The following is a 66,645-nucleotide window of genomic DNA, read 5'->3' as shown; positions in this document are numbered from 1 at the left end:
GGCCTATTTCTCTCTTAAAATGTTTTCAGAAACACATTTCAGTGAACTGTTTTCGTAAAAATACGAGATCGTATTCTGAACGAGCCGCCCATTTTGCTCTGTTGTGAAACCCGGGAGAAGCCAGACCCACGTGACCCATTCGTCCAATCAGTCCCTCCCCTTTCCGCTGCGTAGTCAAAATGGCGCCCGTTTAGTGCGTGTAGTGTCCATCGTTCCACACTGAACTTTTTGACAGTTTTTAGGGGGTCATCCTGGTACTTTCAGTGCACTGACTTTTTGCGTTATCTACACAATATACTTAAAACTAAGTGTTTGAAGTGGGCAAGTAGGTGGTTTGAGACACAGCCGAAGTCATTCTGCAGTTTAAACTTTACAGTCTTGCTTCCTGTAAAGTTTGTGTGTGTGTATGTGTGTGTGTGTGTGTGTCTGTGTGTGTCTGTGCGTGCGTGCATGTGTTCGTGAGTGTGCGTGCATGTGTTCATGAGTGCGCGTGCGTGCATGCGCGCGTGTGTGTGTGTGTGTGAGTCAGTCAGCGGAGGGAAGGCCTGGTATTTCTCAGCTTTAAACTAGTCCTCTTGTGTTTTAATTTAACAGTTTATATCTGTCTGAACTCATCAGCTGAGCTGCTCTACTGCAAACAGAGACGGGTCCGCCACAATAAACCCCCCAACGTCTGTTAAAGCAGCAGAGGAAGCAGCAGCCATCTTTACTGATCAGACAAACACACAGAAGGAGCAATGACTGAACTCAGTTTACTTTATTAACTCTTTCCTCTCTGCACCTTCACACTATTTATACTCTTGTTAAGTTACACTTTGACTTGTTTGTTGGTCATTGTTAATATTCATATATTTTATATGTATGCAGTTTGGACAACGTGGTGAGATGCCATGTTTGTTAGGCGTGGTACGGTTCACAAAACCCACGGTTCGTTTCGTATCACGGTTTTCGGTTCTGCACGGTTCTTGTTATTTTTTCTTTTACTCTTTAACAGTAACACAACAGAAATATACTTCAGCATATGATATATAAAAATGTTCCCACACACCAGACTTTTATGATGCTGGCGCATCCTCCAACTCCGGGCAGCCTTCCTTATCTCTCCCACTTGCCATTTCTACACGTGACGTAACCTGCAGCACTCCACACTCCACCATTCTCTTAATACATCCATGTACTCCGCTTGAGGAGCGGTCGGCTGAATCTGATGAAAATCTTTTAAACTGACATTTGTCGATCAAAAAAAACAGACAGATTCAGCAACTGTATGGCCTATTTCTCACTTAAAATGTTTTCAGAAACACGTTTCGGTGAACTATTTTTGTAAAATACGAGATTGTATTCAGAACGAGACACCATTAGAGTCTGTTTTGAAATTCGGGAGCAGCAAGACCCACGTTACGCATTCGTCCAATCAGCTGCCATGTGTTGCGTTCGTCGTGCTCATCCCGCTCGTCATTTCCAGTAAGTGTTTTAACATAAGTGTCGAAAGTGGGCACTACGGCAGTAAGTGGTTAGTGCACATTAGCAGTGTACCGATGAACCGTGCAACGCACACACAAGCGAACCGAACGGTTCAGATGTTTTTTCATGAACCGTACCACCCCTAATATGCAGCTATAGTTGGTTCCTAATACGTAAATGTGTATGCAGATCTCTCTGTTTTCAGCTTCATGTCTGATTCTGTGTTCCTGTAAGAGTTTGTGTTTCCTAGCTTGCTTGGTGATAGCAAAACTGCTGAGAATAGTGGTTGAAACAGTTTGTGGCTTGTTTAGGGGAACTAAAAATCACAAAAATGACTGTCATCATGGCTGCGAAACAAGTTACACAACAATGAAATGTGAAAAAAGTTTTATAAGTAATTTCACTGGAATGATTAACAGAAAACAAAACTGATAGTGTTTAAATTCATGGTTTTTACTTAAAGTCATTCTGCAGTTAAAAGAATAACTGACTATAAAGTAGATAAGGCAGTAAGAGTTCAGTTGTAGCAGCAGAGGAAGCAGCAGCCATCTTTACTGATCAGACAAACAAACACACAGAGCACTGACTGACCTCAGTGTACTTTATTAACTCTTTCCTCTCTGCACTGTCACACTATTTAAACTCTTGTTAAGTTACAGAAACACTTTGACTTGTTAGTCATTGTTACTTTTTATATGTATTATATATGTAGTTAAAATTTGGTTCATAATAGTTAAATGTGTATGTAGATGCCTAAATCTAACCAATCCAACCAAGAAAGGCAACAAGTACTAGCCAATCAGAGGCTGAGTGGGGCGGGACATTCCTTCACCATCCTGGGAAACCAAACCAAGGAAGAGGAACCAAATGTATTCCTGTAAAGTGTTCTGTGTGTGAGTCAGAGTCTTTGTATGTGTGTTTACATATTCGGAGTCTGTTTCTGACCTCTAAAATAATGTAAAAATAATCTATACTCAGTGACCCACTCTGCTACCTCACTGTAGTCATAATCTTCAAATTAAAGCATGCAGTCATCCCCTTCATGACTTCAGTCTCCTCTTCTCTCTCTGTGGACCATTTGGATAAAACAGTTGGAATCAGCTCTCAGATCATCTTTATTTCTTTAACAACACTGGATACCTAATTGTGTAGGCTAAAGGTGTGTCTAAATGGGTGTGTATGTGTTTTAGTTTAACACATTTGTCTTGTTGTTGAAACTCAGTTTGGCTGCACGGCTGTGTCTTTTTCCATGAAACACAGAAACATGTTTACTTGGAGACAAACTGCTGATCTGATAGAAAACAGATACACTGAATTGTATATAACATATACATGAACTCTTTTCACATATTGATGCATTAATGCAGTTCTGTTTCTGTCTGTCCACTGGACCTTTTGTCCCTCCAGTGGTGGAGCTGATTACCCTGCTGACTTCCCGTAAATGAAAGCCTTTCCAGTGAAATGCTCCTCTGGAGAACTACTCCAATTACTCCAACAGGGTGAAAGCTGCCTCCTGCTGGCTGTCTGACTGCATTACATCATGCTTTCTTTCTTCTCAAAGCCTCAGCACATGATTGGCTCAATGTATGCATCCTCATCAGTCAGTGATTAGCTCACAGAGAACAAACAGCACTTATAATGTTTATAATAATAATGTTTCATATTTGATAAATCACACACGCTATTGTTGTATATTTTAAACAAATAATGGCTTCTTTTAAAAAAGTTTTTATTTTGAAATACCTCAGATAAATAACACTTAAACCACAGGCAGACACACACAACATATCATGAAGTAAATAATGACTATGTAGTGATGGGACAACCGACTCTTTTACGTGAGTCGGTTCAACCGGATGGTCGTTGGTTGGCCTACCGAGTTAATAGATTCAGTCACTAGTTCACATGCCATCGGTGGCGGGCAGGGGGGTGATCGCCACCAGGAACCAAGACACCGCGGAAGACTCGAGCGGTTGCGGTTACATTCGATCTCGAAATACTATTTACACACTCATACTAACCGACACTAGACTCACACACTGGCCACGGTTACATTCGGTAGCCTGGTAAGCAGTCTCCTCATGACAGCCTACCTACTATGTAGCAACATTCACTTCTAACATTTAACTTAACTACCAAGATAACATTATGTGTATTTGTATGTGATATAATACTTTCCCCTTGGTAATGTAGCCTATGAATTTCCATGAACACAATTCCAAAATGCATAAGACATAAAGGCTTCTGCTATCGGTAACTCAAACTTGCTGAGAACCTAGGCACCCGTGATTACATAGACTCATGCATTAGGCACGGTTATGGTCTCTTTCAGTAGCCTGGTGCACGGTCTCCTGGTGACCTACCTATCACGTAACAAACATTTAACTTAACATAACTACTAAGATAACATGACGTGCATTTGTATGTGATATCCATCGATAATGTAGTCTATGAATTTGTATGTACACAATCATCTAATATGCACGAGAAATAAAGGCTTCTGGGATCGGTTGATAAGTCAAACTTGCCGAGAACCTAGACACCCGTTTGAATATAGACTCATGCAGTACCCTTGGTTACGGTCCTTATGGTCTCATTCAGTAGCCTGGTGTGTGGTCTCCTCGTGACAGCCTACCTACCAGGTAGCAACATTCACTTCTCTAACATTGAACTTAACATAACTACCAAGATAACATGACGTGTTTTTGTATGTGATGTACTGTACTTTCCCATCGAAAATGTGTGAATTGCCATGAACACAATCCTCTAAGATGCACCAGAAACAAGGCTCGGTTAATAACTCAAACTTGCCGAGAACCAAGACACCGCTTGATTACATTAGACCTGAGCGGGCCGGCCGGTTGCACGGTTACATTCGGTCTCGTTTAGTATCCTGGTGCGCGGTCTAGGTAGCTCATTTACTGATTGATTCTACCACCACCACTCCAGTGGATGCACTAATGATCTAGATTACTACACACACAGTAGCAGAAGAATACTAGCTACACACAACGGCACGAATGAAGTAAAAGAAAAAAAAACAGGAGTGAGTCGGATCATTGACGTATGGCACTCGAGTCTCCCGGTTCAGTGACTCGAGTCGGGTTAATTAACCGGCTCTTCGGTCAGTTCGTCAACACTATTTCTATGCACAAGGTTAGTTACTCTGGATCAACAGAAGTACATTTCCAGGATAAAGCCTGACATCCTGACAATTACTCTGTGTGAAGACAACAACCTTCAAGCTCCTCGCTGGACAAGTCATGTTTTTAAGTAGATGTGGATGTTACAACAAGGCAGATCTGCTTGGTTCTTTCGGGGAATGATTTACTAAGAACATGTTAAGGGCATTTCCTCTCTAACTGAGATGTTTTTGGACTGATTGGTGGGATTGCTGTGGACGAGGTACACACAAAGATACACTGGTAAGAGCTAATGAGGTTGAACAACATATGCCCATAAACCACACAGGATGGCTCACATTTCACCTGCCTGTCCTGTAGCTGCCTGTTTTGTTGTTAACCTTTTCTCTGTTCATGACGTGAAACTGAAATAAAGAAAAAAAATATGTTTAGTTTCCTGCTTCAGGACTTCTCTCTGTCAAACAAAATAAGTTTATTAATAATCTCTCTGAATCCCAGAGAACTATAGTTACACTGTGTTTTAATTCAGGGGCTTTCACTTGATGCTTAATGTGTGATACGCTGCTAATAAAACTACCAGCTGTATTCTAAATTTTTGACTCATCAAAGTAGCCCCCTTTGGCAGATAGAACAGCTTTTTAAGCTTACCATCTTGTTCTTTTTTCCTAAGGTACTTCTGGCATAGCTTGGACTTATGTTTTGGGTCAGCCTCTTTTTCTTATTCTGACGTCTTAGCAATGGCTTTCTTGCTGCAACTCGACCTATCAAACCTGCAGCTCGAAGTCTTCTCTTTACAGTTGACACTGAGACTTGCTTATTACGACCACTATTAAGCTGTGCTTGAAGCTGTTGTCCTGTGAGCTGCCTATCACGCAAGCTTTTGACTCTCAGAAACTTGTCTTCTGATTCTGTTGTGGCTTTGTGCAGTACAATACTGTTCAAATAATGCTCACGAGGGTACGGTACCACAGTGTGTTCCAACAATACTTTTATACAAACAGAGGAGGTTGTAAGTAATCCAGACAAGACGGAACACCTGTGGGAATTGGTAGCACCAACTCAAAGCTTGATCAACCTCCATTGCTGCAGAACAGCTTTACGTTGTTTACCCATTTCTTCTTCCCTGAAAAAGGCCTTTTTGTATAATACTGAAATGTACATTATTTCAGTTTTGGGTAACCTTACTTTTTTTTTTTAACCTCAGGCAGTTTACCACTTACCTTTGTACAATTTCAAGCTATTCATTGGAATTGAACTGCTATAATTCCAATAAAAAACAAAAAAAATTGGGGTGTTTTGACCGGTAGCGTATATATATATTATTATATTTTTTTTTTTTTTTTTGCATTACGACACTTGGGCATTCATTTCCATAACTCTATGTATATGCACAAACATTCTATCCCAATCTATCTTGACATTAAAAAGGACTAAAAACATTAAACATAAAAAGGGTTAAAAAGTATACATACCATTACAAATTACTAAGTGCTGAGGTTTAAAAGTGCTTAAAAAGTAAAAGTGCCACACAATAAATAACCATAAATAATTCAAAATACATCATAGAATAAAACCACACTGTTAGGTATCAAAGTACTTAATTATTTTTTCACTAATAAGAGGTGAAGGATTGACAGACTTTATTCCTTTATTTTATTTCAGGGTATACGTGCCCAAATTATTTGAACCCTAACCCTAACCAGGGGTTTAAATAATTCTTTTGCCTCTTATTAGTGAAAAATAATTAAGTACTTTGATACTATGTGTGTTCACAATCAAGCAGCATCCTTATATTAATGATTATATTTTCCAACATCTACCAGTTAAGATGCTTAAAATGTACATTGAGATGTGTACATGTGTGAATTAAATAACCCATATTGATTTATTTTAGCCTTTAAAAGTTTTCCCTGGTCTAAGAAGCCCTAAAGACGGCTGCGGCTTCACTTAGTGCAGCCTGCACAGAGTTTTGATAGAGTGCCAAGCCCTGATGATTTCCTGTAACAGACCATACTGCCCAGTAAAGTCCCAACCACTCACACAGACATAATGTATTTAGACCGTACGGTACGCAATAATTACAGTGGAGCATCGTGGAGAAACAGATCAAGTGACAGTGAGAACAGGGAAGGAGAGAAATATGACTGCAGATGGAGACTCTCAGCTCTCATGGTTCCACTAATGCTCCTGTTGTTCCATCTGTCTGAAGCAGCATCGGGTAAATATCAGCTTTTATTGTGGAAAGATTCTTGTAGACTTTATTTCTGACCTGTCTTATAGAAAGATGTCATCTTGTTAAAAGAAAATGTAAATTCATTTACAGTATATTTTAGTCTTTTGATAATGAGACTGGCTTTATGAAAGTGTGAATAATGTTTAACTAACACTAATATGTTTTACATGGAATGGAATGGTTTTGTAATCAAAAAAAGAACCAAAATCTTAAACACTATTGTGTCTGTGATTGATAAAGGCTGTTTTTATCTGTGTCAGTTACTTTAAAATATAAAGAAGGGATCATAGTATTTTAGCTTGTTTCACCAAATGTGCAGTTAGAAAACGGCGTCTGGCTCAGACAAGGGGAGAGAGGAAGGGAGGGACCATAGAGATAAACTGTAAGATGAGACACAGAGAGAGAGGGAAAGACCGGATGTATTTTTGTTTCATTTTTGTTTCGTTTTGTATACAGGCTATGTGTTTTTTTCTGTTTCCTTCTTAAATTTTAAATAGTTGAAGAACAAGATCCTAACTGGGACAGCAGGAATTAGGGGCGGCAGCTAGTGTACAGATGCAAACAGTCTCAAGGGAAGGAATCGAAAATCAACAGGCGGAGTTAGCCCTCTGAGCTAATGCGTAAAAACACAGAATCCATGATCTCAGTGTGAACCAAGATGGGCCACACAGTTGTTATTCCCATAGTGCCGACTTCTTAAATCCACGGTGACACTTCTCGGACAGGTCAGTCTGGTCACAGACAAAGGCACTTTTTATTCTCACGTCTTTGATCTGGTTAGTTTTGGTTTTACCCTCCAGTTACTACATCCTGTCGTCATTACATTTGTGAGCTGCGTCTCTCGATTGTTTTGTAGATGCGCTTCTCCGTCCTCTCTCTGATTTTTTTCCAGGTGACTCTCTCCCCGTGCTTTTTGTTGTTGAGAAGTAAAACACAGGAACTTTACTTGGGGGTTTGTGGAGCTGCAGCATGTATTCAGAGACAAACTGAAACCTACACTGTACATTTACTACTACGTACCAAGTAAAATGTTGATTCATTCTCTGCTCTGATAACCGACAGCTGTTTGCTTTTCCAGTGTTGGAACAAATATTCAGATCCTTTACTTAAGTAGGTAGTAATAGCTAGTGATGGCCAAATGAACCTTCGTGAACCAGTCTTTATTTTCTGAGCCCACTAGATGGCGCTCTCTGTTCAACACAGGGTTGAGAATATACTGAATTGCAATGCCTTAAATATTAGGCCTTTCTCTTAAAACCAAGAGCGCCATCTAGTGGGCTTAGAAAATAAAGAAAATTCTTCACAAAGCTTCATTTGGCCATCACTAGTAATAGCACACTGTTAAACGATCAAAACAATTCTGATTTTAAATTCACGACAGAGAGCCGGTGAAGGAGAGAACAGTGACGGAGCAAAAGACGACAGCAGATCGAAACTTAGCACTCATGGCTGCATTTCTGTTCCTGTTGTTCCTTCTGTCTGAAGCAGCTTCTGGTAAATATAATCTCTTATTGTGAAAAGATAAATGTAAATAAACTATAGGCCCAACTGGCTGCTCCCAAAAGTATGGCTTTCTCGCTTCCAACCCTTCCAACCCTTCTGTAGTGTCCTGGCTGGGGAGTCCTTCTGAAATGGAATTACTTTTTTATTTATTATCCTTTTTCAGATTTGATCATGTTATCAGTGCACCCTGGAGAGGATGCCATTCTGCCATGCAGGGCCGCTGACGTCCCCATCAGAGCTGTAGAGTGGACCAGGCCTAACCTGGAGCCACCACAGTACGTCCTCTTCTACAGAGATGGACACTTGGACACAACCCACCTACATCCATCCTATAAGGGCAGAGTGCAGCTGCTGGACAGACATCTGAAGGATGGAGACGTGTCTTTAATTCTGAAGAATGTCAGGAGACACGACAGAGGAACATACGAGTGTCGAGTAGCATCAGTTGGTTTCACACGTACAAAGAGAGCAATCCTTGACTCGGAGCCAATCAGAACCATCCAACTGCAGATTACAGGTGAGTGAGTCTCTCTTAGTGTGTCTTTCTCTGTGTAGCTGAAGAGTGAAGACTGCTCCACTCTTCACTCATTTCCTGACTCATATGTTTTTTTCATCTCCAGATTCAAACAGTGGACAATCCAAGGATGAAAACTCCACTCCTGTAGGCCTATACATTGGATTGGGAGTATTTTTTGCACTGCTTTTTTTAACTTGACTGTTAATGGTGGACAGATGGCTATTTCAGTTAGATTGGATTGGATTAGATTAGATCAGATTCAACTTTAATGTCATTGTGCAGAGTACAAGTACGAAGACAACGAAATGCAGTTTGCATCCAACCAGAAGTGCAAAAAGAGCAGAAAAGTGCAATGTGATATACTTATCATGACCCAAATAAACCTTATCATGAATTCATTTCTACATTTACAACTCTGTATGACAAATAAATAGACAAACTCTGGATTACTATGGGACTAGAAAATGCTTACAAAAAAAAGTTTGTTGGAACCAAACAAGCGCTTGTGTGAAATAGTTCCATTTCCCGGAAAAAGGTGGACTTTTTCTCTGTGTTCTGGAAGCACCATTGGAGCCTGTGAAACACGCATCAGTGTTTCAAATCTGCAGAAGAGGAAAACGTTTTTCTCTCATCGAGTCGACCCAGCTTGTTTTCACATGCCCTTGGAATCAACAAGCTTTTCCGATCCTTTTTTTCAGAGTTTGTTCCGTTACCGTGGAGAAACACGAACTAACGGACTGCACACTAAGTAAGCCTTTATTGTTCTGGGCAGAGATATAGGACAGTGTGTTTTATCAATGAGTTAAGTCTAATGTTGCCATTGTTGTTTTGCCATTAGTCTGTGATCGGGACCGCCGTGTCCCAGTTGCTGTGAATGTATCATTTGATCACGATATATTGTTGAGATGTTGTGTTGAATAATGTATCTTAGTTAAACTGTACATGCTACTATTGCCCTCACCAGCCGACATAGTCACGTGAGAGCGTAACTCAGCTTCACAACTGCGCTCCGCGGTGTGCTCTTTGTCTGTCACACGTGCTTGAACAAGCTAGACAGCTAGCCCACAGCCACTGGGGGTTAAGTGTCCTGTTTTGGGGTATCTCTCTTGTCTGCACACGTTAGCTCGAACAGCTAACCGGCTAACTCATAGCCGCCTGATCCTGCCACCAGCTCCCCGATCCGCCATCTTGGACCTCTTGATATCGCTTGGCTTAGCGGTCAGTGAAACGCTTATCAGTTCAATTTTTTAAGCACAAACGGACAATTGGAAAAACAGAAAAATGGGTTCAAATGTCCAATTTTTTCTGCCTTGACAAATAAAAAATTGGATCTTTAACCTGTTTTTTCAATTTTCTGTCAGGGGTCAGAATTTTAGAAAATTACAAAATTGCGTCTGGGCGCCAATTATCCAACATTGCAATGGTATTCTCTCTCTCGTTCCGCCTAGCTACGCCCGCCCCCCTTCCACTCGAAACCATCAGTTGCAAGCACCTCTGACCCCAAAGTCTATCAGTTTTAAGTTTTTTTGGTCCACATGCAGTTAAAGACCTGCATATTCCATAAAGTAGAGGAAGAGCATTTAAAGTATTAACCTGAAAATGCTATATAAAAGTTACCCTTTAAACTCTGATTAGTGTTGTAATTGTTAAAAAAAGTATCTGATGCAGCCATATTTAAAAGGGAACCTGCAGGGCGAGTCCATGAGTAAATAAAATGTTAAACTGTATTTATTATCCACAAAGTAGATATACATGATGTTTGTAAAAGGAAATGTGGTTATGAAATTATGTGAATTATATAAAGGTAATGAATGTACTATTTAAAAACAAAGTAATCTGTCAAATAATAAATAGAAACATGATGGAATGTGATAACTCAAAGAAAACATAATGTGCAAAAACAAACAAAACTGTTTTATTCTTCAGTGTATATTGTGAGAAAAATAAATAAATATTTTACAATTGGATCCTCAAGTTGTTACTTACATATTCGTTGTTTTTATTTATATTGTCAGTGAACAATTTGTTCCCCAGATCTACAGTGCCACATTTATCACAACACCACACGATGTTCTTCTATTTTCACCGTTGGGATAGTCTATATCCACAACATTCCACTTCTGGGATTGAGCCAGATATCACTCATTTAACTTTCTTTGTGCTCTAATTCTAAACTCCGGTGGATTTCTGAGGACTATGGTTAACTGATCGTCAGATCTCTGTAGGGTAAATCCAGACAGCTAGCTACACTATCTGTCCAATCTGAGTCTTATGTTGCACGACTAAAGGTACACATATTCCACCAAAACAAGTTCCTTCCTGAGGCCGTTTTGCAAAGGCACCGTGGCTCCGTCCGGCGCTTAGCACCACCCAAGACGATTGTGATTGGTTTAAAGAAATGCTAGTAAACCAGGGCACGTTCTTCTCCCATCCTGGAATGCTGTGTGGACTAGCCAGACCCTCCTCCCCAGCGCTGTGGAGGAGGGTCTGATCCACAAAATCACCACAAACCACTATTAGGGACTGAATTATGATCAATCAAACAATTTTTTAATGTGTAAGTATATTTCACACACACTTAATGTTTGTTATAAAGGATCCCCTCATTTAAAGAGCTTAGCTATGTTTTACTAAAATTCATGACTTTGATCATTATTTCACAGTCCAGAACCTGACTTCATAGTCTTCCAGATTTTAATTGATTAATGAAGTATGCATTGTTCAATGTTATACATGTTACATATATGGGTTGTCAAAGATATATGGCTGAATCTCTGATGTTTCCTCTAATGGACAAATTAGACCAAATGCAAAACTATCACTGCCGATCGCGGAGCTCCGTGGCCGGCTCACACTGCTCTTTTCAACGGTCTGTAAAAAGCAGTGGGCAGCGTTAACGCCGCATCTTAAAATTTCAGTGAGTATTAAAAACTTTGTATGTGAGAAAACATGTTAAGCAAACCATCAACTACAGGATATCACCTTTATTTATTCAGGGAGGGTTAATTGACTGCAATCTATCATTTCCAATGACTGATTTCAAGCCATACAAAATTACAACACAAAACCACGAACATAGCAATTAATCAACACTATACTGTTGCAATACACAGTACACACATAAAACAGTTACAGGATGTTAAACTCAAAATGCACATGTACATTCATTATACATGGCTTCATAAATGAAGACATTTAAAGTGATCAAATGGAATTAGGCTGTTCAATTTCATTAGAGACTTCAGGTTATTCTATTTATATGGGGCATACTATTCAAATGCAGTTGTGCCTAATTCTGTCCTAACAAATGGAATATTTAATACCAAGGAGTCACTACCGCGAGTGCCATAGTGATATGATTTAAAATTCAGCAAGCTTGTTTCATATACAGGCAATTGTTTAAGCAAGACTTTCTAGATAAATAGAATGCAGTGTATCTCCCTTCTTAGAGCCAAGGACATCCAGGCTACAAGATGGTAGGACAATAAATCCATCACCAGATATAAATCTTAGAGCAGAGTGATGAACTGCATCAAGTGGCTTCAATGTAGAGGACGCTGCATGCATATAAATGATATCGCTGCAATCCAAAATGTGTAAAAAACGTAGCTTGAACAATCTGCTCCCTACAACTTTGGGTGAAGCATGACTTATTTCAATAAAATAATGCCAACTATGGTTTTAGTTTCTTTACAAATTATGTTATGTGTGGTTTAAAAGACAGTTTATCATCCATCCAAACACCCAGATACTTGTAGCTGAAAACTTTTGTAATTTGTGCCCCATCAAAAGTGGTGATGGCCCTCTCAGTTATTACAGTAGACATACAAGTATACAGAAAAGACTAGGATCCAATTTGTCAGCGCCAGTGGACTTCCTTGGATCAGTGTCACAGAGAGCATTGAATACTTCAAGTCTTGAGAAGGGTGTAAAGGTGAAACTGCAGCCCAGGATCCCCTGGCATACTAGATGAATTGTCACTTAATTGAACAATTAAGGGTGAATTCTGGAATACGTGGCCGGCATAAACAAATTGTTTATTAAAGATGTCGCATTAGAGACAGTGACAGAATCCTAAGTACTCTGATTGGGTAAGGATGAGGAAGGGCTATGAGATAGAGACTTAATGGCCCAATCCCAAAGTGAGCCCTGAGGAGTTAAGGACTAAAGACTCACAGACTTAATTTATCTCAGGTGCTAAGTGAGCGAGTGTGTGAGGCCACATGGGCTCAGATAGGTATAAATGGGATTGGGACAGCACTTCGCGAGATCTCATGTTACCTTGGTGACGTTTAATAACAAAGATGTTGCTGACACTTGCCGGTTTGGGAATTTTGCTTTTTAAGTTTGTTGATTTCCACACGGCCAAGGCCCAGGAGATGGCTGCCTGATTCCAAAGGTTTTCAAACTCTTGTTTTACAAGCTGGACAACAGGTTGGTCTGTTCCGTCGTCGTGTGTCGTGCTGTTGTTTACTTTTGTAATTTTCGGATTTCCCTATGGTCTCCGCGGTAAACGTCACAGCGCTTTGAACTGTGGGTAATTCCCTTTGGAGAAGTCTGCATCGATGCATCGATGCAGACTCACGGAAAAGGCTCGGTAAGTGTGTACTCAAACCCTCACGCCCTTTGAAATTCCACATTGGGACAACCCTAAGCCCTTACGAATTTCGCGAGAGCGCGCACCAAAGTCCGTGATTCTGTACTTAGGGATTGGATCCTTTATTCTCCAAAATTTTGCTGGGTTAGCAAATATAGATAAAGAAGAAACCGTGAAATGATTTTGCATTACGAATTGCAACAAGGCCCTTATTTCAAAGGAATGAAATAGTTGCTACGTAGTTCGTCCGGGCCATAAAGCTGATCTTTGAGGATCCTTTTTAAATGGCTTCTACAATACTAGTTCAGACTTTTGTTAAACTGTATAGATTTTTGTGTGACTTGTCAAAATAAACCTCAATTCTAATGGGTCATACATTTTGACTGCTACAATTAACGTCACAAGTTTCTTCGTTTTGTGTTATTCTGCAAAAGCAGAGGTGCAATACATGTAGTACATATTTGAAGCTAACATGTATGTATTTAATGGAGAAAAAAAAATTGTAGACGTACAGAAGCACAGCTAGCTTTAGTCTCAGACTGAAAGGGTTAATACAACATGTAGCCAGGTATCTGTGGTGACCAGATACATTCTACAGTGGTTTTAAAGCTTGCAAAATCAGTTATTTTGCTGCTGCAAAGCATTGTGGGAGTGTTTTCATTTGGTTCACTGAGCATGCTCAGTGTGGAGCTGTTAGAGACAAATAATTTACACCAGAGTGAGAGTGATCAATTGTTGAGTGTAAGGTCAGTGATTCAGAGGGTTTCCTGTAAGGACAGTGTAGATGCAGTACAGACAGAACACCACCAGGTGGCAGACCATTGAAAGAACAAAAGTCCATGATGTCAGGAGTGGATCAGGACAAAGTCATTGTCAGTGGAAGTCCCGGGACTTGTTGGTGAGGCCAGCTGCAGTGAGGATTTATCTGTATTTGTAGCGAGAGATTTTGGTCCCGATGGGCCGCAGACTCCTGCCAGAGGGGAGGAGTTTAAAAAGTTTGTTTTCATGGTGGGAGGAAACAATCTTTCCGGCTTCTGATTGTCACCTGGCTGTGCCAGCAGTGGCTCTTCATAAAAAAGAAGTTTTATTTCTCTGGAAAATAAAATGCAAAGAGATTACATTACTGCAGGTACTGCCACCAGTTCTGTTAGTATATCTACTGCTGCACTAACAGTAATACTGCAACATGTGTAATATAAATAATTCATACTTTTGCTGTGGTAGATCTTATGGACTTAACGGCTGCAGGTTTGTAGACCTGCTCTGAACAATGAAAGAGCAAATTTAGATGGGGGACATTTTCTGACACAGGAAATGGGACAACCACAAAGTTGCTTGCTACGGTTACTACAAGGTGTGGACATTTTCCCCACAAGGTACACAACAGACAAACGCATCACTGCCAGCTAGAGCAGAGGCTGTAGTGAGCAACCTCACCAGCGTCAGATCACAGTTCACTGGAATCAACAGGAAGAAGTTGCTGCTGTGGTTTTACGAACAGAGTGGAAAAATATGTAGACAATTATAAGTCATAGTAAAGGTCAGTTTGAGACGCAAGTATCTTTGGTCTGCTGAGTCCATATCCTCTTTTATGTCCAATTGTAAACCTTACTTTGAGACAGGATGAACATTCCTATTCTTTATTTAATTTAAAGTCAGCTCTGTGCTTTGCTATGGTTTTTAGACACAAAGCAACCAGCCATCAGTTTGCAGGGCTGTGGCAAAGATGCATGGCCAAAGGAAAAGAAGGAGAAACTTATTGTTTTAAACGTCATGAAAGACTTGGACATCAACAGGTTTCAATCAGGCTGTTGGGGACCAAGAAGCTGGTTAAACAGTGATTTGGCTCAGACTGAGCTGACTGCAGAGACAAAGGATCTTGGCCTACATGTGAACCCCAAAGCCAGTTTCACCAAACTCCTACAGGCTGCTACTTGGAAGCAGAGTCCCTAAGATGGAGATTCTCCATTCAACACGTGGAGGGCACGGCAGACTGGTGGTGAGACAAGGAACTGCTTCACACCTGTGAGAAGGTTGCGCTCTCCCATTGGCTGTCGGGTCTTTGAATGCACCACCCCGCCACAAGGAGGCGGAGGTAGGATAAAAGCTGTCGGCACTGTGTTTTCTTCGCTTTTTCCACGGTGGCTCAGTTCACTACAGGAAGCACTCTAGTCCAGGCTAGCTAGCCAGCATCACCTCGCTGGTCGAGTTGAACTGGGACAAATTTATATCGGTCTGATATACAAAGGGGATCCGAGGAAATACTGACCGGGTATTTCCTCTATCTGCAGCGGGTTTAATCAGCCTGGATTCAAGAAAAGGACAACGTTCTGTTTCTTGCTTGTTGACATGGATCACGTATCGTCCACTGCTCTGGAACGAAACGGATCGCTAAGCTCTGGTGAGAGTGTTAACTGACGAACAACGCACCGTAAGGCTTTACACAGTTCTGGGCAGATGTTAGAACTAGTGCGTTTTGTTTTGTTATTAATGAGCAAAGGGTTCGCTGCCATTGTTGCCATTAATCTGATCTGATTTAATCATGTACTGGTCCATATATGATTATTAATCTGTTCTGTGAATGTATAATAGATCAATTATACCGTTGATTTATGTTGTGTTAAGTAGCTGGGTTAAAACCGTAAACGCTATCTGCGAAAACGCTCCTTTCACGGAGTTTAGTTACTGTCCGCGAGATAATCGCAGTGAATCAGCTGTTAGTCACTAGAGTGGTTATAGTGGCCGTTTCCCTCGGTAAATCAAAAGTCTCAGTCTGTCCTAACTACACGTGGGGTCCAGACCTGGGTGGCTGAGGGAGCTGGCCATTATCTATAACTAAGATCAGAGTGTTTCTTTTCCTTTCCTCCTTTATTCTGTTCCTTTTACTAACCCACACACGGACATATAAGCTAACCACGTAGCTCCCGAGCTAACTCTGCTAATTTAACCACGTGGGTTTTGTATAGAGCTTATAGGTGATTTAGCATATGGTATAAAGGTGCGCGTTGCCTAGCAACCCCCACCTGGCTTCTTCCTCTCCGTGCACTCAGCACCACTACCGCCCTCTTGAGGCTAAATGGTTTTGTGCAGCTCACAGGAGTAGCCATTTTTGGGGTTTGCTTTGGAGTTACATTTCGACACCGCCCCTCCCCTTTTACACACACACACACACACACACACACACACACACACACACACACACACACACACACACACACAGCTTTTGTTTTTGCTTGGTTGTGATATTGTAAAATGTATATTATACGGTTATACTTAATTAGTAGTTGCTGGTGATTATTTGTGTATTTGTTGTGATAACTGCTGGTCGAACGGGTCACCCCTTCCTTTAATTCCTTTTAAAGGATTTTTACAGAAATGAGACTGTTCCACAGTTAGATTATTGGTCCCTGACTAGCAGGGTGGTGCCCCGTTTTGATTGTTGTTTGTCGATTTGATAAAGTTATTAATAACCATATTCAGAACTTTATTAATATTGATAAAACATCTTTGATAAATTGCCAATGATCAAATCTGTACCCTACGAGAAACCTACATCAGTGTGTGTGTGTGTGTGTGTGTGTGTGTGTGTGTGTGTGTGTGTGTGTGTGTGTGTGTGTGTGTGTGTAAGTGAATGAGTGAGTGAGTGTGTGTGAGGTAAGTGAATCCTACAAGGCCTTTTCAAGAAGGTGGTTGGAGGGATGAAAAGAGGGAGGCTGTGTTCATATGCTCTTACAAGTCTGCCACCGGTGGAAAACTTTTGCATAGCTGCATGGAAACAGGAATAATCACTTTCATTAGCCATGGAAACATCTTAGTCGAAATACAGAACCCAGAATATGTTCTGCAGGTAAACATAGTCAATGTTGCAATGGCTGAAATGTTCAATCATCACCACCACCTTTTAGTCTTGTTGTACATGTGTATAATGACAATAAAAGGCATTCTATTCCATCAACACACATTGTACTTTATTCTTATTTCCACCCATACAATTCTGTAGACAAAAAACTCACTAGAGCTTTAATCAGGATTGATCTGCCACTGAAAATAGTCCCTAACAAAGTCACTATTTCCTCCTGTTTGTTTGATGTCATTGATCACTATTTGTCAATTACTGACACATTACTGTTGTTGTCACTGCCGAGTAGACTGCAGCTGGATCACTTCTTCCTGGGAAATAGAATGAATACACATGACATTAGTGCCGGTACTACAACTGTTAATGCTAACCCTAAAAATCACAAACTCACGTACTTAAACCACAATCTTTTACTAAACCTAACCAATTATCGTGACATACGTTTTGCATGAATTCACAGCGGGACTCCTAGAGCATTAAAAATGTATGCCATTAGTAAGTAAGTAAGTAAGTAAGTAAGTCAAACTTATTTATAAAGTGCTTATCCCAGATAATCATAAAGTGCTTTTGTGCCCCGGAGCCCTAATGTTTTCTCGCCCCGCAGTTTTCCCTGGATTAGGGTGGCACCTAAATCATGGTTGCAGCTGTCACTGTGGCCCTGCTAGGCACCCTGCTACGCCCTGCAGTGCCCTCCTATGCCATGCAGGGCCTTGCAACACCCTGCTATGCCCTGCTATATCGTGCTATGCCCTGCTACACCCTGTTATGCCATGACCCACTGCAACTACTATTTCTAGTCCATTATCTATATTGTGTTGTCACGTCAGACAACAGCCAACCAAGAGCCTGGGTCTGTCCCAGGTTACTCCCTGAAAGGGAGTTTTTCCTCGCCACTGTCACACTAAATGCTTGGTCTTGTGGGAATTACTGGAATTGTTGGGTCTTTGTAAATTATAGTGTGGTCTAGACCTACTCTACCTTCAAAGTTTCAAGAGAGAACTCTCGTTATGATGGGATACTATAAATGAAATTTAATTGAATAGATAATAATAATAATAATAATAATGATAATAATAATAATAATAATAATAAATAATAATAATAATGTAGTTGTAGGCGGCGAGAAGGACCACAGCAGCAGCTGCAACCACAATCCAAGAAAATCTGCAAGGCAAGAAAGCCCAACTACTCGGCAGAATAAGCTTATTTAGTGTGAAAGCTCAGCAATTTGTGGCTAAAATGCCCTACATACCGGTCGTGTGAGGGAAGGGTTCTACCATTGAATGCTAGAGAGTTGAGGAGTTTCTTAAAGTCCTGTTTGTAGTCTAGAGGCGGCTGTGCCTCAGAGGGTAGGTATACAAGTCAGAACGTCGGAGGTTCAATCCCTGGATCCTGCAGTCTAAAAACTGCACTAACAACTGGACTAGACTAAAACATTGACTTACTAACACTTCCTCTAAAATATACCCTAATATTAAAAAAATAAATAAATACAATTTTCCCAAAATATCCTCTCGTCTAAAACGCAGTCCTCACGACAATATAAAAACAAGAACCCCCCCACACACACACACACACACACGTTTACACAAGTGAAAATTAATAAAACATCTTTACCTCTGCCTAGGGTAGGACAATAAGACAAGGCGGAAAAACACAGGAAGTAGAACTCAAGAGACAAAACAGAAAACCAGACTTTCTTTTTTTCACAATAAAACAGGAAACACACCGGAATACACAATACAAACGAGACAGAAACGGAACAAAGTACAAGGCACAGTACCAAACCATAACACAGAGCATGCTAAAGACACCCTGGGATGGGCATATTTAGTCAACAACAGAAAAGTAATTCCTTGACCATTGATTCCTTGATCCATTTGACTTAAAGAAACAGTTTGTAATTAGAGTTGAAAATGTATTTGAACGCTTAGCTCCAATTCTGAATTATTAATAGAAAACATCAACAGTGAAATGTGATTTTTAAATGTGAACTGCAGTATAATTAGTCTTTTTGGTAGAAATTTAACTTTCAGGTTTTCTTCGGATGCATCGTCTAACCAGGAGAACCAGTAGAACCAGCACAATCGGAACACCACTCTGAGGGAGGATATGAGGAATCATGACTAAAGGGGGACGTAGGAGGAGTTGTAGTCTTGGGTTTCCCTAAAATGAACAAAATATATAATTAAAAGCGTCATTCACTGTTGCTATTTTTCAGAATGCAAATATATATATATATATATATATATAGAGAGAGAGAGAGAGAGAGAGATGTGGATGTATAGTCCAGGATGAAGGTTAGTGAATGATGTTGATGCGCTTGGTGCTCTTTATTAGGCTTTAAACTGAAATGTTTATTTTTTGTGTTCCAGGTATATACAGTAATTCATAAAATTAGGCTTAATAATGTGATAATGTGTAGTGTTAAACACAAATCTGCACACAAGGGAATTCATATGGTTTAAGTAGAGGTGAAAATATCAAATATCACATGTGTGTTCAATAATGACCTTTAACCTCCTCACCTGTGACAGAGACTCTCCAACACTGCTGATGAGACACTTGTAGAGGCCTTCATCAGACCTGGAAACATGGTGGATGGTCATGTGACCTGCAGGCTCAGTCCTGATGAAGGAGCCATCTTTATAGAAACCAGCTGGGAGGTTGGAGGATGTCTTTGTTTTACAGGTCAGAGTGAGGTCTTCTCCCTCCATCACAGGGAGGACAGGACTCTGCAGGATCACTGGTCCACCTCAACACAGAGACAAACTACAGCATGTCATCCATTCACACACAGCTTCATCAATACTGACTCCACAGTCTGATCTTACCAGAGACAGTGATGGTGATGCTGTTACTGGTTGCACCCTCTCTGGACTCACACCAGTAAACTCCACTGTACCATATGGGGATGTGGCTGATGTTACAGATAGAACCAGCAGGTTTTCCCCAGCCATCTCCACACCGAGTCCTGGTTTCTCTGGTCGTGTTCCTCCTCAGAGTCCATCCAGCAGAGCTGTCGTCCTCACAGCTCAGAGAGACAGACTGTCCTTGAAACATCTGAGAGCTGCTGGGACTCACAGTCAGAGAGGCTGGAGGACAGAAAGATGCAGTTATATATGATGATTTGCATCCTTACAACCATTATTTTGTCCACATTCCTCGTATTCCCCATTTCACTGTTCAATGCACTGCGGTTTCCCTCCTCAAACACTGTCCAAAACTTTTCTATCAGGGATTGAATCACTTTTCACATGTGATAGACAAAGTTTACTGACCTTGGTTTGTTGTGCAGCTCAGCAGTGAGATCACAACTGCAGAAAAAAGTAACCTCATAGTTAGTTTAATCAACAACAAGACATCAAAACAGAAAAAAGGCATTGAAAAACAACCGCGCACTGACATGAGATAGCTATGGGGGGAAAACAATAATTAATGAAGTTCAGACTCTTGTCTTAGCTGTATACGATCTCTTGATGGTGTTGGATTCAGTCATTGCCTACATCAGTCACTCCATGCAGACATGTTTAAGAACTAATCTTTTGGAGACAAACTTACTTTACTTTACTTTAACTAAACTTTAACTTACCCAGCAGCAGCTGTAGAGACGATTCCTCCATTTGAAAAGTTGGTCATCTGAGATCAGCACATTAACATCTAACCAGTCACACAGAGAAAAGCCCACCTGTTTCCTCTTGACGAGTCACCGTTGAGGTTTTTCTTGCAGGAAACAGGAAAGTGTTTTGTGTCTTTGTATCTCGTAAAAATGGCCTTTAAAACATCAAAATGAACAGTAAGATTGTGCACAGCTGGACCCATGCAAACAAATGCTGAGAGTCTCTAATGAAGCTGCATGTGTTTGAACTGTGAGAGGAAACCCACACAAAGTTTGATTACTTTATAGTACTTGATGGTATTTTAAAATTTCATTTAAGTCTTTTGTTAGACCTAGGGATTTTAATGGCTATTTGGTATTTCATTAAGGTTTTGCATTTTCCTTTTTTCTTACATGTTTAGGGAGCAATTGTTAAATATGCTGATATGCAGGGTGCAATTTGTGAAGAAAGCAGGGGAGGGGGCGGGGTGGATGTTAAAATAAGACATGCAAGAATTAAATCCCCCCTTCCAATACCACCATGGAAATAGAAACACTCGGACAGCCGTGCCAAAAGACTTTTTCATGAACTTCAATATCCAACCAAAATATAAAATACAGCGCTTTCAAGCCGGAGAGCGGAGATCACTTCACAGGGAAAACAAAATACTTTCACCCAAGAAACGCTTGTTTGTTCCTCGGGAGTGCTTTAAATCAAACCACCATCTTTTTCCTAATCATAACAAGTCGTTCTGGTGCCTAAACTTAACTGTCATCAACGCATGACGCTCACTTTTTCTGTCTAAACTTCCTGGCATCCTGTGCCTCAAAGAATAGACTTCAAAATGTTTTTGCTGGTTTATAAATCCTTAAATGGCTTAGGGACAAAATATATTTCTGATTTGTTATTCCACTATGAACCACCCAGACCTCTCAGGTCATCTGGGACAGGTCTACTTGTTGTCCCCAGAACTAAGCAGGGAGAAGCAGCATTCAGTTTTTATGCTCCACATATCTGGAACAAACTCCCAGAAAGCTGCAGGTCTGCTGCGACTCTCAGCTCGTTTAAATTAAGACCTTTCTTTTTGATGTTGCCTATTCTTAATTTCTTTCTGTTAGTTCTATCTGTCTTGTATTTTATCTTGTATTATATTTGTATTCGTCAATGTTTTTATTTATTTTTGAATTTCCTATTTGTTAATGTTTGTGTAAAGCACTTTGAGTTGCCCTGTGAAATGTGCTATATAAATAAAGCTGCCTTGCCTTGCCTTGCCTTGCCTTGTAGCGGCTAAATACAACCAGCAGCTGCTCCTCTTTTATTGTTCTATATTCACGTTACCCACGAACACCGTGGTGGACACCGGTGGTCAGGGAAGCCGTCCGACTGAAGAAGGAGTCTTTTCGGGATATATTATCCCAGAGGACTCCGGAGGCAGTTGCAAGGTACCGAGGGGCCCAAAGGGCTGCAGCCTCTGCCGTGAAAGAGGCAAAGCAGCGGGTGTGGGAGAAGTTTGGAGAAGACATGGAGAAGGACTTTCGGTCGGCACCAAGGTGCTTCTGGAAAACTGTTCGCCACCTCAGGAGGGGGAAGCGGGGAACCATCCAAGCTGTGTACAGTAAGGATGGGACACTGTTGACCTCAACTGAGGAGGTAATAGGGCGGTGGAAGGAGCACTTTGAGGAACTCCTAAATCCGACTAATACGCCCTCTATGTTAGAGGCAGAGCTGGAGGATGATGGGGGATTGTCGTCAATTTCCCTGGTGGAAGTTGCTGAGGTAGTTAAACAACTCCACAGTGGCAAAGCCTCGAGGATTGATGAGATCCATCCAGAAATGCTCAAGGCTCTGGGTGTGGAGGGGCTGTCCTGGTTGACACGTCTCTTCAACATTGCGTGGAAGTCTGGGACGGTGCCTAAGGAGTGGCAGACCGGGGTGGTGGTTCCCCTTTTCAAAAAGGGGGACCAGAGGGTGTCTCAGCATCCCTGGTAAAGTCTACTCCAAGGTGCTGGAAAGGAGGGTTCGGCCAATAGTCGAACCTCAGGTTGAGGAGGAACAATGCGGATTACGTCCTGGTCGTGGAACAACGGACCAGATCTTTACTCTCGCAAGTATCCTGGAGGGGGCCTGGGAGTATGCCCAACCAGTCTACATGTCTGTGGGAGGTGCTGCAGGAGTATGGGGTGAGGGGGTCCATTCTCAGGGCCATCCAATCTCTGTACGACCAAAGCGAGAGCTGTTTCAGGTTAGGGTTGGCCTCCGCCAGGGCTGCGCTTTGTCACCAATCCTGTTTGTAGTGTTTATGGACAGGATATCGAGGCGTAGTCGGGGTGGAGAGGGGTTGCAGTTCGGTGGGCTGGGGATCTCATCGCTGCTTTTTGCAGATGATGTGGTCCTGATGGCATCATCGGCCTGTGACCTTCAGCACTCACTGGATCAGTTCGCAGCCGAGTGTGAAGCGGTTGGGATGAGGATCAGCACCTCTAAATCGGAGGCCATGGTTCTCAGCAGGAAACCGATGGAGTGCCTTCTCCAGGTAGGGAATGAGTCCTTACCCCAAGTGAAGGAGTTCAAGTACCTTGGTGTCTTGTTCGCGAGTGAGGGGACAATGAGAAGAAGCCAGAAGGTAAAGCTCTCGATCTACCAGTCAGTTTCCGTTCCTACCCTCACCTATGGTCATGAAGGCTGGGTCATGACCGAAAGAACGAGATCCAGGGTACAAGCGGCCGAAATGGGTTTCCTGAGGGGGGTGGCTGGCGTCTCCCTTAGAGATAGGGTGAGCAGCTCATCCTCATCCGTGAGGAGCTCGGAGTAGAGCCGCTGCTCCTTTGCGTCGAAAGGAGCCAGTTGAGGTGGTTCGGGCATCTGGTAAGGATGCCCCCTGGGCGCCTCCCTAGGGAGGTGTTCCAGGCACGTCCAGCTGGGAGGAGGCCTCGGGGAAGACCCAGGACTAGGTGGAGGGATTATATCTTCAACCTGGCCTGGGAACGCCTCGGGATCCCCCAGTCCGAGCTGGTTAATGTGTCTCGGAAAGGGAAGTTTGGGGTCCCCTGCTGGAGCTGCTACCCCCGCGACCCGATACCGGATAAGCGGACGAAGATGGATGGATATTCACGTTACAGCGCTTTACTTTAAAAAATACTTCTATTTTAGGTGTATAATATATGGTCCAGGCTATTGGTGAAGTAGCATTGATCACTTTGAGGAGGGGATACATTTTGTGATCACGAGCGATAAAAATAATTCAGCAGAGGCAGGGATATGTAGACCAGAAAGGGGAAAATCTATTATAATGTAATATAGAAAACAGAGTAAATATTGTATAGTATGAAAGTAAATACATATAAAGTCATGAAAATATGAAAACCATGCTGTAATAGATAATATATGAAAGAAATATCACACATCAGTATGACAGATAAAAACTTTCCACTACAATGTGCAGTGTAGACAGCTGGTTGAGTGTTGAGTATTTCTGAGTTCAGCAGACATGGACTGTAGAGAGGTTCATCTGTTCAAAATGTGGAGGGGAAACCACTGTGTGTTTTTCCAATCAGACACTTTATAAAGTTTTAAACTTCATAATCAACTTCAGGACTCAGTGCCCAGTTTATTAGGTATTTGCTTTTGTTTTTTAATGGATTTGTTTGATGAAAATACATGTAACACTTACAGTAGAAATTACATAAATTAAAAAACACATAGGAAACAAACTATTTCCATTGTCTGAAAACACCACGAGATAAAACCAGAACAACAAGTTCAGATAATACAATCAACATGCTGCTCTTTCTTTATTGATCATAAAAAGTGAAACATTGATATTAAATATGCTATATGGTACTTTGTGACAATTTCTTTAAACAAACTGTACTGCCGTGTAAACAAATGTGTTTCTGTTCGTGGTGCAGCTTCCAGACTTAGTTTGTTTCCCTTTCTGTACCCTAAACAGGGTTTAGACAGAGTACCAACCCCTGGAGTACTTGATATCATGTCCTAATGTAGTCCGCACCAACCAGCATACCAAAAGTGTGCATTAAATATAGTTCGGCGTTGCGTAAAATCAAGTGTGGCAGAAAACAGCGACAGAGGGAAAGACAACTGCAAAACAACATTCGTAAAGCTCTCATGGCTCCATTTATCATCCTGTTGGTCCTTCTGTCTGAAGCAGCTTCTAGTAAATATCAGCTTTTATTGTGAAAAGATGCATGCAGACATGAAATGTTTCTGACCAGTGTTAGAAAGATAGAAAGATGTCATGATGTCAAGTTTTACTTTGATAATTTTTTTTTTTGTGTGTTTCTTGATTATAATTGTTATTCAGACCCATATGTGCTAACAGTGCACCCTGGAGATGATGTCACTCTGCCATGTCAGGCTGCAGATGTCCCCATCAGCGTTGTAGAATGGAGCAGACCTGACCTGGTGCCAGAGTACGTCCTCTTAAACATCAATGGACACCTGCAAACAAAGCAACAGAATCCATCCTTTAAGGACAGGGTGGAGCTGGTGGACAGAGATCTGAAGGATGGAGACGTGTCTTTAATTCTGAAGAATGTGAACAGCTACGACACTGCAATATTATGTGTCGAGCTGCATCACTTGGTTTAAGACGTAAAAAAAGAGCCTTCCTCGACTCTGAGCCAATCAGATTCATCCGTCTGCAGGTTCCAGAGCCAGGTGAGTGAGTCTCTCTGAGTGAGTTTTTCTGAGTATCAGTTTGTAGCTGCAGTTTCTAACATCAGAGAGGATGAAGACTGCTCCTGTATCCACACATTTACTGACTCATGTTTTTTATCATCTTCAGGACATCCCATAGATGAAAACACAATGAATGATGGAAACTTCCCTTGGGGTTACATAGTTCATCTGAAAAGTCTCAGAGCTCTTTACACCTGCCTGTTTTCACATGTGTTGTATATACAACTCTTTTCTTTCTGAGGGTGTGAGGACATGTGTAAATCTGCTGTTTGATCTGTGCAAAAAAATATCTTCAAATCAGGATTAATAAAGAGGTCTTCAATTTCTTGTTTGTGTGTCAGATGAGGTTATTTGCGGTTTATTTTATATCATGTTTATTTAGTATTTTTGTTTTCTGTTCAATCGTTTAAAGGGTTCATGGCCTCTGCTAAGATTGGTATTTTTCCAGCTAATGATATAAACTAGATATAAAAAGCAGGTGATTAAAGTCCGTTAATAAATCAGACTTTAAACTGCATTCATTATCTCCAAAGTAGAATGACATGTTTGCAAAAGGTTGTGGTTATGAAATAATGTGAATAATACAAAGGCCATGTACAGTACGTACTGTTTAAAGTAGATAAACCAACTTGTGTAATGTGATATAATAATGAACAGAACATGATAGAATTTGATAACTCACCTATAATAACCTACACACACCATCTTTGTAAGAAAAATACTTTATTTTGTTACATTTGGATCCTCAAGTTGTTTTTGTCAATTGTTTTTTCTTTCTTTTTTTTACTTTGAACAGAGCTAAAGCAGCTCAACATATCTAACCTTAGATTATCATCAGAATTCGTATGAAAGTACTAGAAGAGTCTACTCATTAAAGAATATTTTACTGCCAACACTCATACCAGTCTCCAAAATCTCTATCACAGTTTATATTGTTTGTATTGTTTAAATTCAAGTATAAGACATATTGTCTCATACATTTCTGGACAGTTTTAAAGTCAATGCTAATAAAGTTAGCAATGTTTCCAAATAATTTCATTTGATCCATCAATAGATTAGAAGTTCTGTAAATTATAATTAAACCATATCAACTGATCTAATTACAGTGAAAAGGTGATTTTACAGTGCAATGGATGCAGTAAACATACATTCAACAACTGGAAAACACACTTTAACAGATTAAGGGCCCTATCTTGCACTCAGCGCAATTGCCTTTGTACACCGACGCATGTATCATTCCTATTTTGCACGCACGCCGCTAAAATAGGGAATGTATTTGCGCTCCCGGGGGCGGTTCAGCGAAAAGAGGAGGCGTGTTCCGGCGCAAACGTTACTTGGTGCTATTTTGCGATTTCAGAAAACAATTCCGCCACTGACCAGGAAAAACCTGGTCTAAAGTCACTGGTGCTAGTCTAAAGTCACTAGCGCGTTATTCAGATGCTATTTTAGGGGCACATGCTTGGCCATAATGTAGCGTGTGCACAACGCGCATACACTTCTCTCATCTACACAGACGCAGCAGTTCCCATTTTTGCAAACCATACATAATTACAAAGGAAAACATTACTGAAAATGCGCTTCAGGTGTTTGGATAGGTCAGGAGGAACTTTACAGTACAGTCCTCAAAAAGTAGCAGCGTTCTTTGTGGCTTGTTGTGATTTACACATTTCCATGAATCATGGATGTGTTGATGACATAAATGAGGAAATATTAGAGGACTTAAGGAGACGTGATGTTGAACTACGGCGGGATCTGGTCCGGGAGTAATGCGCGATGTGCGGACGGAGATGGAGCGGGGGGAGGAGGAAGGGACACAACAGGAGCAGGTGGTGCGTTTGGAGGCCCACGCTCCATGGCTGCAGCAATCCTCTCCAGACTTGAGGAGATGCGCCCGAGAGGAGCAGCAACTTCGCCACCCGTTCAAGACGGTAATTTATTACTTTGCCGCATCACGGACAGCTCCCGCTGGCGTGCGCCAGGCAAATCCGCCATAATAATAATAATAATAATAATAATAATAATAATAATAATAATAATAATAATAATATATAGATACAAAACAAAATTCAGATGAAAAAGGGATTGTCATAATAGCAATCTGCCATGGAACAAGCGCGCCTGCTCTTAAAGGGAATGTGAGATGACGCTCTGATTGGTTTATTGCACGTTACGCCCAAACCACACCTAGCTACTTCAGACAAACGCGTTTTAGATTTGCGTCGGGCGCAAGAGTCATTTATCCCGCTGGTACAATAGCAACAGCGCCCGAGATCCGCCCACAAAGCTACTTGCGTTTTGCGTTTCATACTTGCGTTTCAGATCGTTAAAATAGGGCCCTAAAGTTTACAGGTCTGGAAAAAGATGATCATTTAGGTTTCTAAGGTCAAACCGCTTGTAACAATTGGTTATGTGAAGGAATAGAAGTGTGTCTTTACAGTGTGTATGACATATAAAACAGTAGGTATTTGCTGGCTTTTGAATTCATGTCCTCAATAAAACTGAAACTGTTGTTGGCTCAAAGCCCATTTTAATCTTTCACCATCTCAATCTGAGTCAGGGTATGGTTTCAGTGTGTCCTGTTTGGCAAAAGAATGTGACTGATAAGAGAACAGACCATTCAGACTTAACAACAAAATAGAGTCTGAATACTTCAGCTGCTTTTAAATTTACAGAAGTAAAATACAGAAGTTTCTAGTTGCATTTCCAGCTTCACGACAGACTGGCTGGCTGTGAGCCCAGACACATTATGTTTATTCCCTCGTATCAGTCATTCTCACCATTCAATATTTATTCCAGCACTTTGCACTGTCACACTTTATTTTATTTGCAAATGTGCCAAAAGCTGCAAAACCATGCTCTGACTACCATTGCACAATGTATTGTGATCCATCATCCAGTGAAGATTTTTGAAGAAAAATGGGCTGAGACAACAAGAGGTTTAAAATGTTGAACTAACATCACATAGTAATAGGAATACAAGGGTCAGCATTAAACGCCACCCTCAAAGCCTTCCGTTGTGTGATCTGTTTCATTCTGAAAAGTCCGCTTTTTCAAAACCAACATGGCTCATTTCAAAATTTTGTTTCAAAACAAAACTCCTCATCTCTCGTCATGATTCGACATTGGATGATTTACTACCGCTATACTTCATAGTGATGTTTGTTCAAACAGAGAGAGACTGAAGTTTCATATGTCACTGGATTTCAATGAACATCTGGCATTAAAGGAATGTATAAAAATAAGACGTATCTTCTGATTAATCTCAAAATCAGACTTTTACAGAGAAATGTGTAGCTCTGTGTAGCACATCATAATCTTGTAGGGGGGTACTATGGTATGTACAGGACAGGCCAAAAGTTTGGACACACCTTCTCATTCAATGCGTTTCCTTTTTATTTTCATGACTATTTACATTGTAGATTCTCACTGAAGGCATCAAAACTATGAATGAACACATATGGAATTATGTACTTAACAAAAAAGTGTGAAACAACTGAAAACATGTCTTATATTTTAGATTCCTCAAAGTAGCCACCCTTTGCTTTTTATTAATAAGGGAAAGAATTCCACTAATTAACCCTGACAAAGCACACCTGTGAAGGTAAAACCATTTCAGGTGACTACCTCATGAAGCTCATTGAGAGAACACCAAGGGTTTGCAGAGTTATCAAAAAAAGCAAAGGGTGGCTACTGTGAAGAATCTAAAATATAAGACATGTTTTCAGTTATTTCACACTTTTTTGTTAATTACATATTTCCACATGTGTTCATTCATAGTTTTGATGCCTTCAGTGGGAATCTACAATGCAAATAGTCATGAAAATAAAGGAAACCCATTGAATGAGAAGTTGTGTCCAAACTTTTGGCCTGTACTGTACCTCACATAACCCTACTAGTGAATGATACATTTTGAATCAATGGCCGAGGATGAAAGTTGCCTTGCAAACTGAAAGGCACCAAACAGACATACCACAAATTTGTGACGTGCTCCCGAGACAACGGTCCAGAAACAGTTGACACCAACCACTTTGCCACAACAGTACCAAAGAAAAATAACTGACACAACCCAAAGGGGAAACACCATAAACATTGAGCCCCGAGATGGCAACACTTACTTTCTCTCCGGACTCCGAGGAATAACCTCCCAAGGAGAGAACAAACGCTTCTACCAACCTTCGCTGCAATACATGTTTAGTCTCTCATGAATTTTTTTTTAAAGGGAATATATATTTAGATTCTTATTATGACCTCTAATAAAAAAAATATTCATACTCCATAACTCAGTTTAGTCATTAATAATGTCTTTCAAATTAAAGAATCCAGTTGTCTCTTGTATTACTTCTCCATCACACTCTCACTGTGGACATCAAAGGACTTTATAATTACATTTTCTGTAACTTCTGGAACATATTTTTAACTTTTAGCTACATTCATTTTGTACGCCTCCCTGCCTGTCATTTCTTTGACCTGTATGGTTTATCTGTGTATGACTCTGGTTGAACCGAAACTTTTGACTGTATATAAATAGCTGTTGACAGGCAGAGTAGTTCTGTTCTTGGGGCGGCTAGTGAACGGACACCTATGCTCTTGCCCTTCCTACTTTCTTGCCCTTTAAGTGAAACTTACAGCTGTGAGTAACTGTTGTAAAACTCTTGTGTGAATAAAGGTATTTACCTGCGTTTGCAGAAACTTAACAGTGTAAGGATGTTTCAGAGGAATGTCTAACTAGTATTAGATCTGAATGTTTATGTTAAAACACTTAAACAGAGGCCATGGATTACAACAGGCCTACCGGGCAAAGGCCCAGGGGCCCAAAAAGTCAGGGGCTCCCCTGGCCTTCATCTGCTAAATTTCTGACTATGTGTGTCAGCTACGAGGAAACAGGCTGTTTAATATGAGAGAAGTGAAGTTATGATAAGCATGGGAAAAAAATTGCAATGACAAAAGATGCTCATCATTTTATTTTACTAGATCCAAAGAAATTAAAAACTTGACATCTAAACAAGTCAAACTATGACACACAGAGTTAGGGATAAGGTTAGAGAGTCTGATACCTAGTTTAAGTCAAACTACAACATGTGGAGTGAACTGTTCTGAGTCCTCCACTGTTGTTGATCTACAGGGCCCAGTTTTTCAAAAAATGTAATCTGGATCAAATTGATCCAGATTTGGAAATCCAATGTTTTGCCATTCAGGATTACCTGATCCATCTTACTTTTATGCCAGTTTTTTAAAGGAACATTAGATTGGATCACTGTGATCCAAATACCAAATTTCAGGATTACCAAATCCTGTTTAACAGAGCCTTAAATAGAACCAACAGTGTAGCCTACTGGTTTACAAAGAACAACAGGTAGGCAAAATACCGGTAGCCACAAATAGCCATTGTTAGTTTCAATTTTAAGAAAAAGAAACTGTAATAAACAGAAACATTTTACATTCTTTATTTTGTTACAATGTTAAATAACAAAACAAAAACAATACTATCCAATAGTCAAAAATCATCATTAATATATGGTTCAAATATGAAGAAATGTATATATAATCAGTAAACATAGATTTTGTGATCATTCACTTAAAAAAAAAACTCTGATTATATGTGGTTCGAAAAATCACAACTGAATCCACTCTTCTGATAGAGTCAGATAATAATCAGGATAATCCAGTTTTTTGGATCAAATAGATCCTAAACCGAGTTCAAAGTTTTGAAAAACCCAAAGGGCAGGTCGGATCCAGATCAAATTTATAATCGGATAACTTAGTTCGGAATCCCTCTTTTGCTTTGAAAAACCCATTTTCAAGATTTGAGCCAATCCGTGATCTGAAATCCCACTGGATTACTTTCGAAAAACTGGGCCCAGAGGACTCTAAACATTTTAGCTTCTTTTCAGATCTGTTCAGAAGCGATGCTCTGTTGTGACAGCAATGATGACATCATCCAATCCCTCCTCAGCCTGGGTGGGTGGGATCGTGACCACGGAGACGGGCAGGTCATTCCCTAGAGTCAGCACAGGTTAGAAAAATAAGATCTGTTGAAGACAACTGTCAGTAATCTACACCAGACAGGTAATATGAGATTGATTGATTTTAAGGTCAGGGAATGATTCAGAGTGTTACCTGTGTCATGATATAAAGACACCATGATGAAAGTAGAGATGCAGTACGGACAGAACACCACCAGGTGGACGACTAGTCTTAACAGAAGGTGGAGTCGGTCTGAGGCCAAGGGCAGAGCTGCAGAGGTTGGTGGGTCTGTGGTCTTTGGTTTCCCTGTAGAGAGAATCAACTGTCAGGTGAATATCTGGATGAATGAACTCCTGAAATCAAAGGTAACCTCCTCACCTGTGACAGAGACCCAGCTGGGTGGAGACTCTCCAACACTGCTGATGAGACACTTGTAGAGGCCTTCATCAGACCTGGAAAATGATGGTGGATGGTCATGTGACCTGCAGGCTCAGTCCTGATGAAGGATCCATCTTTATAGAAACCAGCTGGGAGGTTGGAGGATGTCTCTGTTTTACAGGTCAGAGTGAGGTCTTCTCCCTCCATCACAGGGAGGACAGGACTCTGCAGGATCACTGGTCCACCTCAACACAGAGACAAACTACAGCATGTCATCCATTCACACACAGCTTCATCAATACTGACTCCACAGTCTGATCTTACCAGTGACAGTGATGGTGATGCTGTTACTGGTTGTTCCCTTACTGGACTCACACCAGTAAACTCCACCGTCCCACTGAACCATGTAGCCAATTTCACAGGAGGAACCGGAAGGACTTCCCCAGCCTTCTCCACACTGAGTCTCGGTGTCTCTGGATGTGTTCCTCCTCAGAGTCCATCCAGCAGAGCTGTCGTCTTCCTCACAGCTCAGAGAGACAGACTGTCCTTTAAACAGCTGAGAGCTGCTGGGACTCACAGTGAGAGAGACTGGAAAGGAAGTGGTGGTTAAAAAAAATAGTTTTGTAATCTTGTCCTTGTTTTTAGTACTTTTTGTTTCAAGTCAACTTAGCACTTCATTTAAATATGAACTGATGTTGTGTATTGTCCCAAACAGGTCTCTCTTAAAGGAACACGGCAACTTATTGGGACATTAGCTTATTCACCGTATCCCCCAGAGTTAGACAAATCGATACATACCCTTCTCATCTCCGTGCGTGCTGTAACTCTGTCTGACCAATATATTAACCTCACTGTGTGTAATGTTGTTTTTTTTATCTTTATCTTTATCGTTTTCTACTTTTGTCCACGACAGGTATCTCTACATTGAAGCTACTCAGAGTTTCAAATGGATGTGGTTAACCATATCTGTTATTCTGGGGAGTTTCTGTATGTGAATGAGTGGGTAGGAGCCTGCGGAAGTAGATGTACAGTAGGAGAGATGTATCATTGTTAATGTACAGGTTTGATAAATACCCAACTTTTTGTTCGTACAAACGGTTGACAACTTGTTGTACACATGCTTTAATTAATGAGGCTTCTGGCTTCTCAATGATAAACTGCTCAAAAACCTCTATTGGAACACTCAATATAGCCCTCTACACATTCTAAAAGTACTCTAAATATGACCTTTTCTATCTAAAAAAAAAAGTTTACTGACCTTGGTTTGTTGGGCAGCTCAGCAGTGAGATCAGAACTAAAGAGATAAGACATTCAGGTTAGTTTCAGTTTTGTTCAGTTCAAAGTTTAAATAATAAATAAAAAGAACACACATTAAAACAGGCTTTATAATCATTACTTTCAAAATGGCACTCAAAATTTTAACGTTTTGGCAGCATTTTGTAAGCCAAACATGGCTGTAAAATTCAGACTATAGATTTCTCAGTTTTCATTGTATTTCTTTCAGCTGATGTTTTAAGAAACACACAAAGTGATTACTTACAGAGCAGCCAGAGTAGAGTTGTGTCCTCCATCCTGACAGTTGGCGAAATGATGTCTGCACTTTTTTCACTTCATAGTCATAGTACATCAAGAAAACCCTCCTTCCTCTGCGTCTGGCAGTGTCGTTTCTGAGAGGCCACCTTGGCCAACGTTGAATACTTTCGTTGCACATGCAAGCATTCTGTCATGCAAGCAATATATGCATATACATACATACATACATACATACATACACACACATGCATCTGGCATAACATGAAAATGTGTACGAGTATGAGAGTATGTGTGCATAAATACGTAATGTAACTAAAGAATATATGTATATGCAATTGAAGTACTCAATTTGGCCAAGGCAGCTTCTTATAACCTTAGAAAAAACTGTAGGTGTAGTTTGGAGGAAGTGAGAAGAGACAGACATAAATAGACTTGGTAGCTGCACACTATGAAACTACACACCACTAATCAACCAGAGGCCTGTACTACAAATTAAGATCAACATGCTCTGGATTTCTTTCAGTTACCCGGCTTCACCTAACCTAACAACCACGGTCCCGCATGAACTGTGTCACGATGCTGGTTATCAACTAGTTCAATCAACCCAGGGTTTCCCAAGCCAGCAACGCGCACGTTCACATAAAAGAGGCGGTGTTTGCTATATATGTCTAATCAAAAACATCTACCAGAGCCGCATATTTCACATAAGAAGAGCAAACTATAATTCTACATAAATATGAAGAACACAGACACGGTTTAACAGGCAAAGGCAATACAGTCGCTGCTTCCTAAAACAGGAAGGAAAGCACTTCCCCATCAGTCAGGACCAAGATCTGACCATAATTACACTTGTGCTTTCCATAAACTGTCGTTGCTTTAGCCTATTATATTATCAGTTGTAACCCTGGCAGTGTAAGTGATTGTGGGAGAAAATAAAAATTATAAAAACATAATTCAAACCGAGCGCATTGGTAACATACGGCTCAAGAAGCCATCCGCTGAGAATCTAAATCTTTCATAAAGATACCCATCAAGGGACCACAATGGAAATAATCCCCAGGGCTTTAATGTGTTATCCTGACTTTGTTTTTTTTTATGTATGGTACAAAGCTTTATCGTATTTTATAAAGAAATGGTCAAATAAAATCAATCAATCACTCAATCAGGGAATGTAAACGAGTCTCTAAATGTCAGTCTCTAAATGCAATGTTAAGCCTGGTTCACACGGCAGGATAATTAGGCCGATTTTAGCCCCGATTCACCCCATCCGACAATCTTAAGGATGCTCCGATTATCGTAAAATAATCCGATCAGATATTCCTGCCGTGTGTGGTGTGTTAAGACTGCTCTCGTCTGCTCGGAAGGACGTCGGGACCGCTCCGATCTCAAATCGGGGATATCCAACATGTTGGATTTATTTGGCCAGATTTCTCCTCGTGTGTGGTGTCCCCCGGGGACAAACGAGCACGCAATTATTTCTTATTATTATTCTTATTATTTATTATTTCAACGGTAATTAATCTGTGTAGTACGTAACCACATTTCTATGAGAAAAAACAACAACTCACCTCCATATCATGATGTAGCAAGTATAGTCCATGCTGGCGTTGTCTCCACTTCTTTGACCATCGCCTTTTATTTTGATAACATTTTCTTTCGGTTGAAAACACACTACAAACTATCGCCATCGCGGATGAAGATGTCCGCCATGATTGTTTACTCTGAAGTCAAGGAATTTTGCGAGATATCCCGTCTGACCTGGAAATGCTCGGGAGTCAAATCGGTTTGTGTGTGATGTGTTGATTTTGCCGTGTACACACCGTACGACCAAAACTGTTAGACCCGTGATTTTTTATCGCCGTGTGTGGGGTCTCTCAGGATTGGAAAATCGTCCGACAATTTTGAAATCGTGCCGTGTGAACCAGGCTTTACTTTTCCCAGGGACAGATTTGACAGCGACACTGCATTCTGAGCTGTGTGCTCACAAGCTCCACAAGGTACGGGTGCTTTTTACTGGATGGCGCTCTGAGCGGAGAGCTATGTGACATATGCCACTACATTGGTGAGGACTGGCGGTTAAATCGGCCGTCGTACAAACAGAGCACGCCAGGCAGACACAAAGCTGACAACCTCACAGATGGATGCTTTGGAGATGGGCTCATACATAGACTACACGCAGCGGACCGCTGTGGACTTGTGTCGGTTGCGCGGACACGCAAGGACTTCCAGAAAAGAGGCTCTGCATGTGTCTATGACAATGCACGGACCATCGTGGCTGCGCGACCAGTACCACAAGTAGATATGGACATTACACATTAACACTGTGTAACGCCGATGACCTGCCGATGTGCATTCAACCCGCGTTGGACTCGTTCATAATGAATCAGCCGTCACTCTGTGAGGAGAGAATCTGCAGTGTAGTTCAGACACTTCACTGATAAACCAGAGATTGGCTTCATGGTCAAAGATAGCTTTTTTAGAATTAACTTCAGCCTCTGCCAGAGACGCCTGCTTTTAAAAGTAACGAGTAAAGTAAAAAGTTACTTTCAAATAGGGGGTAACTAAGTAAAGTAAAGGATTACTTTTTTAACCTCTTAAAAAACGGCTGAAATTTCATGCTTTTTGGTCTAAACAACATACTCAACTTAAAAGTGGTACAGCTTCCATATACTTTGACACTCTGGGGAAGTGTCAGGGTGATTCTAGGCCTTACCGACACAGAGTTCCAGAGGCTAGAATGGAGGATTTTTATTTCCGTCCAAGTCATAATTCTGCAAAATGATTAAAATAAATTACTGTAAACACATCTGGGAAGATACAGATACACCTAGGCCAGAGCCACATGTCTCAGCTTACTAAAGAACAAGAAGCCAGAAGCCAAAAGACTCAAAAATTGATTTTATTGATTTTAGTTATTTCATATTATATATGAAATAACTATATACATAAATATATAGAAATAAGTCATTTTCTAATAGTACTGGGAGTGACTTCCTCATAGGAGGCCCAGTTTTTGATTTGACAGAGCTCCTGTCAAAACAGGGTTAAAATGTCATGCCCATATTTGGTATCATTTGAATTGTCTGCTCATTCGCTAAAAAGCTAGACGGGTCTTGTAGCATTTAAATCTAACTGGTCCGTGCAAATGTCGATCGTCGAAACACCGTCCCTGACATGTTATCATCAGCTAGTCCGTTTTCATTGGCCATATCAGAGGCAAACCTGAACGGATTGGCTAAAATGAAGGACCAATCAAAAGCTTGGAAGCTATGGAGTTCAGTGACGCCCACAACAAGCATGTAACAAGCTGGATCGAGAAGCTACCGGCGATTGAATCGTGGAAATGAAAAACAGTTTCGCGTTTTTCCGTTGTGATTCGGTCAGAAACTTCAACATTGTGAGGCGAACAGATCGTTTTGGAATATAAAGCTTGTATATTACATTTCCTTGGACTCTTGGGGATTTATGAAAATCAAGTTTTGGGCAAAATACCACTTTGTTGTTGAAAGGACAACGAAAAAAGGTATGCATGCAATCTCGCCTCTAGACAACAGCTGCGCCATTTACGGCTGAATTGTTTGATTTTCTGTTACTTTGTAACAGTTATGGAACTGCTATAAATCATCTTATGCTTTGTATGTGGGCTTAGATTAATCATTAGAGGCGGAGCTTTCAATTGGTGTGGCGCATGGCTGTATATTTTGAAGATTTAATGCTTTAAAGTTATGAAAACGCTAATGAGTGAAAGTTTTAATCGAGATTACAGCGACACCCCAGCCACAAAGTGTGCTGTCAAAGGCACAGTGAAACAGAAGTAGCGAGTAACAAGCAAACACTACTTTTTAAAAGTAACTTCCCCAACACTGGTAACAAGTGATCCACGGTCGTGATACCCAAAACCCTGGGTTGAACCTGAAGTTACCTCGTTAACGCCAACTCTTGCTTCGTAGCACAGGCATTTGGTTCATTGCCAAGTAGGTTTCACAACAATGGTTTACTCTAGTTTTTTGTAGTGAGTACAGTGTAATTTTTTCCCTCCCAGCATTAGAGTCGCCAGTCCCAGAGCGACAACCCCATAGGTTTTTTGTAACATTACTGCGTAAAGCACCAGCCTCATATGGCTCATTTCCTGTAGTTTCTGTAGGCTAACGTTAATGTCTGCTACAGTGTCACTCGAAGCGGCAGAATAGCTTCAGTGGCAGGCTTACCAAAGCACCGGTAGAGTGTAGTTTAAATTTGCTTTCTATTCATATACAGTGCCTTGCGAAAGTATTCGGCCCCCTTGAACTTTTCGACCTTTTGCCACATTTCAGGCCTCAAACATAAAGATATAAAACAACAACAAGTGGGACACAATCATGAAGTGGAACAAAATTTATTGGATATTTCAAACCTTTTAAACAAATAAAAAACTGAAATATTGGGCGTGCAAAATTATTCAGCCCCCTTAAGTTAATACTTTGTAGCGCCACCTTTTGCTGCGATTACAGCTGTAAGTCGCTTGGGGTATGTCTCTATCAGTTTTGCACATCGAGAGACTGACATTTTTGCCCATTCCTCCTTGCAAAACAGCTCGAGCTCAGTGAGGTTGGATGGAAGCGTTTGTGAACAGCAGTTTTCAGTTCTTTCCACAGATTCTCTATTGGATTCAGGTCTGGACTTTGACTTGGCCATTCTAACACCTGGATAGGTTTATTTGTGAACCATTCCATTGTAGATTTTGCTTTATGTTTTGGATCATTGTCTTGTTGGAAGACAAATCTCCGTCCCAGTCTCAGGTCTTTTGCAGACTCCATCAGGTTTTCTTCCAGAATGGTCCTGTATTTGGCTCCATCCATCTTCCCATCAATTTTAACCATCTTCCCTGTCCCTGTTGAAGAAAAGCAGGCCCAAACCATGATGTTGCCATCACCATGTTTGACAGTGGGGATGGTGTGTTCAGGGTGATGAGCTGTGTTGCTTTTACGTCAAACATAACGTTTTGCATTGTTGCTAAAAAGTTTGATTTTGGTTTCATCTGACCAGAGCACCTTCTTCCACATGTTTGGTGTGTCTCCCAGGTGGCTTTTGGCAAACTTTAAACGACACTTTTTATGGATATCTTTAAGAAATGGCTTTCTTCTTGCCACTCTTCCATAAAGGCCAGATTTGTGCAGTATACGACTGATTGTTGTCCTATGGACAGAGTTCCCACCTCAGCTGTAGATCTCTGCAGTTCATCCAGAGTGATCATGGGCCTCTTGGCTGCATCTCTGATCAGTCTTCTCATTGTATGAGCTGAAAGTTTAGAGGGACCGGCGGGTCGCCGTAGATTTGTAGTGGTCCGATACTCCTTCCATTTCAATATTATCGCTTGCACAGTGCTCCTTGGGATGTTTAAAGCTTGGGAAATCTTTTTGTATCAAATCCGGCTTTAAACTTCTCCACAACAGTATCTCGGACCTGCCTGGTGTGTTCCTTGTTCTTCATGATGCTCTCTGGCTTTACGGACCTCTGAGACTATCACAGAGCAGGTGCATTTATCAGGAGACTTGATTACACACAGCTGGATTCTATTTATCATCATTAGTCATTTAGGTCAACATTGGATCATTCAGAGATCCTCACTGAACTTCTGGAGAGAGTTTGCTGCACTGAAAGTAAAGGGGCTGAATAATTTTGCACGCCCACTTTTTCAGGTTTTTATTTGTTAAAAAAGTTTGAAATAGCCAATGAATTTCGTTCCACTTCATAATTGGGACCCACTTGTTGTTGATTCTTCACAAAAAATTACAGTTTTATATCTTTATGTTTGAGGCCTGAAATGTGGCAAAAGGTCGAAAAGTTCAAGGGGGCCGAATACTTTCGCAAGGCACTGTATCTACTTTAGTGATTCACTTGAGTTAATTTCAAATTTGCGACAGAGGATGGCTGCCAAGCAACAGTGTTGTTGTTCCTAGGCGACTTGCTACACAGACGGGGTGAATTTATGAAGTGTGAAAGTTCTCTCACAAAACAATCATTGTCACGTAACATTAGCCTTGCGCTTTTGTAAGTGGATATACTGAAATCCTTGACCTTCCCTAGTGGCTGTACTCCGTATAACTATGTATCACGTAGACTACACCACTGTTTCACAACAAGGAGTTTGGGTTGGTTTGGTCAACATATGAATATTTGCAAATTATTTGTATTAATGTGACATGGTACGAGATTAGGCCAGCAAAGGTCCTGGAGGGTCATCCTCCACCAGAGAGACGTCCAATTAGGGGAATGTCATCGGCAACCTTTGCAGCTCGACGGACTGGTGGTCGTGCAGCTTTTGCTGAACTGTTTGAAAAAAGAAGGATCATATACAATAAGTGCTGTGCAATTGATCAAAAATTATAAAAGCGATTTTGGTTGAATGAAATAAAAGTTTCCAGAGGAAAAGTATTAAAGTACATTTCACAGTTCAAGGTGTTTTCACTGTTGATTAACTTCAATAAATGCAACATCTTTCATAAGGTCAATGAGTAGGTCAATGAGAAAGGATTGACCAAAATAATCCTGATTATGATTTTTTTTCTTCATAATCAAACAGCCCTATAATTGATGCAGCAGAACCAGAGATATTGTCTTTTTAATTCCACACATTCTTCTTCCTTCTCAAAACCTAGCGCCTACATTATCAACAATGCAGTGGTGGGGTACTTTGGAGCCACTAGCCTGCAGCCGAGATGAGAAGCGAGCTACAGAGGTCTGTGAGTTCACTTCCTCCTTACCACAGTAGGTGGTATTAGATATGGACAACAGGAGCATGATCAGCTGTTGCTGTCTGCAGATCCAACAACAGCTGCTCCACAAAAATATAAACCGCTTTTAGATACAAAGACAAAGTCTATCTTTAGGGAAATTACAACTACAGAGTGACAACATGTAAAGAAACATCTTTATTAATTCATCACAATCAACAATGTTCCTCTCTGTGATTATAAACTAACAAGAGACTAACTAAACTGCTGCACCACCCTACACAGAGGAAATGCAGATTTAAAACCAACGTCTATGCCCCCCAACCTCAGACCCCCTCCACCTTGTGTTCACACTGGTCTGGTCCATACCTGTCAAGTATCCCGTTTTGGCCGGGAAAGTCACGTATTTTACCCTTCTTTCCCGCCGTCCTCCCGTATAAGTATTTTCCCGTAAATCTCCCATATTTTAACCTGCGTTATTAAAAAAATAATAATACCCCGGGCCCGAGCGGAGTAAAAAAAACAAAAAACATTCCCAATCTGAGCTCTGTCACTAGCCTCGTGATAACCTACCTACCTAGTAGCCTACTACAACATATATCTATGCCTACTACAGGTACTGTAGGTGGCAGTTGTCGCGACGTTAGTGTGTGAGCTCAGATGATGAGTGACAACGCAGGGGAAAAAAAAGAAGAAAAAAAAAAGACGGATGATGGACGCTACGACAGAGACGGTGCGCTGCCAAAACTTATGAAGGCTTTCCTATGTATTCCCCATAGCAATGCAAGTTCAGAAAGGGTGTTTAGCATGGTACGAAAGATTGTTCCAGAGAATTGGAGGACGTTAGACAACAGAACTGTCTGCACTCTACTCTCATGTAAAATGAACCACTCTGGCCCCGCCCACAAATACACTCCTTCCACAACAGTCTTAAAGAATGCAAAGTCTCAACAAATTTGTACAATAACTCACTAAAAGAGTAAAGAAAAGTTATGTGAAATGAAAAGAAAAACTGTAAAAGAAAAGCAATATGAAATGAAAAGAATGTGTGGAATGAAAATAAAATGTAAATGTAAAGACAAGCAATGTTATAAATTGTAAATGTTTTCAGCATTCTGCATCAAGTGGTGATTTTAGCTTTCTTGTACACCTGTTTTAAAATGTAAGGGATACTGGAGCTTGTTGGGGTGGTGGGACTGCTCGCGGTGGGCGCCGGAAAATTTCCCTTATTTTCAAATCCAAAACTTGACAGGTATGGTCTGGTCTGCCACCTGGTGGTGTTCTGTCAGTACTGCATCTCCACTGTCCTCAAACACTCTGAATCACTGACCTTACAAACACTCAACACATGAGGGTGGGTATAATCTGAGAGAACAAATAAACTTTAAAAAACTCAAAATAAGAACAACTTTAAAAAACTCAAAATAAGAACAACTTTAAAAAGTATTGTGGAATGGGTTAGACCAGGTGCTTAAACATAATGTTTAAAATGTTATATAAAAACACATTATTAAAAGAATATAACGAGGAAGAGAGATGATTGTGAAGGTGGGTTAGTATACAGATTGTTAGTAGTGGATTATGGAAATTGTTGATTTACGTAAAACGTAGATGTATTGTGTTATTATTTCAATAAATGAAATGTATTGTGTATTGTTGTGTATATTGGTAATCCTGCTGTAAAAACATATGATATATAAAGGAATAAGTTAAAGTTGAATGAGGCGTGGGAAACATTTTAAGCTTTGGCTTCATCCTGCTCCTTTTCGGACAGTTTTTGAAAATATTAATTGTAATAGTATGTTTAATTTTATTAGTAACACTGTATGGACATTACTCTTTCCTGTGGTGTGTTGCTACGCACTTTTGAATTTTTATATATATTTTTTTATATAATTTTAAGAGCTCTGTGAGTTATTAGATTAACTGAATGGCCAATGCTTTATAATCATCATCAGCAGGCGGTCCTTAACTCTTGTCCTTACATCTTTTATATGTCCGGACACCAACCACTGCAGCAGTTACAAGAAGCAGAGCACCTGGAACACCTGCTGCCAATACAAGGTATAGGCTTACTGGAGAGGAGTTTTCATCATTGGAACCTGAAGTTAAAAAAAAACACGAGTCAGGACATGTTTGGATAGTGGAGCAGCTTTCATCCTATCTGATGTTTGAAACTGCAGTTACAACATGATACAGAAAAAGAAAAAAGTAGGCCGTAAGGCTATTTATTTACTTTAAACATTTTTCTGTATCTATCACAATCACAACGCACTTGTTTTAAATTTGTTTTCTTTATCTTCAGATTATATTTTTCGATTTTTTTTTTTTTTTTTTTTTTTTTTCCCTTTTTTTTTTTTTTTTTTTTTTTTTTTTTTTTTTTTTTTTTTTTTCTTTTTTTTTTTTTGGGGTTTTTTTTTTTAATATTAGATTTGTATAGATACCCATTACAATGGAGACTAATCTCCAAATAATTGTTGTACCTACTTGGTTATATCTTATTAATAAATATTTGAGTATCTGCAACGGAGTCTCTCCTGATTGAAATACAGATGATGCTTAGTAAATAAAGTAGTCATGTAAAAAAATGGAACCAACATATTTCTCCATGAGTCCGCTATGTAAATAATAATAATGTTACGTTACCTAGCTTGTTTGGTAGCTAGCTAGCCTGCTAATTCCACCCACCGTGCTCTAATGCTAACGTTACACTGTTGACAGAAAATGAACTGAACAAAGTCATCACCTATCTGACGATAGCAATGTGTTTTCATCACTACGACAAGTGTGTGAATGAAACATTAAGTGGTTTACTTTTACAAACTTAATGTCCGCCCGATGTTAGCTAACATTAGCTTGCTAATGCTCAGTTCAGCATCATCTGGATTAGAGAGAAGAATCACTTCATCTGATGTTTAGAGAGAATAAAACAGCTTTCCAGCCTACTTACTGAAGTTTAGCAACTACACAGAAAGCACAAGAATTCCATAAATAATATATAGACAAAATAATAAAAATTAAGACGTAAGACGAAGATTAAGACGTATGAAATCTAATTGGTGCAAGATATAAGTGATTGCTGTAGTAAGACTGTATTCATATCTATTAATGTAGCTTCATATTTTCATTGTATTTTTCTATTGTATTTCTGATACACGCACAATAATTCCAAATCACCTGTACGGCTCTGTACCTGTGCTAATGGCAATAAATAACTTTTCCTATTCTAATATCAGATGTTGAAAAAGCATCTTCATGAGCCTACAGGCCAAGTTAGATAACTTATATATCCATCCATGAATAAAACATATGAGTCAGTAAATGTGTGGATAGTGGAGCAGTCTTCATCCTCTCTGATGTTTGAAACTGCAGCTACAACCTGATACTCAGAAAAACTCACTGAGAGAGACTCACTCACCTGGAACTTGCAGTTGGATGACCGTGATTGGCTCAGAGTCAATGATTGCTCTCTTTTTACGTCTTGAACTATCCGGTGCAACTCGACACTCATATGTTCCTCTGTCGTTGACGTTCACCTTCTTCAGAATTAAAGACACGTCTCCGTCCTTCAGATCTCTGTCCACCAGCTCCACCCTGTCCTTATATGATGGATGTTGGTAGGTTAGATCCAAGTGTCCATCTCTGTAAAAGAAGACATACTCTGGCTCCAGGTCAGGTCTGCTCCACTCTACAGCTCTGATGAAGGAATCAGCAGCCTGACATGGCAGAATGACATCATCTCCAGGGCGCGCTGTTACCACAATCACGTCTGAAAAACAATAAAAAAACTACTATTAATAATAAGAAGTCATGTTATTTCAACAGTTGTCTCCAGGTGTGTCCCTGCAGAAGGTCTCTGTAGAGTCTCACCTGATGGAGACGTTCACTGATCTGTCACAACCGCAGAGATATCACAGGACTTTATTACCACAAGGTCAACTCTTTAGAAGACTGGGATGTGCAACATTCACGCAGCCAATCAGAGCCGTGGAAACATGTTGGCAGATTATTTTATAGATAGGAGTCGGACTGATGTGTCATAATCTAACTCTATATAAATATATCAGTATAAATCAAATGTGACATTTTAATATGTCTGCAAATTTGCTTAAAATGAATGAATTTGAATCTCTTTAAGATATTATATACATATATAGAGAACAGTATTCAATATCTTTGCTAGATTAAGAATGTTGCCACGTTATTTGTCCTACAGTAAGTGAATTTTAATGGCTGTACTTCCTGTCATCAGCTGCTGTGAGGAACAACTCAAACTAATAGAGGTTCAACATTTCAACAGAGGTAATGTCTCTCTGTAATGTCCCTGTGGTTCACAGTTTGTATCTCAGCCAGTAATGGTAGTGCAACACAGGAAACATACACACATAATAAAGAATACCCCCTTCTCTTCTGTGTCTCTGTCCCTCTCAACCCCTTTTTTAACTTTGAAGTTATAAACAGTGTGATGATTAGGGATGTGTGATACCAAACTTTTTTTTATTGGAAACGATACTGATACTTTTAGTTACAATTTCATCGATACAGAAAAAAAAAAAAAACATCACTAGACATACTGGCCGTTAAAATCAAATTTACAAAAGCAAATATGAGTCCATAAATGAAAATGTGTATGTTAAACAATAGTACAGTATTATAGAAAATACTGACTAAGTAATAATACAATAAATATAAAATAAATATGAATAAAATACCAACAAAAAAAAAAAAAATTTGCACTTTCTTTAAGATTTCTTAATCTTGTTAGGGGGTGTGTTGTTTTACGGGTTAATCTTTGGAAAACACAAATGATGCATAAACACAGAGACTCAACTCTACAGACTCACCTGAGACTGAGACAGTCAGCTGGATGGTGCTGTAGAGTTTAGGTCCGTCTCCCCCCCTGATTATAACTCGACACTGATATGTTCCGGTGTCGTTGACGCTGACGTTCTTCAGAACAACAGAAACGTTTCCATCCTTCATCTCCGGGTCACTCAGGGTCACTCGACCACGATATGAGGGGAGCTGATAGTTCTCATATGGACGGTTTTCTCTAAAGAAGACATAGAACTTCTGCGACTCCAGGTCACGTCGGCTCCACACTATCCCTGGGATGTCAGCATCTCTGGGACCCTGACAGTGAAGAGGGACGTCCTCTCCGTGCTTTGCGGTGATATGCTTTGTGTCTGAAAGAAAAAGAAATTGAGAAATGCGGGAAGCAAAAGTCAGTGATGCATCTTTATTGTGAGCAGTTCATTTTCAGACAGATAGATGAGCGATGATATTTAGGCCTACATGTGCTTCTGTAAGTGCTTCAGATAATCAGATGCTTTACTTCCAAGCTACAGTCCTTCTGTCAGCACTAATGAAGCCAAAACAATGGGAACTACTCATAAAACACGGCCAGCTGCAGCTGCAGCTCATTGCATTGCTGTTCAGCTCCATTATATAAATTAGATGATAGGGGTGGATAAAGGAGGGGATCAAGTTTCATGGTTTGTTGAGACACAAACAACGACGTGTAGTTTCATAAAAAATACAATTGATTATGAGAATTCATTTATATTACAATATATAATCTATAGAATAACAAGAAAAAAACTACAAAAGAAATGTGTATTTAATTATTCAAACAGTAAAATGTCTGATGTTTTTATTACTTTCATGCCATCATTTAGAGGAAGTAATGCCACTAACACAAACAGCTCACCTTCTCCAGCCAGAGAAAATATCCATAATGATGTGAATAAAACAGATCTGAGTCCAGCCATGACAGCAGAGACACTGCTGAGGGTAAAAGCAGTGATAATGGAAATACTAACATTGAAAATGAACTGGCCCGGACAGCTCAGAGAGAGATCTGCAGGAAAATGGAGGCGGAGGCGATGACGCCTTGTTTGAAAATTGATCTGCAAGCTCCACTCAGTGGTCTTTAGAGTGAACGCAACGTTAACCCAATGTTGCATGACAGTCCTCTGCAGGAAGCAGGGCCGGCTGTGTGGGTGTGGTACTGTGATGTCTTGCAGGGCCATGAGCGGAGTTAATCATTGCAACTGGGAGCACCTGGCTAATCTCAAGTGCCATTATTTTCATTCATAGGAACAGACATAATAATGTCAGTCACATTTGTGCAGGTTAAACACAGACATTTTCCCTGCATCATATGTTCAAACAAACAAGCTAACATCTATAAGGTCTGCAGGAGGAGAAACCACCCGGCTGCTACTCCACCCTACACGGAGGAAATGGAGGTTTAAAAACAACTTTTATGACCCCCTCCACCTTGTGTTGAGACTGGTCTGGTCTACCACCTGGTGGTGTTCTGTCAGTACTGCATCTCCACTGTCCTCACAGGAAACACTCTGAATCACTGACCTTACACACACTCAACAATTAATCACTCTCTCTCTCTCTACCAGTCTGATGTTGATGATTTGTCTCCAACTGCCCCACACTGAGCATCCTCCCACAATGCTTTGCAACTGCAGAACATGGACTGATTTTTAGGCTTTAAAACATTTCCACATTACTGTCAATCGACATGAGTCTAAATGCTCAAAGACAAAAAAAGGCAGAATCATACAGAGAATTAATCATGTTTACATCTTAACTCAACAAAAGATGTGAGTACTTCCTCCTGCACTTACTGTTGGAGAACAGTGTCGCTGCAACAAATCCAAGTCCTACTGGTCACCACAGATACACAACTGCTAATCTATCCTTGAATGCATCATGTGAGCTTTAGATATATACTACATGTATTGCACCTCTTCTGTTTTAGAATAACATAAAATGAACAAACGCTTGATCTTATGAGTAGCAGTCAAAATGTATGACCCATTGGTATTTAGGTTAATTTAGAAACGTCTTGTCACAACATGTGTTTACAGCTTAACACATTTAAGACGAATCCTCAAAGCTCAGCTTAATGAGCCAGAAGAACTACATAGAAACTATTTCATTCATATAAATTTGGCATGTTTACAACATGAAAAGCCCTTCCCCTCTCCTACAAAAAACTACAAACATGTAATTTTCTGATAGGAATTCATCTACATCCGGACTACATACTTTTTCATATACAGAGCATAAAATGCAGGACATAGAAAATAATGATCTAGAAAATAACTTACTTAGCAATATCAATACCAGCTGCAATTATTATACAGATATGAAATTTAATAAAACTTTCCAACTAGAACACAATATATCAATTATCCACTTTAACAGCAGAAGCCTATATGCCACCTTCCTCGGGCCAGTTGTTCAAAGGTAAACTGATCGGATTTTGGTTATCGGATGATCAAAACTTGAAAATGGGTTGTTCAAAAGGGAAAGAAGGAATCTGAAATCAGATTAGATCACGGAATCCAATCCTAGTTTTAATCTGGATCAAACCTTCAGTTTGTGTTGTTCAAAACCTGTCAGTAGGATTTGGATAACTTTGAGCCAAAAAAACAGGATTATCCTGATCCCAAAAGGGGGTAGGATTTCAAGGTGGATTCCAGGAAGAAACTGTAGTAAAACTTTAAAATTGGTCAAATAATTAATTTGTATCATTTAGTGTATATGCACAGATACTCCTGGCAGAGGAATAAATCAAGCTGACCAAACTGCAGCAAACCAAAGCCAAACTTCAGATCCACCTCCTAAAAGCAGGGCTTGGAAATGCTGCTCTCTCCTCCTCAGATGAAGAAGAACCCTGAACATTCTTTATTTTGTTAACTATTGGACATTTAGCCTTTTTTTTTTAAGACGTTTTCAAAATATCCACAATGTATTTGTTAATGTATATTTGCTTTCATTTGTTGTAACTCAGATGAGGGGTCATGAAAGAAAATTATGAATGGAAGTGGATGGTTATATTATTTTTGTGTTTTGTCTCAAAATAAGAAACACTTACAGTGACCCCATGTTGGCTCTTCTACCTGTTTTTACATAGCTGGTAGCCCACATTGTGATATGTTGTCCCATTTAGAGCACTGGTAATCCGGATTTGGTAATCTTGAAATCTGTGTATCTGGATAAGGGTGATCCAGTCCAGTGTTGCTTTGAAAAACCGGCATAAAAGTAAAACAGATTTCCTGATCCTGGATAGCAAAAAATGGGACTTATTTCGTTACTTTCAAGCTCGCCAATTTGCTAAGAGCCATAGCTCACAATTTCCTACTCTCCTGGAAAAGTCCCTAGTGGACTCACTTTTAGAAGTTCTGTCTAAAGGTTTAAAGGTTTCACAGCACATTCCTATTCAATGATTATGTTAATTGATGATGTTAAGATAGACAAGATCAAAACTGCATGGGAAAAGGAACTCAGAACTGTAATCTAGGAAGATGTATGGACTAAAGCTCTAACAAGAATGAACAACAGCACTTCCTGTACAAGACTGGTTGTTCATCGCCTACACTGATGTAGAGCCAAGATATCTTCATTCTATCATAATTTAGATAGCGAATGTGTAAGATGTCATTTTAATGTAGCTGACTTGACACATATGTTTAGGTCATGCTATAAACTAGCAGGATACTGGTCAACTATATTTGATGTATTGTCTGAAGTGGTTGGGGCGACTTTAGAACCATGCGCTATGATAATGGTGTACCAGATGAAGGAACAAACTTGACGCGAAACAAATCAACATCAGCATTTGTCTCTTTACTTGCACGTAAGCAAATTTTACTACGTTGGAAATCAAGTGCCCCGCCCACTGCAGCCCAATGGCTTAAGGATGTAATACTGTTTTTACATCTGGAGAAGATTCAATTCACAATAAGAGGTTCTACCAATTCCTTTCAGTGTGGGAATATCTATTGTCATACTTTAGTAACCTCCAAGCCCTACCAGTGTACTAAGTGACCTAGAGGAATGACTGTCCCCCTCTATATTCAAGCTACACTGGCTATAGTACTCCACTATGGTGTGTCATGATAGAGTTTTGGAGGTGTGCCATCCTTCACAGAAATCATATTTGTTTTTGATTAGATTAGTTTCAACTTTATTGTCATTGTGTCAAGTACAAAGACAGCGAAATAAAGTTTGCGTCCAATCAAAAGTGCAATGCGATATTCAAGTATAGACAAGGGGTGCATAGAAAGGACAAGAAATATATTGCAGTGTTAGAAGAGCAGAAAAAAATATGGCTATGTAATAAGAACAACATGTACAGATATGTGCAATGTAGTAGCAGTGACATTATACTAGTAGGAAGAATAATATAGATATAATAAGAAAAACAGAATAAATATGGATATACTGAATGAACCATATAGACAGATATGTACAGTATTTACAGCTTCGTGCAGTGTGGCAACATTATAAGAATAGTAAAAATAAGTGTATGTGCAGGATGAATAGTATGAAGAGCAGTAGAATATAGCTATGTATAGGTGTAATTACAGTATGTACATCTGTAAATAAATACATAGAGTGGGTATGGGTGGGGTAGGGTAGTGCAAATTGTTTTCACCACCCTGTGCAGTTCTTTCCGGTCATGGGCAGAGCAGTTGCCATACCAAACTGTGACACAACTGGTGAGGATGCTCTCGATGGTACAGCGGTAGAAGTTCACCAGGATCTGAGGAGACAGGTGGACCTGCTTGAGTCTCCTCAGAAATAAGAGACACTGGTGAGCCTTCTTGATCAGGGTAGAGGTGTTGAGGGTCCAGGAGAGGTCCTCAGAGATGTGGATACTGTAGTGGAAGTTTCCTTTGCAGCAGGGGGAAGAGTTTTTCAGAGTTTAGTAAATTGAAACAAATAAGACAGACTGAGACTAAAACCAAGTTGGGTTTTTGTATTTTATTAAAAACATATATATATATTTGCAAATATAGGAGCAACATGATTTCACAAAAGGCCGCAGCCCCGTGTGGAGTCAGTTTCTCAAATGAGTGGACAGAACACTAGGCTTTTATGCATCTTCAGAGTGACAGCACACATGCACTTGGATTATTATGACGCTACAGTTCTTACAGGCAATCTGATACACATGCAGACATCTCGGAGTCATCTCACCTCCTCCTCCCTGTACGACTTTCACCCCCCCAGTTACATCTTAACTGGCATGGGAAAACTAGAGAGTTTTAGGGTGACCTTGTACCTTTATCTGTTCAGACAAACATTGCTCACATTATGTTCCAGACTGGACACCTCAGCAGTTTAAGCAGAAACTGAAATAAACTGTCTTTCAATAATGTGAGAGAATTAAAGTAGAAATAAAAATAAAAATACAAGGCATTATGCTTAAAGGTAATTTTTCCCATTACATTCCAACCTTTTGATTACAACCTAATCACAATACACAAATTACTTTAATGATTATATCTACTTTTGCCAATAGCGTGTTCCATGTTCTTCAATTGTCAGAGGTTCGTCCTCAAGCACTTGACAAATCGTTGGAAACAATCTTTACCATTGTTTCGGGTGTGTGTGTGTTTTTCAGCACTACCTTCCTCATCAGCTGTTGGACTCAGTCAAACAGAGGGACAGGTGTTGTTCTCTTTCTCAGGTTTTTTTGCTTTTTCTACGGGCAGTTACATACCCAATGTCCAAAGTCCTTGCAGTACCAACACTGGTCTGGGTTGTTGGGCTGATCATTTTGCCCACGGTACCCGCCTGGGCCTCTCTGGCTCGACCACATCCTTCGTGTGAGCGGCCTTTTTTGGGTCCGCGCTCCATATGTTGCCCACCATCATGTTGTAACATGCAGACAAACGCTTCAAACATGGTTTTCTCACGTACTCGTTGGTCTTTCCACCCGATGCAGGTGTGACTGATGCTGTCGGTCCTGTCCAAGAGTTCTTCGTCCCTCCGTTTCTTTCAATAATGTGAGAGAATTAAAGTAGAAATAAACATAAAAATATAAGGCATTATCCTTAAATGTAATTTTTCCCATTACAATACCCAGAAACTTAAAGCTTTTGACACGTTCCACCTCAGTCCCGTTGATGAGGATGGGGGGGGTGTGTGCCAGCTTTAGACTTCCTGAAGTCCACAATTAGCTCTTTGGTCTTCTTGGTGTTCTTGTTGTTTATTCATGTTTCAATTCTGAGTATGTATTTCTTCATAATAGTCTGTATTGTAAATACTTTCTTATTTGGTCCAGTCGGGATGGGATGGGGTGGGCTGGGAGGGGGGTGTTTTGTGTGTAAGAAAAAGAAAAAACTAATTTATTTGTACCGTTGCGTCTATGTTTATAATCTATATTTCTCAATAAAAAGAGGTTTAAAAAAATAAATGAAAAAATAAGACAACATAAGTATTGAAAGATTATATGAAAATAAATTTCTTGGTGTGATTTTAGACCACAAAAAGACTGTCCTGATCAGTTCTTTTGTGTTGTATATATCAGGACACCAACCACTGCAACAGCTACAAGAAGCAGTCCACCTGCTACTCCAAGGTATCGGCCTACAGGAGAGGAGTTTCCATCCTCAGAACCTGAAGATAAAAAAAGAAATGTCAGTAAATGTGTGATAGTGGAGCAGCTTTCATCCTCTTTGATGTTTGAAACTGCAGCTGCAACCTGATACTCAGAAAAACTCACTGAGAGAGACTCACTCACCTGTAACATGCAGATGGATGATCGTGATTGGCTCAGAGTCAATGATGGTTCTCTTTTTACGTCTTGAACTATCCGGTGCAACTCGACACTCATATGTTCCACTGTCCATGCTGCTCACATTCTTCAGAATTAAAGACACGTCTCCGTCCTTCAGATCTCTGTCCACCAGGTCCACCCTGTCCTTAAAGGATGGATGCTGGTAGGTTGGATCCAAGCGACCATCTCTGTAAAAGAGGACGTACTCTGGTAGCTTCAGGTCAGGTCTGCTCCACTCTAAAGCTCTGATGGAGGGATCAGCGGCCCAACATGGCAGAATGACATCATCTCCCGGGTGCACTGTTACCACAATCGCATCTGAAAAACAATAAAAAAAACTACTATTATATTAATAATAATAATGACTATAAATGCAAGCAGTTATGACGGGGTCCAAGCCTCCCCAGCGCCATTACCCCCTGGCACGAGTCGCCCACGACGACGCTAAGAGACCGCGAAAGCGGAGCCCGTTAAAGGAGAACCCAAAGCATGATGGGGGCGAGGCAAAATTCAGGAAATTTAACTAAGTGTGAGCTCCAAAGTCTGTAGTGAAATGCAATGGCAAATTTCCCACTCATTGAATAAAAGACCAAAACACTTCAACCTCAATTATAGCGGCCCCTAAAGGTCGATCATCACCAAATCTGGCAGAGAGCCACACAGTGGCATGTTGAACAATAATCTCAAGTTTTGTGATGATAGCATTTACTGCGGCAGAGATATTGCCATTGCAATATTTTCCCATTTAAATGCATAGACTTGTTTGCTAAAATGCATCTATGTTCATTATAGCGCTCCCTAACGGCCGATTTTCACAACATTTGGTAGGGAGGCTCGGAGTGGGATGTTGAACAACAGTACTGAGTTTTCTTGTGATAACTTTTGGTCAGGTCCATCGGTAGATGCTAAGTTTCCTGCCAATAAGTTGCACGGCAACCGCGTTGCCTTGCAAACGCGGGTCCCAGCCCCCTCGGTCTTGGACTCCTAATTAAAGCTGCAAGCAGCATTGGGTCACCAGTTATGAAAGGGGACGTGGCTTAAGTATAGGGGGGCAGGTCAAACCATCACCAATGAACGAGGAACTCTCTGCTGAGTTCAATGACACCTCACACAAGGGTCTACATCAAACGGTAAATGTTATCAAAGGGGGCGTGGCCTGAGTAAGTGGGCATGGTTACAGTATAGGGGGCGGCTAAGTATCACATGTAAACCACACATTATAAGTTCCATGTAAATTGGATGTTTGTCATATAAGGCTGATTTCCTGTTGCCAGCGGGGGGCACTATGACCAAAAGTCAATATTGGCTATTCATCGCTAAACACTCAAAATGGCAGCCACACCACGGCCACAACGTTGGACAAAAAGTTTTTCTTTTAATGACTTTTCACAACTTTTCATCTTTAAGGCACTCATTTTGAACTTTCAATTCAAAATGGCAGACTTCTTGTAGGGTTTAGGGTAAGGCTACAAAGACTTTTTTACACGTCTTGATATGCTACATATGTATACCAAGTTTTATGAGTTTACATTAAATGTACTGCAGGGGCAAAACATTTTAAGTTTTGTAGGGGTGCTAGTGAGCCATGTTTGTGCGCCTATTCTTGAAACCCTTAAAATACGTAAAGCTTCACAAGAATTGATGAGACCGCCAATTTTGGTGAGGTTTTGAGTATGAAAAGCCCCTCAAAAAGGCGATTAATTTGCCGGACGAAGGAATAATAATTCCTTCAGTTTCAATATGGCCTTCACCGCTGTCAGCACTTGGGCCCTAATAATCATAATATTAAAATGTTTATTTGATATAGAACCTTTTACAGACAAAGTCACAAAGTGCTTCACATGATAAACATTTGTAAAAAAATACATTAAGATCCCCAAAACAAATTGAAAAGACATTGAAAATCATTTAAAAGATAAAACCTAAAACCCAAAGTTACAAACATGAGTCAAAAGCAAATTTAAACAACTGCGTCTTCAGCTTCTTTTTGAAAGCTTCACCACAGACTGCAGAAAGTAGGACAGTAGGAAGGGCGTTCCACAGGTTTGGAGCCACCGCTTCAAAAGAACGGTCACCTTTAGTTTTTAAAAGAGTGCATGGGACCACCAGTAATCCAGAAGACCTGAGGGACCTGTTAGTAGTTTACAGTTGGAGCTGGTCAGCGATATAAACAGGTGCCATGCAAAGCTTTATAAATCAGAGCAAGAACTTTAAATTGGATCCTGAGCTTGATCGGAAGCCTATTATTAATAATAAAAAGTAATGTTGTTTCAACAGTTCTCTACAGTTTTTATCCCAATAACTGAGGAATAGACAATTATTCAGACTTAATGATGCTTCAAAGTTATGAAGCTAACACAGAGTATATGTTTGCTATCGCCTGTCTTGCGAGTAAATGGCAGAATATTGTTTTTTTGGAGAAAAGCATTGTGGTGCGTTTTGAGGAGGTGTGAGAATCCCGTACAGGAAACAATGGCATCACTGCCTCCATCGCTTCCAGAAGAAAGTTTTAAAACACCAAAACACAAGCCCTGAACTGCCCGGCAGTTTGTGAACCAACTAAATGTTTGCCAAACAACAAAGCACAGTCGATATCTCTCACTCATCTCTTTTCTTTCTCTCATTCTTCGTGACATGGAGCTGCCTTCAGGTGCAAACGATCTGATGAAAAACTTTTACTGTGAAATATAAAGTCTACTTGTGCTACATTGGGGGGTTAAAGAACAAAACAGGATGTTGCACCACCCTGCGTCGATTGCTTTTTTTTAAATCTGAATGCAGCTTCACGTTGAAGTACGGAGCTCATTTAAGATGATGCTCTGACGTCCCGTTTCCCTGAAGGCAGCACAGGGCCGGGGCAAAACAAAGCTGACAGAAGCAGAAGAGAAGAAGTGTTATGTTACACCGTCTCGTCCAGTCGCAGTGCTGTAAACTGGCAGGTTTTAATGTTGCAGACCACTTATTTTTTCACGTAGTTTAAAGTGTAATAACATGTATTGTTATTGTGAATATTTGGTTTGAACTAGCTTTCAAACAAACGCCCCCCTTTCCAAAATATTGCTCCCCCCCTCCCCACGCGGTCTTTTCTGAACGGTACCGCCCCCCATTGAGAAACACTATTGTAAACCTATAACATGCACAACAAAGATATATAACACAATAAAAGAAAGGGAAAAAGCCAAAAAGTATAATATGAGCACTTTAAATGACTTAGTGAGTGGATAAAGGAGTGGATCAGGTTTCATGGTTTGTTGAGACACAAACATACGGAGGGATCGACAATGTGTAGTTTCGTTAAAAACATACAATTGATTATGAGAATTCATCTATATAAACAGACATTACTTTCATGCTGTCATTTAAATGTAAATGGGAGTGTTTTTATATAGTGTTTTTCTAGTCTACTCAAACGACTACTCAAAGCGCTTTTACAGAGTACAGGAACCATTCACCATTCACACACATTCATGCACTATGGCCGAGGCCGAGGCTGCTGTACAAGGTGCCACCTGCTCATCAGATAAACACTCACACACATTTACACTCTGATGGCGCAGCATTGGGGGCAACTCGGGGTTCAGTGTCTTGCCCAAGAACACTTCGACATGGGACTGCAGGGCCAGGGATCGAACCGCCAACTTTCCGATTGGCAGGCAACCGCTCTACCACCGATCGTAATCCCACTAACACAAACAGCTCACCTTCTCCAGCCAGAGAACATATCAATAGTGATGTGAATAAAACAGATCCGAGTCCAGCCATGGTAGCAGAGATGCTGTGGAAGGTAAAAGCAGCACTAATGGAAGTACTAACGGTGAAAATGAACAGGCCCGGACCGCTCACCAGCTAACATAGACGCAGTAAAATGGAGGACGTGTGGATGACGCTGTCACTACACGATTTGAGTCGACTGCAGATGTGAGTTGCGCATGCTCAGATTTAAACGGTTTATGGGGTAACACCAAACGTTTTAGCTATCTATGATTGTTTGGTTGCTGACGTTAGCACAAAACGGTTCAAAAATAGGACTAAATATAAATAAATTAAGATTACTGAAGGTTTACTGCAGCTGTTAAGCAGAAAATAAGGTACAATGAGTATCAGTAGTCGTAGTAGTAAATGGGAATATTCAGAATTTAAGGTAAGGGAGAGTATGAAGTCTAATTGGTGCAGGATACAAGTGATTGCTGTAGTAAGACTTTATTAATATTTATTTATGTAGCTTTATATTTTCGCTGTATTTCTCTATTGTGTTTCTAATAGTACGCACAAGAATCCCAAAGCACCTGTACGGCTCTGTACCTGTTCTAATGGCAATACAATATTCTATTCTAATATCTGATGTTGATAAAAGCATCTTCAACTGCCTACAGGCCAAGTTAGATAACTTATATATCCATCCTTAGAACCTGAAGATAAAAAACATACGAGTCAGGTAATGTGTGGATAGTGGAGCAGCTTTCATCCTCTCTGATGTTTGAAACTGCAGCTACAACCTGATACTCAGAAAAACGCACTGAGAGAGACTCACTCACCTGGGTCTGTAACCTGCAGACGGATGGTTCTGATTGGATCAGAGTCAATAATGGCTCTCTTTTTACATCTTGAAGCACCTGATGCAACTCAAAACTTGTATATTCCAGTGTCGATGCTTGTCACATTCTTCAGAATTAAAAACATTTTCTTCTTCTCTGTCCACCAGATCCACCCTGTCCTTAAAGGATGGATGCTGGTAGGTTGGATCCAGGTGTTAATTGATGGTTAACAAGACGTACTCTGGCTCCAGGTCAGGTAGGGTCCGTTCTACAACCCTGATGGAGGAATCAGCAGCCTGACATGGCAGAATGACATCATCTCCAGGGTGCACTGATATAATTTTTCACTGTATAAGTGAAATGGCAAAATACCATACACAGTCCTATATATTTATCTTTATTTATCTATAGTTTATAGTTTATTTACTTTTTGTTTACTTCCTATATTCAGCTAAAAGTTTATTGTTTTGTTATTCTTATACTGTATTTTCTATACTATATTTGTATACCTCTTTATTTTCTATAAGTGTTTTGTAAGCTGAAATCTGCTGCTGGAAATCCAATTTCCTTGCGGGAGTCATCCCAAAGGGATCAATAAGGAGAAGTCTCTATGTCTAAGTCTAATATATATATATATACACATTGGAAAAGTTACTACATTTACATACTGTGAATCGTTTTTGAATCGATTTTCATTTCTTGAAATGAATTCCTTTGAATCTCTTTAACATATTATATACATATATAGAGAACATTATTCACAGCCAGCTCACTGCACTGCTGTTCAGCTGTTCAAAGTTTATTCATTTTAAATTACATGATAGGGGTGGATAAAGGTGTGGTCATCCAGAGGGATTGACAACATATAGCTTCATAAAAAAAATACAATTGATTATGAGAATTCATCTATATTACAACATATAATCTATAGAATAACAAGAAAGAACTACAAAAGAAACATGTATTCAATTATTCAAACAGCAAAATGTCTGATGTTGTTATTACTTTCATGCCATCACTTAGAGGTAGTAATCCCACTAACACAAACAGCTCACCTTCTCCAGCCAGAGAAAATATCCATAATAATGTGAAGGAAAAAAACAGATCTGAGTCCAGCCATGACAGCAGAGACGCTGCTGAGGGTTAAAGCAGTGACATTGGAAGTATTAACGTTGAAAGAACACGCCCGGACCACTCAGCAGCTTATAAAGAGATCTGTAGGAAAAAGTAGGACGAGAAAGCGGGGCATGACGCTTTGATTGAAACTTGATCTGTAAAGTGCTGCTTAATGGACATACAAGCACTACCCAGCAGCTGTTACCGCAACGTTAACCCAATTTTGAATGAGAGTCCTCTGCAGGAAGCAGGGCCGGCTGTGTGGGATCAACTGGCTAATCCCAAGTGCCATTATTTTCATTCATAGGAACAGTGTGCATAATCATGTCACATTTATGCAGGCTAAACACAGACATTTCCCCCTGCCTTCCCTTCCCATTTCATATGCTCGAACAAACAAGCTATCATCTCTAAGGTCCATCAAACATCAGAAAGACACGATTTGTAACTAGCTTTTTTTATCAATTTCATGATCACAGCCAGTACTGCAGGACACTTTAAATAGTAGAGCATGTGTGTATCATGTTGTAGCTGCAGTTTCAAACATCAGAGAGGATGAAGACTGCTCCTGTATCCACACATTTACTGACTCATGTTTTTTTCATCTTCAGGACATTCCATGGATGAAAACACAATGAACGATGCCCCGGCGGATGGAACCTTCCCTCGTGGTTACGTTGACGGCCAGCTGATGAATCAGGAGATGATCAGTTCATCTGTCAAGTCTCAGAGCTCTTTACACCTGACTGTTTTCACATGGGTTGTATATACAACTCTTTTCTTTCTGAGGGTGTGAGGACATATGTAAATCTGCTGTTTGATCTGTGCAAAAAATATCTTCAATTCATGTGTCAAGGGGCGACCTCTAGCTCACCCAGTGGGAGCGTGCACCCCGTGTTGGCTGGGTCCTGCAGCGGCGCGGGTTCGGGTCCGAACTGCTGTGTGTCGTCCACCATCTCTCTCCCCCTTTCATGTCTATCCACTGTCACTCTATAATAAATGGAAAAATCCCCCCTAAAAAAAGATGTCTTCAACCTGTTATACGTTTTTTGTGTCTGGTTAATTGCACATTTTATATCATGTATGATCATTTAAAGCGCTCATGGCCTCTGCTAAGATTGGTATTTTTCCAGTTAATTATATAAATTGAGCAGGTGATTAAACTCTGATTAATGTTGTGTAAAAAAAGTCTTAAATAAGACTTAAAACTGTATTCATTATCTCCGAAGTAGAATGAAATGATGTTTGCAAAAGGAAATGTGGTTATGAAATAACGTGAATAAAACAAAGGCCATGTACGTACTATTTAAATTAGCTAAAACAATTAGGTAATGTCATATAATAAACATGATAGAATGTGATAACTCACTTATAACTTACACACACCATAATGTGCCTAAAATGCTTTGTGTTTTACTATTCAGTGTATCTTGTAAGAAAAATAAATACTTTATTTTGATAGATTTGGATCCTCAAGATGTGTTACTTTTACATGTCAATGTTTTGCACTTGTTGTACTTTGAACACAGCTAAATCATATCTAACCTTACATTTTCATCAGAATTCGTATGAACGTACTAGAAGAGTCTGCTCATTACAGTTATTTTACTGCCAACACTCATGCCAGTGTCTAAAAACTCTATCACAGTTCATATTGTTTGAATTGTTTTAATTCAAGTGTAAGACATATTGTCTCATAAATTTCTGGACAGTTTTAAAGTCAATGCTAATAAAGTTAGCAATGTTTCCAAATAATTTAATTTGATCCATCAATGGATTAAAGGTTCTGTACGTTATAATTAAACCATATCAACTGATATAATTACACTGACAAGTTACACAAACTGTGCTATGGATGAAGTAAACATGCATTTAACAACTGGAAAACACACTTTAACAGATTCAAGTTTACAGATCTGAAAAAAGCAAATAGGTCACAGTCTCGTTATGAGGCGAGGTTAGTCTGTGAAAACAAACTGTACGGTTAAGATTGGTCAATTAACGTATCTATTTCCTTATACAGCAGAAAGAAAGCATATTCTTTACATCTTACCCTGGCCTTCGTAGGGCCTACAATGTGTCTCCAAGTTGTGAAGATGGCGTACTGCTTCCTGTAAATTACAAGACCAAAAAAACACTTTTATAAAGCAACTCACACTGGCCCCGCTTATTAGCTATGCCTAATAGTTAATGAATCATGCTGAAAGCAGCCATGCACACAGCTGTGCTGCTTGTGTTTAACCCTTAGATGCATGACCTACCAATACCTATGCTCTTCCATGAGTGGGGTCAAAAACTACTAACTACTTAACAATACAATATCACTCTCACACACACACACACACACACACACACACACACACACACACACACTAAATAACACATGTGACAGTTTAGTCATTAGTGTCTTTTAAATTAAAGAATCCAGTTGTCCCCTGTATTACTTCTCCTTCACACTCTCACTGTGGACATCAGAGGACTTTATAATTACATTTTCTGTAACTTCTGGAACATATTTTTTACTTTTGACTACATTCATTTTGCGCCTCCCTGCCTGTCATTTCTTTAACCTGTGTGTTTTTTTTGTGTATGACTCTGGTTGAACCATAATTATTGACTGTATATAAATAGCTGTTGACAGGCAGAGTAGTTCTGCTGGGCAAGGGCTCCCCTCTTGTGGTGGCTTGTGAAAGGACACCTGTGCTATTGGCCTTCCTACTTTCTTGCCCTTTAGGTGAAACTTACAGCTGTGAGTAACTGTTGTAAAACTCTTTGTATAAATGAATGTACCTGTATTTACAGAAACTTAACAGTGCGAGGATTTTTCAGAGGAATGTCTAACTAGTATTAGTTCTGAATGTTTATGTTAAAACACTTAAACAGTGGCCATGGATTACAACAGGCCTACTAGGCAAAGGCCCAGGGGCCAAAAAAGTCAGGGGAGGCCCCCCTGGCCTTCATCTGATTATGTGGGTCAGCTACAAGGAAACGAGAGAAGTGAAGTTATGATCAGCTTGGAAAAAAATCGCAAAGAGAAAAGCTGCTCTTCATTTTATTTGATCAGATCCAGAGAAATTAAAAACTTCTAAACAAACATTAAACAAGACCTCACAGCAGAATGTGAACAACGCTCTTAAGAGTTTAACAACCTACACATGCAAGTCAAACTATGACACGCAGAGTTAGGGATAAGGTTAGAGAGTCCGAGACCTACACTACTAACTACAACATGTGGAGTTCCATACAGAAGTGTTCTGGGTCCTCCACTGTTTTTGATCTACGGAGGACTCTAAACATTTGAGCTTCTTTTCAGCTCAGTTCAGAAGTGATGTTCTGTTTTGACAGCAGTGGTGAAATCTTCCAATCCCTCCTCAGCCTGGGTGGGTGGGGTCGTCACCACGGAGATGGGCAGGTAATTCCCTAGAGTCAACGCAGGTTAGAAAAAACCTCTGTTAACGACAACTGTCAATCATCTACACCAGAGAGGTAGTACAAGATTGATCGTAAGGTCATTAAAAGATTCAGAGTGTTACCTGTGGCTCTGTCTTGAAATAAAGACACCATGATGAAAGTGGAGATGCAGTACGGACAAAACACCACCAGGTGGACGACTAGTCTTAACAGAAGGTGGAGGCGGTCTGAGGCCGAGGGCAGAGCTGCAGAGGTTGGTGGGCCTGAGGTCTTTGGTTTCTCTGTAGAGAGAATCAGCTGTCAGGTGAATATCTGGATGAATGAACTCCTGAAATCAAAGGTAACCTCCTCACCTGTGACAGAGACCCAGCTGGGTGGAGACTCTCCAACACTGCTGATGTTGCACCTATAGAGGCCTTCATCAGACCTGGAAACATGGTGGATGGTCATGTGACCTGCAGGCTCAGTCCTGATGAATGAGCCATCTTTATAGAAACCAGCTGGCAGGTTGGAGGAGTTCTCTGTTTTACAGGTCAGAGTGAGGTCTTCTCCCTCCATCACAGGGAGGACAGGACTCTGCAGGATCACTGGTCCACCTCAACACAGAGACAAACTAGCATGTCATCCATTCACACACAGCTTCATCAATACTGACTCCACAGTCTGATCTTACCAGTGACAGTGATGTTGATGCTGTTACTGGTTGCTCCCTCTCTGGACTCACACCAGTAAACTCCACCGTCCCACTGAACCATGTAGCCAATTTTACAGGAGGAACCAGAAGGACTTCCCCAGCCTTCTCCACACCGAGTCTCGGTGTCTCTGGATGTGTTCCTCCTCAGAGTCCATCCAGCAGAGCTGTCGTCCTCCTCACAGCTCAGAGAGACAGACTGTCCTTTAAACAGCTGAGAGCTGCTGGGACTCACAGTCAGAGAGGCTGGGAAGAAAGAGGAAGTGGTGGTTTAAAAAAAATAGTTTTTTAATCTTGTCCTTGATTTTAGTACTTAGTGTTTCAAGTCAACTTGGCACATGTTCACACATGGCACCTGACTCAAGTCTGTTTGGTGTGTTCCGTGCTGACGTCAGTCAGACGAGTCAGCTTTAATTTGGGCCGATTTGACTTGTTGAATCGGCCGGTGGGCAGTCGGACTCAGTGACCAATCTGATTGGTGGAGTGCTAGCCCTTGACTAGTGAATGAGTGCACTTATGTTAAAATACTTACCGGAAATGACGAGCAGGATGAGTGTGACGAACACCTCTCAAAATCTGCCGAAAATATTTCAGACTGACCTTTGTCGATCAAAAACACAGACAGATTCAGCAACAGCACGGCCTATTTCTAGCTTAAAATGTTTTCAGAAAAACGTTTTGGTGAACTATTTTCCTGAAATATGTATGTAGATCGTATTCCAAACGAGCCGCCATTATGGTCGGCTTTGAAATTCGGGAGAAGCCAGACCCGCGTGATGCGTTCGTCATTTCCAGTTTTCATTTTTTGACCAACAATACAGATTAGCCTAGCCTGCTGTTATGGAGACGTATTACGGCTCACGCAGAACGTACGCTCAAGTCAACGTCACTTCGATGTGTTCCGAGGCACTTTTTGGACCTTTTTTGCCGACGGTCAACCATCTGGTTGGTGTGTCAGAACCTTTAAGAATGAGATCCTGATTACCTGAATAAATAAAGGTTACATAAAATAAAAAATGTTTGATGTACCCCTCACTGCTGTAACGAGATAACATAGGCACAGGCTAATTATTGCTAACTAAAATGCTAGTTAGCAATAATTGTGAGCGTCTCCTGACTGTACGGTAATTGATCTACTGTGCGACAGAAAGTCGTGTGGGTATGACAAAAACGTCTGCTACGGAGCCATAACGTGAGATACAGGGTAATGGGGCCTTTTATACATTGTCGTGTTTCTTTAGAAACAAACAATGGACAAATAAAGTCTTTAAACGCTTCAGATGTAAAGTTATTCGCTGTCAAAGTGGCACCAAAATGAATGGCAGTCAATGGAATGCTAAAGCAAGGTGATGGCTTTTTAGCCTAGAATCTTCCTATAGGAGGTATGCTTTCCAGATGCTCGCTTACCCCCTTGCCAAAAAGGGGAATTTATTTATTTAGTTAAATAAAAATAAAAATGTTTAATGTACCCCTCACTGCTTCGGCCACGGTTTGTATACAAGAACAAGAGCGAAGGTTCACACTTTCTGGGACACTGAATGAATCATCTCATCTCTTTACACTATACATAGCTTGGTCCCGGGACCAATATCTTAATCTCATTGTGTGTAATGTTTAATTTTTTTATTTTTATCTTTCTCGTTTTCTACTTTCACCAACAACAAGTATCTCTACACTAAAGCAAAGGGATGTGGTTAATGATATCTGGTATTCTGGGGAAGTTTCTGTATGTGTATGAGTGGGTACAGGCCAGCGGATGTAGATGTAGGTGAAATGTATTGTTGTTTATGTGCAGGTTTGATAAATACCAAACTTGGTCTACATATGCCTTAATTAATGAGGCTTCTGGCTTCTCAATGATAAACTGCTCAAAAACCTCTATCCGAACATTCACAATAGCCCTCTACACATTCTAAAAGTACTCTAAATATGACCTTTTCTATCTAAAAAAAAGTGTACTGACCTTGGTTTGATGGGAAGCTCAACAGTGAGATCAGAACTAAAGAGATAAGACATTCAGGTTAGTTTCAGTTTTGTTCAGTTCAAAGTTTAAATAATAAATAAAAAGAACACGCTTTACTGGTATTAAAATCATTTACACTTACTGTACTTTCAAAATGGCACTCATAATGTTAACATTTCAGGAGGATTTTGTAAGCCAAACATTGCTGTAAAAACCAGACTATAGATTTCTCCGTTTTCGTTTTCTTTCAGCTGATGTTTTAAGAAACAGACAAAGTGTTTACTTACAGAGCAGCCAAAGTAGAGATGGTTCCTCCATGCTGACAGTTGGCGAAATTATGTCTGCACTTTGTTCACTTAATCGCATAAAAAAAAACCTCCTTCCTCTGTGCCTGGCAGTGTAATTTCCGAGAAGCAGACTCGGCCAAAGTTGAATACTTTCAATGCACATGCAAGCAAACTGTCATGCATGCAATATATGCATATATATACATACATACACCTGCATCCTGCATACCATGAAAATGTGTACGAGTATGACAGTATTGTGCACAAGTATGTTGTTTGTAACTAAAGAATATATGTATATCCAAGTGAAGTACTCAATTTGGCCAATGCAGCTTCTTGAAAAATCTTGAAAAAAAAAGAACTCAAAGAACTCTTTGTAGGTGCAGTTCAGAGGAAGTGAGAGGAGAGAGACTTAAATAGACCGCATACCTGCACACTATGAAACTACACACCAATAATCAACCAGAGACCTGTACTACGAATCCAAATCAACATGCCCTGGATTGATTTCAGTTACCCGGCTTCATCTAACCTAACATCCATGGTCCCGCATAAACTGTGTCAGCTAGTTCATATTTTACATAAGAAGAGCAAACTATAATTCTACATAAATATGAAGAACAGAGACACGGTTTTACAGGTGAAATGCAGGAATGAAAGCTGGCAAACAAAATAGCCGACGCTGTAAATTTCATGAATCACAACGCTTATCAATATCACTTCCCCATCAGTCAGGCACAAGATCTGACCATAATTACACTTGTGCTTTCCATTAACTGTCGTTGCTGTAGCCTATTATATTATCAGTTGCAACCCCGGCAGTGGTAAGCGATCGTGGGAGAAAATAAAATATATAAAAACATAATTCAAACCGATGTGTCACATTGGCAACACACGGCTCAAGAAGCCGACAAATAGCCTATACGTAATTCCCTCTGCTGAACTACATTAAAATCAATACGACACACTTTACAAAAAGCATGGAGGTTGTCGATATGACTAGGGTAAGATGCATGTCAATTGTTGTGCCCAACACTGTTGAAATTTACAGCTATATTTCAATTTCTTTGCGGGAACACCGCCTTGGCTCACTTTCGGGTCTGAACTTTCCACGAAGCTTTCTCAGAAATCAACTGGGTTATAGGTTGACAGGTAGAGGTGGCAAACGGCTTGAAAATTGTATATGGTGTGTAGATTGTGTGAATATGATGCGTTTCATTCAAGATCTGACAACTGGTCAACATTAGACAAACATATTGGTCCGATTATTTATAAAGGAGTTTGGGCCATGCAAATTACAGGAGTTTCCCGGGAGAAATAACAAACCAGGAGGGGTCTAGGAGATAGGGCTAAAAAACAGGAAAAACCCGTGAAAAAGGGGAGTGTTGGCAGGTGATTCAACCCGGTAACAAGTGCTCCACCGTCGTAATACCCAAAACCCTGGGTTGACCCCGAAGTTACCATGTTAACCCAAATCTTGCTTGGTAATACAGGCCTCTGGTTCATTGCCAAGTAGGTTTCACAACAAGGAGTTTGGCTTGGTGTGGTCAACATATGAATATGTGCAAAATATTTCTGTTAATGTGACATGGTACGAGATTAGGCCAGCACAGGTCCAGGAGGGTCATCCCCCACCAGAGAGAAGTCCAACTGACCCACTGACTGGTATAGCTGTTGGTGAACAATTTAAAAAACGAAGGATCATAATCAATAAGTGCTGGGCAATTGATAAAAAATTCTAATCAAGATTACGATTTTGGCTGAATGAAATAAACTTTTCCACAGGAAAAGTATGAAGATACATTTCACAGTTCAAAGTGTGATTTGTTTAACTGTTAACTGTTTTAATTTCAATAAATGCAAAATCTTTCCAAAGGTCAATGAGTAACTGTGTTTGATAATCCTGATTTCAATATTGACCAAAATAATCCTGATTATGATTTTTTTTTTCATAATCGAGCAGCCCTATAATTAATGCAGCAGAACCAGAGATGCATGTATACACCCACACACACACACACACACACACACACACATCCCTTAAACAAGAGATCAAGCTAACAGTCACACTCAGTAACCATCTCATTATAAATAACTCACAATCTAAAACCTGTTCGCACAGAACAAACATTTATATAGAGAAAAAATTTATAAAACAAAATAGGAACATTTTAAACAGTGTAAGAATCATATAATACTTATAGAGTTAACTTTCCAGTATTCAATCTTTCATTTCTATGCCACATAGATGGCTCTGTACTTTTTTTTCTGCATGATAGCAACAGCCTGTTGTCCTTGTGAAGGGTTCAAATCTCAGCCAAATACACCAGGGCCTTAAAAACAAGTTGGGGATGTGAGGGGGGGTGAGATGCTCATTGTAAAATGTGTTTTGGATGAAAGCATTATATCAGTTCACTCAGACAGCCAGCAGGTGGCGCACAGCACCCTTCTCTTTCTTTACACATGCTCAGTAACAACTACAGTATGACAACATTGAAGGAAAATATCTTTATTAATCCATCACAATCAACGATGTTCATCTCTGTGATTATAAACTAACACAAGACTAACTGAGCTGCTAACTGCAGGAGGAGAAACCACACAGCTGTTACACCACCCTATACAGAGGAAATGCAGGTTAACGGCACAACCTCTACACCCCCAACCTCAGACCCCCTCCACCTTGTGTTGAGACTGGTCTGGTCTACCACCTGGTGGTGTTCTGTCAGTACTGCATCTCCACTGTCCTCACAGGGAAACACTCTGAATCACTGACCTTACACACACTCAACACATGATTTTCTCCAACAGCTCCAGTGAGCCTGCTCCCACAATGCTTTGTAAC

General features: G+C 40.3%; 1 protein-coding gene and 4 long non-coding RNA genes across 9 annotated transcripts; 2 read left to right on the top strand and 3 right to left on the bottom strand.

Moving 5' to 3' along the window:
* The first annotated feature begins 6,682 nt into the window (after positions 1–6,682).
* Positions 6,683–9,164, top strand: LOC120572931 (butyrophilin-like protein 2). Of its 3 annotated transcripts, none has more exons than XM_039822461.1 (4): positions 6,683–6,825; positions 8,222–8,334; positions 8,507–8,860; positions 8,964–9,164. In XM_039822461.1, exons 2-4 carry the CDS (start codon positions 8,286–8,288, stop codon positions 9,056–9,058), a joined length of 498 nt encoding a protein of 165 aa, XP_039678395.1. In that variant the 5' UTR covers positions 6,683–6,825; positions 8,222–8,285; the 3' UTR covers positions 9,059–9,164. The 3 variants fall into 3 exon arrangements, with proteins under 3 accessions (XP_039678395.1, XP_039678393.1, XP_039678394.1); XM_039822459.1 differs by lacking the exon at positions 6,683–6,825 and adding an exon at positions 7,301–7,565; XM_039822460.1 differs by lacking the exon at positions 6,683–6,825 and adding an exon at positions 7,688–7,732.
* Positions 9,165–20,388: 11,224 nt separating this feature from the next.
* Positions 20,389–20,927, bottom strand: LOC120573044. The gene is made up of 3 exons (XR_005641618.1): positions 20,909–20,927; positions 20,598–20,633; positions 20,389–20,411 (listed from the first exon to the last, which is right to left on the bottom strand). It is a non-coding gene; the product is annotated as an uncharacterized LOC120573044 (long non-coding RNA).
* Positions 20,928–24,971: 4,044 nt separating this feature from the next.
* Positions 24,972–25,776, top strand: LOC120572967. The gene is made up of 3 exons (XR_005641536.1): positions 24,972–25,089; positions 25,237–25,592; positions 25,720–25,776. It is a non-coding gene; the product is annotated as an uncharacterized LOC120572967 (long non-coding RNA).
* Positions 25,777–49,472: 23,696 nt separating this feature from the next.
* Positions 49,473–57,515, bottom strand: LOC120572963. Of its 3 annotated transcripts, XR_005641530.1 has the most exons (4): positions 56,333–56,499; positions 51,762–52,115; positions 50,526–51,637; positions 49,473–49,906 (listed from the first exon to the last, which is right to left on the bottom strand). It is a non-coding gene; the product is annotated as an uncharacterized LOC120572963 (long non-coding RNA). The 3 variants fall into 3 exon arrangements; XR_005641531.1 differs by lacking the exons at positions 49,473–49,906; positions 56,333–56,499 and adding an exon at positions 57,388–57,515 and having other exon boundaries at positions 50,271–51,637; XR_005641529.1 differs by lacking the exon at positions 49,473–49,906 and having other exon boundaries at positions 50,271–51,637.
* A 2,969-nt stretch (positions 57,516–60,484) lies between these two features.
* On the bottom strand, positions 60,485–61,253 carry LOC120573047. Its single transcript, XR_005641621.1, has 2 exons — positions 60,982–61,253; positions 60,485–60,868 (listed from the first exon to the last, which is right to left on the bottom strand). It is a non-coding gene; the product is annotated as an uncharacterized LOC120573047 (long non-coding RNA).
* Positions 61,254–66,645: the final 5,392 nt, after the last annotated feature.

Source organism: Perca fluviatilis, chromosome 14 (genome assembly GCF_010015445.1).
Source record: "Perca fluviatilis chromosome 14, GENO_Pfluv_1.0, whole genome shotgun sequence".
In the NCBI taxonomy this organism is placed as follows: domain Eukaryota; kingdom Metazoa; phylum Chordata; class Actinopteri; order Perciformes; family Percidae; genus Perca; species Perca fluviatilis.
This window is presented reverse-complemented; position numbering and strand designations above follow the sequence as displayed.

Excerpts from the sequence above, each read along its gene's own strand:
- LOC120572931 (XM_039822461.1), top strand. The coding sequence starts at position 8,286 with ATGGCTGCATTTCTGTTCCTGTTGTTCCTTCTGTCTGAAGCAGCTTCT. Across the intron at positions 8,335-8,506 it reads TCTGTCTGAAGCAGCTTCTG|ATTTGATCATGTTATCAGTG; the intron begins GTAAATATAATC and ends ATCCTTTTTCAG. Across the intron at positions 8,861-8,963 it reads CATCCAACTGCAGATTACAG|ATTCAAACAGTGGACAATCC; the intron begins GTGAGTGAGTCT and ends TTTCATCTCCAG.